General features: G+C 37.8%; 5 protein-coding genes and 3 long non-coding RNA genes across 8 annotated transcripts in view; 3 read left to right on the top strand and 5 right to left on the bottom strand.

Moving 5' to 3' along the window:
• Positions 1-53, bottom strand: part of LOC148739767 (uncharacterized) — an 11140-nt gene extending 11087 nt beyond the window's left edge. Inside the window, exon 1 of the long non-coding RNA XR_015996975.1 lies at positions 1-53. This exon is cut by the window's left edge and continues 3411 nt beyond it. This is a non-coding gene — a long non-coding RNA (uncharacterized LOC148739767).
• A 592-nt stretch (positions 54-645) lies between these two features.
• On the top strand, positions 646-2646 carry LOC111319492 (uncharacterized). The gene is made up of 6 exons (XM_088749563.1): positions 646-808; positions 886-899; positions 1258-1349; positions 1556-1668; positions 1854-2059; positions 2303-2646. The coding sequence occupies exons 1-6, from the start codon at positions 646-648 to the stop codon at positions 2579-2581; spliced, it is 867 nt and encodes a 288-aa protein (XP_088605689.1). The 3' UTR covers positions 2582-2646.
• Positions 2647-6354: 3708 nt separating this feature from the next.
• Positions 6355-9697, top strand: LOC148739766 (diacylglycerol kinase theta-like). The gene is made up of 7 exons (XM_088749562.1): positions 6355-6443; positions 6709-6857; positions 7599-7908; positions 8307-8397; positions 8905-8966; positions 9494-9501; positions 9690-9697. The coding sequence occupies exons 1-7, from the start codon at positions 6370-6372 to the stop codon at positions 9695-9697; spliced, it is 702 nt and encodes a 233-aa protein (XP_088605688.1). The 5' UTR covers positions 6355-6369.
• A 1361-nt stretch (positions 9698-11058) lies between these two features.
• On the top strand, positions 11059-11866 carry LOC148739765 (uncharacterized). Its single transcript, XR_015996956.1, has 2 exons — positions 11059-11188; positions 11536-11866. It is a non-coding gene; the product is annotated as an uncharacterized LOC148739765 (long non-coding RNA).
• A 1306-nt stretch (positions 11867-13172) lies between these two features.
• Positions 13173-27626, bottom strand: LOC111344250 (relaxin receptor 1). The gene is made up of 17 exons (XM_088750041.1): positions 26643-27626; positions 26359-26440; positions 25780-25845; positions 25554-25634; positions 24845-24895; positions 24069-24119; positions 23352-23399; positions 23003-23059; positions 21982-22029; positions 21656-21712; positions 18273-18317; positions 17785-17841; positions 17543-17590; positions 17255-17311; positions 16997-17041; positions 16484-16535; positions 13173-15627 (listed from the first exon to the last, which is right to left on the bottom strand). Exons 1-16 carry the CDS (start codon positions 27618-27620, stop codon positions 16504-16506), a joined length of 1803 nt encoding a protein of 600 aa, XP_088606167.1. The 5' UTR covers positions 27621-27626; the 3' UTR covers positions 13173-15627; positions 16484-16503.
• Positions 27627-34850: 7224 nt separating this feature from the next.
• LOC148739764 (uncharacterized) lies at positions 34851-38382 on the bottom strand. The gene is made up of 3 exons (XR_015996966.1): positions 38227-38382; positions 37967-38017; positions 34851-37514 (listed from the first exon to the last, which is right to left on the bottom strand). It is a non-coding gene; the product is annotated as an uncharacterized LOC148739764 (long non-coding RNA).
• Positions 38383-38524: 142 nt separating this feature from the next.
• LOC148739763 (uncharacterized) lies at positions 38525-41607 on the bottom strand. Its single transcript, XM_088749561.1, has 5 exons — positions 41526-41607; positions 41309-41365; positions 39449-39505; positions 39076-39120; positions 38525-38801 (listed from the first exon to the last, which is right to left on the bottom strand). Exons 1-5 carry the CDS (start codon positions 41605-41607, stop codon positions 38716-38718), a joined length of 327 nt encoding a protein of 108 aa, XP_088605687.1. The 3' UTR covers positions 38525-38715.
• A 1458-nt stretch (positions 41608-43065) lies between these two features.
• On the bottom strand, positions 43066-48723 carry LOC148739762 (G protein-coupled receptor GRL101-like). Its single transcript, XM_088749560.1, has 8 exons — positions 48537-48723; positions 48175-48249; positions 46965-47961; positions 46353-46434; positions 45610-45675; positions 45384-45464; positions 44227-44271; positions 43066-43133 (listed from the first exon to the last, which is right to left on the bottom strand). Exons 2-8 carry the CDS (start codon positions 48243-48245, stop codon positions 43066-43068), a joined length of 1410 nt encoding a protein of 469 aa, XP_088605686.1. The 5' UTR covers positions 48246-48249; positions 48537-48723.
• Between the last annotated feature and the right edge of the window lie 21951 nt (positions 48724-70674).

Here is a 70674-nt window from a genome sequence, read left to right as displayed (position 1 = left end):
AACCAGCGCAAGCAGGTAATCGCGACAAATTCCTTGAGTTTTCTCACAGGTAATACTAACTTTACAGACCCTATAGATAATAAATTTTTTTTTCGAAGATGAAATCCAACTGCGGGTCAAAACTCATAAAATTTCGGAAATTGGCATCATCTGAAAGAAATATTACCTGTCATTTAATCCCATGCATGTACATGTAGTTTGTCTAAGGTTCACATACCTCAACAATTGTCTCTAGATCCTTCTTCGTTTTGGCTCCAGAGGAAACAACCACGTAACAACCATGCTGCATGCAATACTTTCGTTTCCACAACTTTCTCACTTCAACTTACCCTCTCTTAAACGTGCTGGAATGCTTCTTTTTCTCGAATTTCGTTCAGCCATTGTAAGTTGTCCTTTGGAGCTACTACTTAAAGCACAAAAGGTGAAAACTACAACACAAATTCTAATCGAAGAGCAAGCGTGGGCGTCCACGTGCACGTTGGAATGTAAAGTGAAAATCGAAAAAGCGCGCTTCCGCATGACGCTTTCGTCGTTAGATTATTGGCTGAAATAGCCCACGTGATCCCAAAGAAATCGCTAACGCATGCGTTTCAGGTTCTCCAGAGAGAGGATCCTGGAAAAGAGACCAGTGGTTCACAAGCAAGCATGGCGGACGATGCAACAAAACGACGGGGACGCTATAAGGAATATATGCGTCACTATAATCCGTACAAATTCAAACCAGCACGATTAGCAGCACGTAGAAGAAGTAGTAGAGTTAACCTCCTTAAAGCTGACAAGAATCCTTGTCCAACTATTTGTCAGAGCGGTAACAACGACCAGGAGTTCGACAATCGTGGAAATAATTATGTGTCATGACTCTATCTTTTGTTGTGATGTTAACAGTTCTGAGTTTAGCGGTGAGCAAATGCAAGACACATCAGGGAGCAACTTCAGATTATCCGGCCACTCACGCCCTTTATAAATTGAGTGCTCCTGTGGTCCGCAGTCCGCGCTAGGATAGCAAATAAAATGTACTTGTTAAGATAAAGAATAAAGTGCTACCGCTGTCCACCCCACCGAAGTCGATGAATAAGTAGTAAACTAATTTATAAACTCAAGTGCTACCGCGGCCCGCACTACCAAGGCCTAAGGTACAAATTTCAGCGAGTAAAAAGAGACGATGAAAACATTGAAGATGTGTACGATGGTGCTGTTTATCAGAGGAAATTTGGTACAGGCAGATTTTTGTCAGAACCATAAAATCTCTCTCTTAAGCTCAACACTGATGGTGTAGCTATATTCCATTCCTCGCAGTTTGGAGTATGGCCTCTTTTTCTCCTTGTCAATGAGCTTCCTCCTTCATTAAGGTATGTAACAAGAGTAAATGCCTTTTATGGTGATGGGACGATAATTTTGCATCAAATCGAACATGTACTTGTTGATCATTAGGGAACCTAGTTCAGCCATTGTTTAAGGAAGGTTGTCCCACCCCCCCCCCCCGGCTTTCGGGCTTGATGTTGATAGGTGCATTACTGTATCTGGTACTCCCTTTAACTTCTTTTTATGCACACAGGAAAAAAAGCAAGTACAGAGTATTTGGTGATTTGTGGTTTGGCGAAGAAAGACCTTCCTTCTCAACCTTCTTCAAACCATTCGTTGTCACTTTACAAGAAACAGAAATTCACGGTAAGCTTCAATGCAAATACATTATGGAGATAAAAAAATAGTTAATTAAGTATGTATAATAATGTTTAGTGTAATTTTATTAAACTACACAGTTTCCTTACCACCAATGAGCAGTTTTACAACTGAAACAATACAAAACAAAATTGCCTGATTTCTCACTAGACCAATATGTAAGAACCTTTAAGGTGGTGCTGGTGTCCTCGAACAAGTAACATACACTGGCCATGATAGTTGTAGCTATTGTGAGGAGCATGTTGATGTCGTCAAGACTGGTGCAAGATGTCATGTGATGACCTTTCCATTTCGGAACACTGTTTCTGGACATGCTGAACTGCGAACTGCACACAATGTAGAGGCTCACTCATACAGTGCCCTTGAGCAAAATTCAACTGTATGTTTGCTACTAACAGAAAATAGATAAAACTGTCTAGTAGTAATCAAAGATTACGAGAGTGTGTTTGATGGCATACTTTAATATATATATATACCTCAAATGGATGGTTTCACTGGCTTACTTTCAACCTCTGTCTATAGCTAAAAACCAATATTTTTTATCAACAACAGGTCATGCAGTTTTTTGGGGGGAAATGCATGTACATGTAAAACTGTACTTACCTTGAAATCTGTTTTGTAGGTTTGTGGCTTCAAGGCACCTAGTCCTTTATTACAGCTGCCAAGCTTTGATATCGTCAATGGTATTGCAATAGATACCATGCACTGTATATTTCTCGGAGTTGTTAAACAGCTTCTTGGTCTCTGGTTTATTACAAAACACAGCACACAGAGATGGTATTGTGGAAACAGCGTGGAAAAAGTGGACAACCGCCTTCTGGAGAATAAACCTCCCAGCGTAATCACCAGAGTTCCCAGGAGTATACAACATCATCTGAAGGTTTGGAAAGGTATTGATTAATTTGTTCGGTGCTATTTATTTTTTGGTGTAAAGTTCAATTTATCTCATAAACAGACTACAATCTAAAAAAGTCTAAGTTCGTCCATTCTGGCACGAAATAGAAAATTATATTTGATTTTACTATTTAAACCATAAATTCTTGACCATTAAAAAACTTTATCTTTGATTGCAGCAACTGAGTACCGCAACTGGGTGTTGTACAACTCTCTTCCTTGCCTAAAGGGTATTCTTCATGAGTATCACCAACATTATGCCTTGTTGGTTGGTGGCAATATCTTACTCTCTGGACGGTCTATCTCACCTGAACAGCTGGAAACTGCTGGAGACCTATTGATGCACTTTGTTGAGATGTATGATGCGTATTATGGTAAGTAACATGTAGGTGTTTGAGAGTGCTGTTTAAGACTTAGAATTAAAGAAAATTATTTTATAAAATAAATAATAAATAATGCAGGTATTTAAAAACCTTTCTTATTCATCCTGTAGGGCCAAGATATGTGTTGATGAACCAGCACATGCTTCTTCATCTAAAGAAGTCTGTGATTGATCATGGTCCCCTCTGGTGTAGTTCACTTTTTGTATTTGAGGACCGGAATGGTGACATTGCCAATTATTTCCATGAACCCAGAATGTTGCACACCAAGTGAGTTTCAAGCTTAAAGACTTGTGAGATTTCTCCTGGTTAGCGAAGCAACTTAAGCATTTGCAACTAGAGCCCAAAGCACTGCGAAATTTGACCATCTCCCGTGTATCAAGTGTAATGTTTAGCTGTTTGTTACTGTTTTACTTTTTTTGTCCCATGTTTTGCCATATCACTCCCATACTTTTTCTTTGGTAAGGGAAGACTTTTCTACGGCTACTCACTTGAAATCTTCTGTTTGTTTTATATTGAAGCTGGGACATTAGCTTCACTTAATGATGATCCATGAGGCTTGTAATACTCCTCCTCCCTTCTTTCATCTGTTAAACTGATAATTAACTTATTATTATCCATTGGTATGCAGACTGGTAATAATTGGTAGACGATGATGAATGGTATAGTCTCAGATATGACCACCGCCATAATACAGACACAAGCAGTTTATCTTTTGATTCAGGTCAGTTTACCACTGACTTATAACTATGTAAGCCAAGACATTTCAGAGATTTGATTGGTTGACAGTTATTCACCATTACAAGTGTAATAGTGGTATAATGGCAAAAATGGATGGTATAACAAGGTTACGAATGACAACACGGTGAGGAAAGATTGTTATGAATGCTGATGGCTGCATGTTTGTCTTTCCAACTGCAACAAAATAAAGGTCAGCTCCTGTATGTGCATTACCAAAATTTTGCATGACTTATGGGTGGTATTTGTCAATAATACTGGCCCATTATTAATATTAATTTCAAATTTTTCCAAATATCATGCACTCGATCACCCCTTCATGGTATGCCGTATTTTGGACAATTTTGGAATATCACTTGAAAGTGGTACGTATTAACTGCAAAATACTATGGTGACCACAAATCATGCTATTACCTATTATTACCTAGTAGCTAAATTATAGATACTTACCTGGACTGATTTTTAATGCAACTTAAAATATATTAAATACTAATTGAGTGAAGTTTGAATGGAATTCCTTTCGTTTTTTGTTAACTATGAAATTAATTCTTATGCACAGGGTGCCAATGAAAATGACTTTTCCCTGACTGAAGTACACCTAACTCAAGGAGGTGACATATCCCATTTTATGTAGATTTTTCTAAACTCATTTTTCATAATTGAGGTCGTAATGTGATAAAGGACATTTGCTTTAGTTATTAACTCAATACTGCGCACAATACCGACTGAAAGAATAGCAGCATTACACGCGCATATTATGCTTGTAAATCCGCCTTACTGCACGCAATTTCCACGCAAATTACGCACAGGTGAAAGAAATACTCAAAAGCGTGTGTAGAAAATTACTTGCAAATTCTTCATAGAACTCCATGCAATGCATTCAATTTCAAATTTAGCACTTTTGATAATTAACCTGCCAGCTCACACCACTTTTATTCTTATTGAATTATCAGTCCATGAACGAAGAATGGAACACAGTGACTGTCCATGGAAATCCTTAATGGATAGTAGAAAAGTAAGATTTTGTTATTAATCAGCAGGACTGTGGAATGCATCTAATGTTCAGCTTTTGTTTCAAATTAGTGATAAGCTCTTGAACTTTGTAAAGACTATCAATTGGGAGGACTTTGCTACTTTTTCTTCGAAGTTCAGTTGATAACCCACCCATTGATTTTGGCGCGATTTTATTGATTACTATACGTCACGTGGGGCAAAAGTCACAGGAAAGTTATCAGGCAATAACCTTCGTCCGCATCGATATTTGCCCTCCGATTTTTTCCATGCAAAAAAAAAAACATAGTCAAGAGTGTCAACTTTTCCGTTCTCCTATTTACATGGAAGGAAACCAAACTGGTTTTATTTTTTCTTCCTCGCGTCAATCACGCGCATTCGCCATCAGATCACCACTGGCTTTTTTTGTTTGTTTAGGTGCAGTTTAATTGCGATGTGGAAATTAATGGGAGGGTTATAAAACAAATAAACCCTGTTCTGGTTTGCTGGTATGTCGGCTGATAATGTCCTTGGCTGAGAGATTGTCCTCAAAATTTTATATTTGCCCTCAAGGCTTTGGTTCTCAGCCAAATACTCATTTTTCGGACAGTTTCTCAGCCGCGGACATTATCAGCCGACATACCAGCCGCCCGAAGGGGTTTATTTACTAAATGTCGCTGGCAGTGCCGGTATGCAAGATAAGGCGAATCCTGTGTTCTGATTGGCTTTGAACTCGTTTAAAGTTTTGTCCCATTGTTAATTTATAAGAAAGCGGGGTTAGCTCTGTTTGATGAAGCATTTGGAGCGAGTGCTATGTCCTTTTTTTTTTTTGCATATTTAATACCTTTCGTGCTTTTCTTCGTTTTGACAGACTGCAATGCTTACTTTGAAATTCCATTACTGCTCCCTGGTGACATATGAGACTGCCTAAGAATTACGTGGCATGTAAACCGGCTGCATTTAATTATACAATGACATTTATCCACCCCGGTTGCAGGAGTGTTATTTATATAAATGTTAACTTTGGAGAGATCAGTCTGTTTACGCCGTGGATGGAAGATGATGCATTTGATAGATATCATTGACTTATCTTTGATAACTCAAAGATAAGTGATTGAGTTTTACTTTGTGGAATTCGAAAGACAATCCTGCGAGAGTAGAACCGCCGCTTTTGTCAATCAGAAATCAGGAATGGCATAAAAACACTCGCTCGCGAAGCTGGTCATATGACAAAAACGATTGAGGAAGTTTATTTTTTTCGTTTGTTTTTGTAGTTTTTTACCGTTAATTACGTCACCCAATGTTGACATTGTAACTCTTTCCAGGTATGGTGTTTGTGTTATTTCCTGCCGCTGACACAGCGGCAGACGCTGTAAATAAATTCAAAAACTCCACTATGGATAACAAAGAGCTGTTTGTGAGAGTCCTACCCACTATTCATGTAAGTAGCTGCAAATTCAAGAGCAAAGGTTTTTCTCTAGAGTATGTCTGGAAGTACTTAAAAAAAAAAAAAAGCTCAAAAAAAAAAAATGGATTGACCTGAATCAAAAAAGGAGTTATGCTTATCCTGTCGTTTTTGTTTCTTCCTTCTTGTAGCCTGGGCTGTTCCCCCCCCCCCCCCCCCCCTGGAAGCCAACCCGTTCTGGTACTGGTTAACTCCAGAAGTGGAGGTGGTCAGGAGGTCGACATGTCAACAGCTTTCCAGAGACTGCTCAACCCTCACCAAGTGTACAGCCTCACAGAAAGGGGCCCATTATTAGGGTATGTTTAACTTCTGCCCTTCGTATCTAGAAAACTGTTTTTTGCAATTGAAGTTGAAGTCTATTCATTACTAAGTACGTAGCAGTTCGAAAACTGATTTGTGTATTTACATAACAAAACTTAAGTCACTGTGATACAAATCTAATTTTGTCGTTTAAGTTGCATCTTGATCAGTTAGAGCTATTTTATACCCAATGCTGCGAGCCCTGTTTTCTTCTCTCATTTTTGTCCCGTGGTCTAAAATTGATTATTGTGTTTGTTTTAGGTTTTACGCTTTCAGATCTATTCCTGATTGTCGTGTCTTGATCTGTGGTGGTGATGGGACAGTTTGCTGGGTGTTGTCGTGTTTGGATGATGTTGTTCAAGAGTTGAAGTGTAAGTTACCTGCATCAGCAGTACTTCCTCTTGGCACTGGCAAGTGGATTGTTACAAGTGACTCCTGTAAACTGCGAGTTGGAGAAAATTTCTTTACAGAGTCGAACATAAAGCCTTGTGTAGGTTTTGTTGTACTGGGCTGTGTGATCGATCTCAAGATTCTTGCGACAAACTTGGTCAATCGGATGGAAATCTAAAACTAGCCTCGACTTTGCCTCGCGTGCTTCTAAGTGCTGGACACTTTAAAAAGTCGTGCAAACTTTCCAGTTTAATTGTTTAGGCCTCAACAGCCTTTGTATTTAAAAGAAGATCAACGAACGATCATCGATAATTATTCGAAGCTTAATGCTTCATGTGACAATTAAATGAGCGTTTCCAGCACGTGGTTGACAACTAGAGGTTTACAGTGATAGCTAACGATTGAAAAGCTGTCGTTTCAATCGTTAGCCCTTCCTCGGAGCATGGTAGATGGAGAATAGGTTGGAAATTGCCTGAGATTCTCGACCTCGGGAGAAGCCATTACTCATCGCCCAGAAGGGATCTTAATATTCTTAAGATTTCCCAGTGAATTTCTAACGTTCCCCCTTTGTACTCTGTTGGGAAGGACTGACTCCCACTCCCCTCTCGTGATTTATAATTTCTTTGTAGGGATCTCGTTAGTGGATACAGATTGAGATGGAAGTTGGATGAGATTCTCAGCTTGCATGTACTGATCTCTCTAGTGTTCTTCTTAGTGGATAGATAATGTTTGGGAAACTAAATTAGCTTTTAAACGAACAGGTAATGATCTCTCTCGTATACTCCATTGGGGAAGTGGTTACTCTGGCGGCGAGAGTCCTGTATCGCTACTCATGGCCATTGACCAGGGTCACGAAGTGTTTCTTGATAGATGGTGTGTCATGTTTGACTCCGTGGACTCTAACGTTCCTGACACACTGTCAAACGACAGCGCACTTGGTTCGATGGGAGGAAGAGAGGACGATCCTAGTATTTTTATGATGAATAACTACTTTGGCATCGGAATTGGAGCTGAGCTTTGTTTAGATTTTCATCTTCAGAGAGAGGAAGCACCTGATAAATTCCACAGCGGGTGAGGATGCAAAAACAGTAAATATACTTGTTACAGTAGTTTTACATCCGCTCGATTTAAGGAACAGTGTTGATTGCTAAGGCTATTGGATGGCACTTGCAATTGATAACAAATGTTTCATAGTCTTCTGAGTTGTTCTCTTTGTCGTCTGTATTTCGAATTCGTCTGTGGGAATGTGCGTACCCGACTCTATTTATCACTTTAGATGTCTTACAGACTACCTCCCCCTTCCCACCCTCCAAAGGTTATCAACGGACACGGAGCAGTCAAACGTCCAATAGATTTTAACTTTCATCGTAAGCGCTTTTGAAAGTGGATAGGTTAGAAAACTTCGACCTTGCGTTTTATGATTTATTGTAAGTAAGAGTTCGTCGATTCTGTGATTTTTCTTTTTTCAGGCTTCATAACAAAGGAGTTTACTTTAGAGCAGGGATAAAGAAAATGGTCAAAGGCTACTCGCGGACGTTTACTCACGAAGTCGAAATAGAGGTGATTAATCTGTAGAACGAAGATATTGGAATAGCTTACATGGTTGCCTTCATGGGATGAATTCGGTGTTCTTAGAAAGCGTCTCTTCACCCACAGCGAACGGCCGAATAAACCCGACAAAATCCCGCGAAAGGGGAAGGGGGAGGATGTTAATCTACGATGAATTAGCATCACAATCAGGTGGAATAGCAATAGTTACAGTAGCCTCACTTTGCGAAAGCGTTAAAAGCTCCTACACTGGGAAGGTGTGTGTCTTGTTTACAAACTTAACTCATTTGATATTGAGTGTTGTCCTAAAATCATCATCGTTTGTCAGTTGTATTCAACACTGAGTGATTGAACGCCAAGTAGTTGAAGACGTTTGTCTTAGAAATTGAACGCCCGAATGAGATGGTTTTTGGAGTATCCCTTGGTACTTTTTTGCCTGTTGTACTCCTTACGGTTCCAGTGATCTATCTTTCTCTCGTTTCTCAGCATTTTTATTTGTAATTTTCTGTTTCGCTACAGATTGATGGCAAAAAAATTGACTTACCAACACTAGAAGGAATTGTTATTCTTAACATAGGCAGGTTAGTGAAAGCTGGAAGTTGAAGTCAGTCAAAAGAATTCGAATCAGTGTTGCAGTGGTGAAATTTCAATTGAGTGGATTGAGAAAACAGATTAAAATCGGTTTCAAAGCGTAATTTTAAGATGCTCAGTTTTCATCCTGAAGTCAAAATAGTACTAATTTAGGTCAACATGATGTATTTTATTTCATTAAAATATGATTCCTTTACGGGAACGAAGAACGTACAAAAAGTGACCATTTTCGATATATCAAAATTCAAACTTGGGTGCCAGGATTAGGGAAACAAAACAGAGGAACAACATCGAAGTTGAGGGATGAATAATCAATTTCTTTAGTTGTATACCTCCAAGCCTCAGAGCAATGTTAGAATTTTAATAAATCGAAAATGGCCTAATTGTCTCGCGCCCGTCATGTGACTTTGCAGCCCGGTCGGATGTAGCACCCAGACCGTATCTGGCTGGAAGGCATGGGTTCGAATCTAGTTAAAGTTAAACTTTAAAGTTTTCTTTTCTGATTTTTCATTGGTAGCAGTTCAGGTGCGAGTATCGCTTCTATACACGTGAGGGATTTTGTTTTCATTTGTATTTAGTTTTCCCTTTAATTTTTTATAATTTTTTTTTGCCCGACTACTTGGGGAGCAGGTACGGATGCATGGGGACCAGACAAAGAAAATGTATGTAATACTCCGTGAATTTAGTATTGATCTCTGTCCTTTTTGTCCCAGGCAAGTGAGGTCTTTAAAAACACGCAGTCGAGTCAATCGCTATATCGGCCAATATATCAATCAAGTCTCGACCGAGTCTCAAATGAGTATCGGTCGAGTATCGACCGACTCTCGCCCAATATACCGACCGATACATCGTTTGAGAACACCGACAGTAAACATGATCAACACAGAAGTAATCACAAGGGCCAACCAGAAAAGACAAAATTGCAAGTACATGTAGCCAACGAGAACGCCATCATTTGTGAGTACGGATGTTGCAAATGACCAAAACACGGTGGTTTTCGTTTTGTTCCTGATTAGTTCAGATGGTGACTTAAGGTATCTGAACCAATCACAAAGCAAAGTTAATCAAAACAGATGCGATCCCGGATTCCTCTTCGACTCTTAATTGAGAATTGCTGACTCTGTTTGCAGGGTTATGCCTCAGCTTGTCACTGTGACGGTCTTGTAGAGGTAGTTGGACTTCAGGGAGTCATGCACATGGTAAGTCAGAATCACTACCGGCTTTGCCTTTTATGCCCTAACATCAGCAGGTGGATTCTTCATACAGTTCTCTCCAATCTGCGCCACGTGATGTTTCACTACTAACTGCCTTATTTTTTGTACCCAGCCTTGTCATTTCTAACGTATATGGATCGGAAACGTTTTCATTTAGCAGTAAACATGAAGATGAGTGTTTTTTTGTTTTTTGTTTTGACTTATAGGGTCAAATTCAAAGTGGAATCAGGACTGGTATCCGACTAGCACAGGGAGCCCAGATAAAGATTTCTCGTTGTAATCCAGAAAACAAATGAAGCCATAAGTGAGTTCTTCTCTCATATTGTTATCTTGTCATTCTTGTTTGTCACATTACCATGTTGGCGAAGAATGATTTCCACCCTTCCCCAAGCCTACGTGTAACCTTACCCTTCCTTTTGTTTCTCCACGGGGCGGGAAGAGTACGGCTACGGCTACACGTGGGCTATTCTTTTTCGTTCCCCCCTGAGAAGAAAAAGCGCGAGCTCTGGTTTTCGAACACCGGCTAGGGAGAAATAAGGTATTTTGCCCAAGTAACCTATAAGTATAGGCAATGACACGATTTCGAGTGCAGTTGGGTGTTAATGAGCCTGAGTAAATTTCTCAAAGACAGCAAAATTGCCCCAATAGCGTAGTTCCATTTCTCTGTATAGAAAATACACAACTCACAATTCCACCATTCGCTCTAACGAGGGACTAACGCTCGAAACGTCAGCTTCAAACACCCTCCATGGTGGTCAATTTATAATATCAACTCAGCTGATAAAACCAAATTATGAAATATCTCCACCGACGCAGCAGCACAGTTTCTTTAGAAACTGACCCTCTTTATTCACGCACTTCGATCCTTTTTTTATCCATTATTATGATTTTTATTACAGATAAATATCAAATTAAAATCAGAGATGCCTGTACAAATAGATGGTGAACCTTGGATGCAGCCTCCGGGTAATGTGATCGTGCGGCCCATACTAACACAGGTATTGTACAGAAAACCGTGTAATAACTTTGTTAAAGACTACTGGCCGGAGAAAATAAAAGGCTCGGATCTCAGTGATAAAGTTGCACGTGGGACATCCCGGAAACCAATTTAATCTTATCTTTTTTTTAGCTAAGAAGCATATGTTTTTTTTGTTTTTTTTTAACATTGACATCCAAGAATTCAGTTAAAGTTTATAACCGGACTACTTTAGTCGGAGTTCTTACTAACAGATTTAAATATATATATATATATATATATATATATATATATTGGTAGAGCAAAAACGGCTAACGAACACTTCTGGAAATTTCCTCTCTACTTCATTTTACTTCTTGTTTTCTTTAGGCACTGATGCTTTCAAAGAGGAAAGTTAAAGTGAAAAACCTAAGAAGACCTTCAAGCTCGTCTCGTCGTCCTTCAAGTCCCAGCGCAACGAGAACTATTTTTTATGACGATTAAACAGAGTTTTCCCGGGCCTTTTCTCACGGAAGAAAATAATCTTACATATAAAAGTGACTCACAATTATAGCCGCTTCATTAGAAACTATACTGAAGATTTCTACCAGCTCTGATTTATATTTAACTTGTTTATCTTGCAAAGTTCATCTAGTAAGGTATTGTTTCAGCCGAGAAAATGTAATTTTAAATTTTGAAGAAAACTATTGTCATTTGTATAGCTCTGGGTGTACGCTGTCTTGCTGACGTCTGTAAATATAAATAATTCGGACTAAAATACGTCTTCATCAGGCGTCACCACTCGAACCTCATCGGTGTAACTTACCTTTCATGACAGAGCTTAAAAACGAAATGTTACGTCAAAGGTACGCGGTCAACAACGCAGGCTCAAGCATACGTGGTTTAAAATTTAGCGAAATTTGCGGAAAGAAAAAGGAGCTAACATTTGAAACCAAGGCATTTTGTTGTCGTCAAAGACTTTTTCCTATTTCCAAAGTTTTAAAGGAGAAAATTTATTTTGGAAAATATTTAAGGGGTGTACAAAGTTTTTTAAGTTTTCTGTAAAACAAAAGCGGCAAGGAAAACGACGCCTAGAAGCAACAGAATTGAAAATCAACAAGGCAAACGACTCAAAATCAGTTTTCCTGCGGGAAAGTCTGGCGCGTGCGCATACGTTCTTCAGCTCTGTTACCATTTCTGCTGTTGGACTCCATTTCTAGCAACGGCCACAATACTTTCATTGAAGTGGTATAAAGTAATTCAGAAACTGCGTCTCAGCCACACTCGGTCTTTCTCTACTCGCTAGTAAAAGCGGATAGGCGTCGTAGTCGACAATACGCGCTAAAGAACCAAACTCCTACCATGCTATTATACAGTCATGTCAAAAGCACAAATTAAAGTGATAAACCTCTGTCTTGAGGTGGAGTTCAAAGCTTAGCTTACCCCACCAATTTATACAGAAAAGAACTGAGAGTTTGAAGAGAATTTATGTTCGAATATGTTTTTAAAGGAATGCTGTACTTGTAATTATGTGTACAAAAACAGGTTAGCTGCTTAGGTATCCATTTTCAAACAAATAAACATTTGCGCCTTTAAATTTATTGGAATGTGTCATTATAAAAAAATAGAATGATGTAGTTGTGTTCCGAAGGAATTAAATTTGTGAAATAACCTTTTCATGGCATTTTTTTTTGTTGTTCTCTTTAGAGGCAAAGCCGTTGTTGGGCTCGGAAAAGAGAGGTGACGCCTTTCTTTGAATTAAGAAACATTCAAACTGAATAATTTATTAAAACGAATGTTCGAAATTATGAGTAATCCAAGGCTATTTACCTACCCCCTCACCCAGGTCATTGACCTACCCCCTCACCCAGTGCAATCAAGGCTCGCTTAGGACAAGAGATACAGAAATCATTTTTGTATCAGTTCACTTTAAGACAGGCCATTGTTACACATAATCCATACTGTGGATGAAATTGAAGCGAGACTTCGAAACTTCCGAAAGGGTAAACCATGAACGGATTCATGTGTAAGGTCTTTCAGATGTTTTATTGAAGGCTTCGTTTTACAATAAATCTTAACTTGGTGTCATTTTCCTCTAAATGCCACTTTTGCTTCAAAGATATTCCTACAGTAAACTAGTCATGTTTGATGAACACGTTTGAACAAAGCTTTCAAACAGTTTGAATACCACATAATACAATGAACTAGAGTTAAAGTGAGTTAAAAAAAATGTAAAAATGAACTACAAAATTAGACTTCAAAACGCTACCAAATACTTATTTTTGTGGTATCCAAAGACCTTTTTTCTTTTTTTTTTTTGTGTTATGGTTAATATCAATAATAATGACGAATTATGTTAAAAAAAAGTGACAGACGTCACTGCAACTCCCAATGATTATAATGTTCGTAAACGAGTTATAAAAATTCTAGAAATGAGCAATTTAGATCACTTGTATTCTATAAAAAAAATCTGTAACAACCGACGTCTTACCCGTTATATTTTCCTGTTTTTCTCTTCTTTTTTTGTATACTTTTATCGGTTTTATTTATTTAGTTTAATTTAATCGAAATGGCGTAAAACTCTCTCATGCCAGTTGTGGGAATGAACTATTCAAATTGTTCTTGTTACTCATTACCCAAACATCTTTCTAATTTCTTTTTAATAATCTGCGATTATGACAAACGTCGAAACATTGCGGAAATCACGTCACTCTACCTTTAACTACCATAATGTTCTCATGACAGTTACAAAAATTCAAGAAATTAGCTACTTAGATCATTTATTTCTACCAAATCTTTCATAAGTAACGTCTTTACCAGTAAGTTTTTCAATTTTTCTGCATTTTTACCTTAGTTTGTAATTTTGAACTAAAGATACTTGTGAAATGAAACAATTTGACACGTAATCTGTAAGTAATGAACTATTTAGGTTACCAGCCTGCTACCAAATATCTAGTGAATGATGTTTTGACCGGTACACTTGTCTAAGTCTTTCTTGTCAAATGTTAGATGATTCATCGTTCACAACGATTAAAATGCAATCTGAGAGCGAATTACTCTTAAACGAGTTAAACAAAATTCTAGATATGAGCTATCTAAATCTTTGTTTTACTGATAAATCTCCGATAATTCTTACTAAAGCGCGTTGTTGTTCTACTATTGTGATCGCATCATTAGCCCTTTTTGTTCTTTTCAATATTCGATGTATTGATGTAAATTTGGTATTAAGCAGAAAAATTCGGAAAAGAGAGAAGTAAAATTCTGAGATAGTCTTGACCCGTACAAGTCTCTGAATTGTTCCTGTCATAGATGCTTTTTCCTTTTCCGTTCGAATGAAAAGCAATTATAGGGCGAGTGATTCTCTCAAAACGAGTCGCATTTGCGCATTTGATCATATGTAAATGGATTTGCGCACTACAGATATTAAACTATAATTATTATTATTATTATTATTATTATTATTACGAGTCAAAAAACACTCTTAAAATAAGCTTTTAGATCATTGTTATACTGCCGCTAAAATTTCTGATGGTTGATTTAACGGATTTCCCCCAATTTAATTCTAGGTGTTTGTTCAATATTTGCTTGTCTGTTTTCCAAACTAGAGATATCATTGAAACTGAACTTTCGAAACTTAATTTAAGCGTTAATTAAACATTTGCTTCGGTCAGCTATGATTTAAGTCCTATTATCAAATCGCAGTTTTGAGAAAAACTGAGATAGAAGCGGGGAAGAAATTTATTCAGGACATCGAATTCCTTATAAACTAAGAACAAGCTCCGAACAAGCTAAAAAATTACCATGGTAATGAGCTAAACATTACTTTTAAAACGGTGGAGCATTTCTAACCAAAACATTTACTAAGCTATATTGATATTGATAATAAGGAATAACGTCAATGGGTAGATCAGCATGCACACTAAAATGTCTTATTATATCAGGAGCGTAACCAGCTTTTCGACTTGTCGTGGGCCTCCACCATGAGAAAGTTCAATTTTTGTTTTAAAATTTGCGAGAGTTCTATTTTAAGAGTCAAACAGGCGAAAGAAAAATTGTAGGCCCAACCGTACAGGACCTTAACCTGGCTGCACCCGTGATATCGTTGTGTTTCCCCTTTATCCATCAGGTTTGAATGTCTTCTAAGAACTATGGTGCACAGAAACATGCTAACAGTAACAGACTTAGAGTATCAGGTAGACATACATGTTACATATTACATCCATAACAAAACGCAACGAATATGGCCTGCCGCTACATGCCTACTCAGGTATCCTACCTATGTAACCAAGTAATGAAGAGTTCAGACAAGAAGCTTATTAACTAATGTAAACATCGAACCGATTACAGAAAACGAAATTAAAATCATATTTTTCTGACTAAGATATTACCACAGACAATACATATAAATTCCTACTCAAGAGTTATTTTTTCCTTTTCCTTGAATCTTCTAATCTTTCTGTAGCCCTCGCGGTGTCCATAGTACTGGTAATGTTAAATGTTTGAGGCAAAGGGAAAAAGCACGCTTAATACAAATTCATTCATCAATCCGTTGGCTACTTGATTTACCGACCCGATAGTCAGTCAGTCAGGTGTAATCGGCACCTTGATTGAGGCAGCGATAATACAAATCAGTTAGTCTGTAACCATACCTAGGGACAGTCAGCCAGACAGTCATGCAGATAGTCAGCCGATCTGTGATTCTGCTACAGTTTAGCTAGTCAATTTAATCTCGCAGCTTTCTGGCCAGCTGACCAGCTAGTCAGTTGACCAGACTGTCAATCATTAAGCTGGTTAGTAAATTAAGGACCGCAGGCAGGTATGAACTTATAACCATATGGAACGAGTGCACTCCTCGGTGCAGCCCATTAGCCACCCAGTAGTTTTTTGTCACACTTTTTCAAATCACACATCAACAATGAGCAGGATGCCTGGAAAAGTTTTGCAGGTGACTTTGAATAAAGACTTCTTATCTCCGAACATAGCTCCAATCATTGCAAGTGCAGTGAAATCTCGAGTTTGAGATTGGTTTGAGTTAGCACGGGGTTAAAAAATTTAGAGTTACGTTGTGTGACTGGAATAAAAAAATTCAGTTTTGATTCAGATTATATCATACAGATCGGGCTCAAGGAACTGAAGGTTGAAGTAATCATGAACTATACATGCATATACACGGTATCGCATCGTAGATTTCACCCTACATCTCAAATATGAAATACGATACGTTTGATAAGATACATGTAATAATCAAAATTAAACTTCTTTAATTTTAAGGGCTTTATTTTTAGGCACCTTTTCGGTCAGCGATTAAAGCAAACGTAATAAGCATTTCATTTTTTACCTTGGTTCGAGAGCAGAGAACTAAAGCCTGGTATCAAACACTTCTTTTTCTCCTGGATGGAATACCAAAAGAGACAGAAATAGAAATTCAGTACAACGATATGAATCAGTTGTTACAAGAGATTATGAATTGACTTCTGCAAACACAATTCTTGCTTGTCTGTGTAGACGAATGTTTTGAAAATTGAGGTACACAACATTAATTATAGTTGCTATTTCTATTCAAGGGATGTACAGCAAGGTAGCTATGTTTTCTGTATTTGAGCAAATACCTGTCTCGCTAAAAAAATGTTACAAAAAGCGAGACAGCTCCACATTATATATGTCAGTATTTTAAGATAGGTTTTGACCCTTCATCACAACGAAGTATGAAAATACTCTTTTATCTCTCAACTGATCTGGTCACTTCTGATGTGGATAGTGACGTTTAGACCGAATACTTCAAGCCTTCTAGAAGCAATGTGGTGGAGTGATTATACGTCATATCTGTTGGCTAATTTAGAAGGAAAGTTACCTTCCTCTGCGAGGTCCATCTCAGGCTCAAACGCATTCTCTTCTTCTTCAAATTCAGAAATGATGTATTAAAAAAAATTACTTTAGTACTTGATCGTTCAATATTGTCTCTATTAAGCGCCTTAAAAAATTGTTAGGCCTTAATTAATTTTTCCACCAGAATTTATCCAGTGATTACCAAGTTATAAAAGATGCTTCAAGAACTCACAAAATGCCTTAATTTCTTGAATAACTAATCAAGACCACAATCACCCTTTACCGTTATCACTGGGCACTGGGATCTCTTCGCTTGCTATTTGCTCCTCAGATTCACCAGCTGTGTGAAAACAAAGTTATTAATTACAATGCAGTATTTGCATAATTACAAACATTGTTCCTCCGTAGGCTGACAAATAAATGCAAAAATAAATAAAGTGGTCTGCAGGGTAAACCCGGCCCATGGCTTGCTAATAAGCCAACAAACTGACCCAGTTACCTGTCAAGTTCATAACACATGTTAAACAACGTAACCAGGTGTCGTTTCTAAAAAACAACTCGTTGTCTTTACCTTCCTCAGTTGGCTTTTTGCGTTCCGGTTTACTTTCTCCTTCTTGACCTGCAGAAGTACGATTGAAAAAGAAATAGTACTTATTGAATTATGTTCATTTGAGTACTTGTAATATTGCAAAGTGGGCGAGAATTGTTGGTAGATCACAAGGGACAGCACATAACCTGAATATTCGATAGTATTAAGATAACGCCTTAATCTCCTAAGGGCTAATCAAGAACCACTCTCTCTCTCTCCTTTACCTTGCTCACTAGACACTGGAATCTCTTCACTCTCCATCTGATCCTCAGGTTCACCAGCTGCGTGAAAGTAAAGTTCGGTTCATTAGAATAAAATATTGATGCCTTTAAGGTTACGAATGAGATCTCAATGAGAATTACAGTCACTGTCACTGCGGAGGCTAGCACAAATGCCTTCATATAGATACAGGAGCCTTGATATACAGCCGGCTCACCGTCTGCCATCAAGCCAGAAATTTAAACCAGCTAGTTGTTAAGTCAACAAACAGCTTGTCCTGTACGCTGGAATAAATGCAAGATATGTTGGACTGTGTATGTGGGGCGTTATGTCATGTAATGTTGTTATGGAAATGTTATGTTATGCAATATGTGTGACATGATGAGGAAACCTTACCTCGTGCAAAGAGATGTTTTTCGAAAAATAAAGAGTAATTTGCCATTCTCAAGGGGACAACATGTACAGTTCCTGAAAAGGAATTAATTCTTTATACCTTTAGTTGGCTCCTTGGGCTTAGACTTACTTTCCTCTTCTTCACCTGCACAAGTAGATTTACAATAGATTGCATTAATCCAGTTGTCTAAATTTGATTAAAATGCAAGCCGTTTTGGTCGCCAAAAGGGGGCTCATGGTCCCAGGCGGTCCTTGCGTAAACCGCGGAAACTGGGGATGAGAGTGCGAACCATTTGTGTTATCGTGAGCCCGGTCTTCGTAAACAACGTAATTTACAGATTGCTGTGTTTTGCGAAGACCGATTTGCAAATATTCCTGTGTTATAAGTTCATCCCACATGCAAACACACACGTCGGTCGTGGAAGGCCCACGCTAAATGATGTCCAGTGTTTTCGGAATGGGTCGGTCCACGAACTTCATTGCTTGAAAGCTAGCCAAATGTGGAAAGTTCACACTAGTTCTCACGAGATAAAAAATGAGCCATATGTGCGTTCAAACTACGAAAATACTGGCAATACTGTGACGGCCGATGTAACAACAAACTATGATGCTGAGACGAACGCCTCACTTGCTGAGAAAATCAAGACTGTTCGTGAACACGACTTCGAAGCTGGCGCTAACAACAGCGAATTGGATGATGATACTGTCAGAAGCAACTTAAATAGTAACATACACATGATGCACGATCCTCGCAGTAGGTAGCGCTATTTAGGCAATAGCGAAAATCAGACCTGAAAAAAATCAGGCCTGTACGGGATTCGAACCACTGACCTCCTCGATACTACTGCAGCGCTCTACCAATTGAGCTAACAAGCCAACTGGGAGCAGGCCGTTAAGTTGATTCGCAATAAACCCGTGAAAGTGATAAATGGGATACAATGAAATATATGAAGTTCATATATTTTGTATTGCGGTACTGCATATATTTTGTACTGATTTTTTTCAGGTCTGATTTTCGCTATTGCTTAAATAGCGCTATCTGCTGCGAGGATCGTGCATCATGTGTATCTAATACCGCAGTACAAAATACGTGAACTTCATATATTTCATTGTATCTCATTTATCACTTTCACGGGTTTCTTACGAAACAACTTAACGGCCTACTCCCAGATGGCTTGTTAGCTCAATTGATATAGCACTGCACTAATATCGCAGAGGTCAGTGGTTGGAATCCCGCAGAGGCCTTATCTTTTTTTTCTTTTTTTTTTCTTTTCAGGTCTGATTTTCGCTATTGCTTAAATAGCGCTGTCTACTGCGAGGATCGTGCATCATATGTATCTAATACCACAGCACAAAATATATGAACTTCATATGTTTCATTTTATCTCATTTAAATAGTAAGGTTAAATATATAACCTTAGCCCTTCAGTTAAATATCCTGTTTCTATCACTGGTTTTTATTGGGTTCAGTACTTGTAAGGTACGATTTGGTATTTCGTACATAATCACTATTAACATCTGGTTCAAGCGTTAGCGTGCGTTCATTAAGACTTAAAGCACGGGGGAAGTTTGGAGAGCACGAAAGATGCCTAAGAGTTGCACGAGTCGCAGCCGAGAGCAACTCTAGCTTCTTGAATGCTCTCCAAACCTCCTAAGTGCTTCACGTCTCGATGAACGCACAGCTGACACATAAACCAATTGTTTTATAACATATTCAACGCTGTAGTTTAGGCATAAAGGGCAGAAACTCCCTCTGCTACTTTCGGAAAAGTATTACGCTATGCTTCGATGACACGTCTTAGATTGGTCAAAAACTGACAGGTGAATTCATGCATGGAAATGAAGTTAGAGTTGCGAAACGAGATGAAACCGTTGATTATTTTGTTTATCCTTTCTCTGGGTTCTTTCTCGGGAGTTAAAAATTCCATTCCTCAAAAAAAGTAGGCAGATTTCCACCGGCTTGTTCGCTTGTTGCCATGTCTAGTTTAACTGTTTGCGGAAGTTTTCACCGTTTTTTAATGAAAAATGCTGAAGTCACTCGCGAGGCATTTGTTTGCAGACGTCACCAGCGTGTACAATGGGATACTGAAGCACGCTCGCGCAATTGAATTTGATTGCTTAACAATTGGTTCATGCTTTAACGTGCACTATCGAGTTATGGAGCAAGAGGGAAGTTTAGCTTCTTGAGTGCTCTCTAAACTTCCCACGTGCTCCATAACTCGATAGTGCACAGCTAAAAGCATGAACCAATTGTTTTATAACATAGCCGGTGGATTTGTGCATTAAATCCGACGCGAAAAACGGACAACAATATCAGAAGTGATTGTTCGCGGTAAGCGAAATATTAAGCAAAGTAGGAATTGGTTTTATTTCTAAATTTCCGTTGAAAGCTCGAGTTTTATTTTACTGCAGTTTAAATACAAAATTCAAAGGGTCGGAAAATTGTCTTCGTTTTGGGACTGGTGGGCCGAGTCTCTGTTTGCATCCATTATTGTTGCGAAATAGATTATTTTTCCCCGCGCTAACAATGGCTGCTCGAGCGAAAAAAGAATTTCTAGCGAAGCGATTTGCTCACGCTATCAGCGTGCAGTATTGGGAATTTGAGCACGCGTTCGTATAATGAATTTGATTGCGCGGTTCTGCTAGCTATGTTATAAACGAATTTTCAAGCTATATTATACTTGGGTATATCAACAAAGTTGAAATGGTAAATTGGCCACCGTAATGATTACAAAAGCTGACGTTTCGAGCCTTAGCCCTTCGTCGGAGCGAATAAAGGAATTGTGGGTTGTGTGTGCTTTTAAAGGCAGAAAATGGAGCTACGTTATTGGTGGGAGCATGGCAACGAGAAAAACATGAATAAATTAGTGGAATGAAAAGCGTTCGTTGATCCCTGTGGGATTTAGACTGCTGGTTTGAAAGATGAAACGCTTTTTATTCCACTAATTTATTCATGTTTTTCTCGTTGCCATGCTCCCACCAATAACGTAGCTCCATTTTCTGCCTTTAAAAGCACACACAACCCACAATTCCTCTATTCGCTCCGACGAAGGGCTAACGCTCGAAACGTCAGCTTTTGTAATCATTACGGTGGCCAATTTACCATTTCAACTTTGTTGATATATCCAAATTATTTCGTTACTCCCACCGACGCAGCCCCAAACAGTTTCTTTCGAAACTATCAGCCTTTATTCATTTATATTATACTTGTACTCGTGTTTGGTGTGAATGCCATGGCTATAAAAAAAGCCCGAGTGAACGCTCCTCGAGCGTCTACTTTTTTCAATAGAAATGACATTAGTACGTACTCAGTCGTTGATTTTGTTTTACTCAAGCTTTTAAAAAGTCGTTAATCTTGAACCAATTGTTAGGCATTATGCCCAGTGATTACCAAGGTAAAAAAAAAAAAAAAAAAACACAAACTCTTCGATAACTGATACAGTGCCTTGAGTGATTTACAATAAAAACTACTTTCTCCTTTACCTTTGTCACTAGGTCCTGGAATCTCTCCTCTCTCCACCTGCTCCTCACCTTTACCAGCTGTGTGAAAGCAAAGCTGTTAATAAAGTTATATAGGATTTCATTGAGAGCTGCTGTCATTGTCAGTGCGTAGGCTACCACATATATCGTCAACTAGTTATCAGGGTCTTAATAAATAACCCGGCTCGCTGACCGCTATCAAACCAGAAAACTTACAAACTGGCCGAATTAGTCCTTGAGATCATGAAAATATTTCACTGTAGGCGGAAATAAATGCAACGCATATCGGACAAATGTACAGTTCCTAAAAATCAATACATTCTTTTTACCTTCCCCAGTCGACTTTTCAGGTTCAGCCTTACTTCCTCCTTCTTGACCTGTGCAATTAGGTTTAAAATTCATTGCATCAATCCAATCATTTAAATCTGACTACTTGCATTTGATGGAGGGATTGAGTAACAGAAACATAACGTGAGTTTTCAAGAGCATTAAAACAGTCAGCTGCAAACTTTATCAACTTTTGGAATCTTGGACGAAGGGACATTAATTAACGCAATTGATATTGTCTCTGTTACTGCTGATACTGGATGGGTGCGTAACCATGACCGGGGTGGGAAGGAGGGGAAAGAACAATTACAACGATCGAAGGAACAAAAAAGGTGATCAAATGTCAGCAAAATGTCTGTCAACTTCTAGCTAGGCGCAGTGGGGGCTAATCAAATTATTCCCCTCGGAATATGAGCCCCTGTAACATTAACTTCATCAAATTAGCAAACCAAAAATGACTAACTGTCAAGCTGCTGCTTGTTTTTCTAGAACTACCTTATATTGAAAGTTTCTGATATTATGAAGGTATTATGCTCATTGGAACCCGCCATGATCCCTATATATTTCAACTGTTGTATCAACAGCTATAAGCTACACCGATGATGACTGTCCATCATTGAGGAAGGGCTCTTGCAAGCACCTTAACTTTCGGTCTCTTCTGTTTTCTGTCTGTAGATCCATCATGATAATTAATGCCGTATAGAAGAGTACGTTAAAAAGAACTAGAATTTTGAACGTAAGAACGGTCCATCGGTGTTAGACACTTCTACTTACAGAGATATTCAATTATTACCTTTTTTTTATCTTCTTCAGAAAATGATTTATTTGATAGAATAGTACATTACCACTCAGTAATTCAACTTTTTGCTTTACTTAAGCGTTTTTAAAAAGTCATTGATTTTCAAACATTTTCTCCAATAGAATTTTTTCCAGTGACTACCTAAGTAAAAGCGAGGCTGCGATAATTCATTAAGTGGCTCAACCTCTTGAGTGACCAATCAAAAACCATTCTCTCTCCAATACCTTTGTCATTGGGCCCTGGAATGTCTTCACTCGCCACCTCCTCCTCAGGTTTGCCAGCTGTATCAAAGCAAAGTTATAAATTAAAATAAAGTATGAATGCCTTCAAGGTAATGTTTTGGATTTATGTCATATATTATATGGACTCTTACTGTCACGAGTAGACTAAAACAACTTCTGTCAAATAAATTGTGAAACCGTCTACATAGTAAACTCATTGCTCGCTTTTAAACAAGCAAATTGGCCCAGTTAACCATCTGTCAAGCTTATGAACAACACGTATTGTAAGCAGGAGTAAAACAACATATGTTAAATAATTCGGAGTTCAAAAGATAAATTCATTGCTTTTTACCTTCGCTAGTGGGCTTTCCGGGTACAAGCTTACTTTTTCCCTCTTGCACTACACAAACAGGTTTTAAAAAGATTGCATTAATAAAACCATATAAATTTGATTATTTGCATTCTATGAAACCATCGAAAATTCTGGGTGGTGCACCAGGGACAGCACTCAACCCCAATTTCGAAGTAGTGTTTAAACAGTCAGCTGTGAACTACTATCACTTCTTAATATCTTTGTTGAAGGGCCTTTAATCTCAGTTATCACTATTTTCTCCGTTACCTCCGGTCCTGGATTAGTGCAATGAGTGCATACCCTTGACCTACAGGCAACTGCCCGGTAACTTTTTAAAAGCAGTAATAAAAGTAATAATAATAATAATAATAATAATAATAATAAAGATAATGACCAAAGACCAAGCTAGTACTCTCGCTTTCCCTTATGATTTTTTAACAACCATGAAATTCATGTCTCTTTATCTTATTTAAATCAAAGTTCTATTGTTAAAACGTCCAATAATCGCGATATATTTTTAACCTTCTATCAGTTGCTACAGTTACAACTACTGTCCGTCATAAGAAAGATTTCTACAAGCACGAACACTATCCTTCAGTCACCTACATTTTTTTCTGGAGATCCATTATGATATTTAACTCAATGTTAACTAGCACTTTCATAGAACTAAGTAATTTTCATCATTAGAACCTTGTATCGGTGTAGACATATAATTACCTCCTTTTCGTCTTTTTCGTCGGTATTGGCTTTCTCCATGATGAACGGTTACTGCAGCAATATCAAGTGCGCCCTTTATTTGACTAAACTGATAGTTTTTTCGTAAAGGCTCAAAAGCTGATTACTCAACTTATTCGAGTCTTGCTACGTGTAGATATAAACATAACTATTTACCCAAATAAGGTAATTTGTAACGAGAGCAAGGACAGTTCTAAACAATATGCACTGAGGAGCCTTAAATTTCGCAATATACTTATACATCTATCTTAGTTAAACTCATGTACACTGATACTGATCCTTTGAAGGCTTTAACCAGGCGTGGATCATTTTCAGGGAAGAAATTTATTTGCGTGCACCTTTGAGGTGAATGCTTCTAGTTTTGACCAATATCCTTTAGTTTGTCACCTCAAGACCATGAATTGCATTTCTCTGACAACAGCCGACTTGTCAATTGGAGGTTTTTCAATTGCGATGATCTCATAGGTTCAGTGAGAAAGGAGGGAAAAACCTAGCTAATCCCATGAACTCATTCATAAGACTAACTTAGAATCTGTGATTTGATTGATGAGGGTAACGTTAATAATACAAAATACCGATCTTGTTGGTTTGACTTAGAAAAAAACAAAAAACAAAAAAAAACTGCAGTCAGGTACTCCATGCGCCAGCTTGGTAGTAGCAGCTAAAAAATTTGAGTGGTACAAGGCATCTCTAGATTCATTGTTTTACAATATAGTATATTTTCTTTCAAAAAAATAAAAATTGAAAAGGCCTTATACCTTTCACAGTCTTTTTAGTGGCTGGACGGATGTCAAAAGCATCCTCATAATCTGTTTAAAGGAAAAAGTCGAGTAAACCATGTCACGATCCTTCTGTTTCGTGTTTTCAACTTAAATATATTACTAAACAAATGCAACGGTAATAATATGTATATACTATTAATTAATAATTGACGAAATATATTACCAAGTTATCTGGATATTAAAAAAGACCTTTATATTTTCGATCAAGTTTATATGCAGAATTGGATGCGTGCAAGCGTAAAAATATTTGCACCAAAGTTCTAGAAATCATGATCAATTAGCTGAGTTCTTGATGGATATACACTTGTTATGTTACACAGCTCATATTTACATCTGCAAGAATGCGAGTTTTATCTCAATTAACAAGTAATTATACCTGAGGAAGATGCACTATCAGCCACTCTACAGGCTTGTTCCATCGCTGTCGACATAGCAAAAGGGACTTTTTTTTAAGTTGGAGTTATTTATCATATAATAATTTAAAAGAATGAATATTCTGGTAGATTTAAATGATTAGACTACATGTACCTGCCAAGGGAGTTGGGTTGCAAAGCCATCAACAGCATTATCAAGGTTGCAAGTTTTTCGGGTCGAATAATATCCTTGATATGTTTCCCATATAATTGTTTTACTTCACTATTTACAAATTACTGTCTAAAAATAAGTAAACAGAGGGAGCACGGACCTGATTGCGGAGCAGGCAATTCAGGGGCTTCCACTTCTGGAATGTCGCGTTGGTCTATTGCTTGCATTTCAATATGTTCTCCTATGGGGAAGAAAATGAAAGGAAAAAAAACAGGATTACTAACAACTTTTCCATCTTTTCTTTTCCTTTGCATTACACAAAAAATTTCCCAGGTAGAGAGGGGATATTTTATGTATAATTACGTTGAGAAGAACTATATTTTTACCCTCTTCGTTGATAGCATGTGCATCTTCTTTTCCAATCTGTTCCTGCTGGTCATTTTCTGCGTCTTCTATGTTATAAAACAAAAAAATACAAAAAAAAAAAGAGAATAAGTCAAAGTCAGACTTTTCCAAACATTTATTACATAAAAATCATTCCGCTACAAGTTAGGTTTGTATTAATCTTCTTACCTTGAAATTGAAGACAGGGGTTGATTCTTTTATATTTTGATAATTATTTAATAATATTATTTACAAATTTCCGCTCACATTCTTATTAAAAAAGGTTCGGCGAATAGCTTCAATTTGCTTCAACATTCCTAATACATGGCTTGAAGATACTAACCTCCACAAATCGAACTGAAATAATGATTTCTTATTGGGTCGTCCACCATAAAACTTTCTTTTTCCCCATTTCTGATTGCTTTTCGTACGCCTCAGGTGTAAAACATTTAGAACAAACTATTGAAAGGAAACTTGTTTGTCATTTCAAAATTTGTTAAACCTTGAAGTTTTTTTTAATTCGAGGTGGGAAGTACCATTATTGTTGTCAAATTTGCTATTTTAATAATGGAAAACTGTACCTTCTTGATTTTGTCCTCTGCAGAAAATAGATCGCACATTGGACCACAACTTCCTCAGTTTAGGTTTCAATATAGCTTGCACCTGTACATTTGACATTTACGGAGAAGTTTGTGTAAGACTTTCGAATAATCTCTTTTAAATCTAGGTAGGTCTCCATGGTCATTGTTTATTATGTCAGTCGTTACAATTACAAAATTAAGTTGCCAGCCTGCTCTGACACGAAAGCAAATTCGAACATGGCAGTCATATCCTATTTAAAAGTGCTAAAAAATAAACCTGTTACCTGTGGAGTAGAAAGTGTATACAGCAATGGGTTGATAGCTGAATTGATAGGCAGAGCGAACACTGCAATCCACACTGCTAGATCGCCAGGTGGATCAAATGTTTTCTCCACGTGAGACTTGATGCCGATAACAATGATTGGTATCCAACACAGGAAATCGGTCAGAATAATGAAAAAGACTCTTCTGGCAAGTGCTCTCTCTCTTTTGGCCTGCGCACTTTGTGCTCTTGCTTGTATTTCACGGACAGTTCCATGTGCACCGAGCCGTCTACTTGACGACCATGATGTCAACAAGATGGCAATATATGCCACTATAATGAAGATGAAAATAGAAAAATTTAAAACGATAAAGATGGAAGTGGAGTATTCCCAGCCTTTTTGTAATTGCGGGGAAAGTTGCAGGGGCAGGCAGGCTACGTTTTTGCCATAATACCAGTCACCAAAATAGCGCATCCCAGACAAGGGAAGGAATGCCATAACGCCTCCCACCAGCCAGATAACTGCGCACATTAGACGAGCCTGCCTTGGTGTAATTTTTGCAAAAGTGTAGGGAAACACAATGTTCTTGAGCCTGTCCCATGCAATCAAAGAAATCATCATAACTGACACCTCACTTGAAAGGATAGACATGGCGCCATTGAAGTGACAAAACCAGCCAGTGCGCCACTGGTAGTCATGCAGGTAGTATTCCCCCGACCATTGCAGGTCTTTTATAGCTATAATGATAAGGTAAATACCCATGATGCCGTCTGAGATACCCAGATTGACCAACATGATAGACTGGACCACATTGTGATCAGGGAAAAAATACTGCCACCCAACAACAAATACGGACCCAAACAGCGACAGAAGACCGACAACCCAAAGACTTCTCCTTGGAGCAAGGTTACGGAACATGGATTGACAGCTTGCGAAGTTGTCGTTGAAAGAATAATCGCAATCGGCATCCTGCCTGAAAAGATCGAGGTGGCAGCACATTAGGTTGGTGTCCAAAGTCCTGGATTTGGAAAAAAAAATAGAAGAAATACTTAACATTAATAACAACCTTACACGGACAGAAAACAATGGGCATTCAGTGATCCAGACACATTAAAGGTTAATGATCTGCAAACGATTAATAATTGGTGATTGATTGATAACATACACTCTTATTAAAACAATTCCTTTAGAGGGGTGATTGAAGTAATTGTTTATTATGGACCAATTCTTACACTCTGATAATGTACTTCAACTGCTGGGTGAAAAGTCTTCTAGGGAGCTCAGCCATCAGGTTGTAATGCATAAACCTAAAATTTTGAAATATCGAAATTAAACCAAAACAATTAATTTGGCTTACTCCAAAAAATGTATTTGAATTAGAAGAATGATATTCATTTATTATTGTTGTTAAAAAAAAAAAAAGACAGAAAGCACAAAAAAAAAAGGGGAAGAAAAAAGAAAAAACCCAAAAACCCTAAATATTTCATAAGAAAGCCCAGCTTTGTAATCAATTTTATGCAACAAAGTTTACTTGCTTAGATGAAAATCTCTCATTTGCCGTAAACTTACAAAAATCGCAATTCGTGGGCATAGGTGAAAGTCGTGCTAGAAACGTTTTGTATCTTATTGCCGAAGATATCCCTGAAACGAATAACATAATAACTCACAATTAGTAAGTAGACAGGGTCTCACGATTGTCTGTTTCCTCATAAATTTTAATGGAACTGCAGTGAAACTATCTGGCTCTCAACCATGGGTGTTTGCGTTTTTCTTATATCTTACCTTGCTTGCTAAAAGTATGTTCATAAAAGACCATATTTTTAGTCAAACATAAATCACTACAGCAGTACTTTGTTAATCAGCTTATTTTTATTTACTTGATATTAGAATATGTGAACTAAAATCTCAGATTTTAAATGCTTCTGTTATACTCTTTCCATTGCCTCAAGTATTCTAATTTTTTTTTTCTATTTGTGATTAACTGTACTCACAGAGCTTTGAGGTTTCCGACGCCTTTAAAAATTTTGTCAGGCAACGTCTCGATTTTGTTCTCCGAGAGATATCTTAAACAGGCGAAAGGAATAAAAGGTAGATAATATAATACTGTAACATAATATGATTGCAATTGGGTGTGGCACATTGCATTTAATCGATGACAGATTTAACATTGCAATAATCTTGTAATTTTGGTGTTATCAACTGAGTCGATAAATGTAAAATGGCCACCGTAAAGAATTTAAAAAAGCTGACGTTTTCAGCGTTAGCCCCTCGCCAGAGCTCCATATGGTTTGCGAATCCACTCATCTAGGGAAAAGGTTTCAACTCTGAGTGTACTTACAATTCGTTCAACTTTACCAAGCCCTGGAACTGATCTTCATAAAGCCTCTCAATTTTATTGTAGTCCAACTTCCTGAAGAAAGCATCATGGAAAGTTTAGACTACATATGCAGATGTAGCTGTGGAGTAATATCTTTAACACTGTTTTATTTTTATTCTTCTAGGCCACTACCGTAGTTCAGGTAAGGCAGTAACAATGCTTTCTCCAATAAAATAGCTCTCAGTTTTCATTTCTTTCTCTTCAAAGAAAAGCATCAGACATGAGAATAATACTTTCAAGGTTAAGCTAAAAAAATCCGAAGTTTATTCCCAAGCGCCTTCATGAGGTCTATTGTTTAAAGCTGAATTTGAAAAAATAATGATTTATGATCCGTTTCCTGTTACAAATTACGAACTTATTGGGTAGTTTGATCCTCCAATACAATAATATTATATATAATATTTTAAAGGAAGCTAATGTTTGCCTTCTGAAAGTATACTATAATTAGAGTTGTCATAGTCTAGGAAGCTGTTGTATTTACTACATTCTAAAATTTTCAATACAATCTTTAATGTCAAAAGATTCTTACTCACAGAAATTCTACCGCTGTAATGTTTCTGAAGATGTGCGGTGGCAGATTTCCAAGTTCGTTGTTTGACAAATCCCTACAAGAGATCCCCACGGTTACAAGGAATTTGCTAATGATAGAATTACCATCTAAACTGATTCATAGAATAATTATTGGCAGTTTTTGCTGAAAAAACTTTCAATAAGTGTCTTATTACTTGTGTAGTGACCTCCCCTTTTCAGTTTATTTCCCCCAAATCTTTAGCACATATTCCCAGAAAGAGGTCTCAGGTCTTCAAATCCAGCTCAAGAAGAGTCCCTAGCATATTAAACTTGCTAAGAACACAATAATAAAGAACAACTAGAACATGAGAACATCTGTCAACATCTTTTGAGAAAAAATGACATGAAATATGTTTCCCTTATAAAAAATGAAAAAAGAAGCCAATCAAGGAAATATCCACTTTCGACATTTTTTTTTTGGAGGGGGGGAGGGAAAACTCCTCACAGCAGTGAAATAATTATAAAACTGAGTCGATAAATGTAAAATGGCCACCGTAAAGAATTTAAAAAAGCTGACGTTTTCAGCGTTAGCCCCTCGCCAGCTATAATGATAAGGTAAATACCCATGATGCCGTCTGAGATACCCAGATTGACCAACATGATAGACTGGACCACATTGTGATCAGGGAAAAAATACTGCCACCCAACAACAAATACGGACCCAAACAGCGACAGAAGACCGACAACCCAAAGACTTCTCCTTGGAGCAAGGTTACGGAACATGGATTGACAGCTTGCGAAGTTGTCATTGAAAGAATAATCGCAATCGGCATCCTGCCTGAAAAGATCGAGGTGGCAGCACATTAGGTTGGTGTCCAAAGTCCTGGATTTGGAAAAAAAAATAGAAGAAATACTTAACATTAATAACAACCTTACACGTGTAATAACTTTGTTAAAGACTACTGGCCAGAGAAAATAAAAGGCTCGGATCTCAGTGATAAAGTTGCACGTGGGACATCCCGGAAACCAATTTAAACTTATCTCTTTTTTAGCTAAGAACTATATGTGTTTTTTTTTTTTAATATTGGCATCCAAGAATTCAGTTAAAGTTTATAACCGGACTACTTTAGTCAGAGTTCTTACTAAGAGATTTAAATATATATATATATATATAGCTATATATATAGCTCTCGCTTGGCTTTGCCTTTTGGCTACCTTGCGATTAACCACTCTACACTGGGGTTGCCATGTACTTAGCCTTCGGGCGAAGCTCATCACCTTAGTTGTGATTTGAGCACTCGCGCATGGCAACGTGTCTGCACTTGGTCCCACAAGTGTAGCGCCCAGGCAATGGTTTATTCCAGAGCTTGGCCCAGTGTATGCACTGCACTGATGAGACCCACATGACGCGGGCTTTTGCTTGTTGGTAAGTGTTCGCTCCTTTCCCTAGTGGTTGGGAGTTTGGTTTGTGGTTTTTGGTGAGGTCTAGTATCAGTTAAGTGAGTACCTGCCGGGAGGGAAAACTTGTGATCTTTTCCTCTCGGTCAGGTTTCTCCTTTTTCGCTTTTGGTCAGTGTTTGGTTACCCATCCCTTTGCTTTGTCTTTGGGTTGGGGCCGAACTTCAGGATGATTGTTTCCTTTAGTAGGACAATCGATGTGGACTGCAAGGGGCTCCCCGAGGGGATGCTTTTTCCTGAGGCAGTAAAGTTACTCCTCGAGTATTTTGATCGTGAGTCTGATCATGTTGTGGAGGCAGTGCAGGCGTGCCCTGGTCGCGTTGCCAGGGTTACTTTTGCAGCTGATGTGGCCAAGCTTTTTTTTGAAGAGTTGGGCGTGGTTAAGTTAGGTGAGGTGGAGTGTAGGGTGGTTACACCTCCTCCTCCCCCACCTCAACTTACCACTGTGGTTCTGTCTTGGTTCCCTTTTGAGGGCTCCAATGAAGCGATACGTACTGCGTTGTCTGCTTTTGGCATCGTCAAGTCTGTCCGTCATCAGTCTTGGTCGGGTAGACCCTCGGTCTTTACTGGGTCTAGAATTATTCAGATGGTGGTTCAGAAAGTTATTCCACCCTTCATTGGTATTAGAGGTATACGTTGTAGGGTTTGGTACAGGGGGCAACCCCTGCAGTGCACTGTGTGCCGTAAAATAGGCCATAAGGCTGCGAGTTGCCCTTCCAAGGGCAAGTGTTTTAGGTGTTCACAGCAAGGCCATTTTGCTAGAGATTGTAAAGCCACCGTTGATGTACCTACAGTCACAGACGATGTCGAGCCATCCTCTATGCCTGAAGATCCGCCCGCTGACAGTGCTGATGAAGCCTGCTCGCTCTCATCTGAGGCCAGTGAAGATCGCTTCTCCTCTTTAAACGAGGGTGAGGAATTACCAAATGATTGTGTACCGGCAACACAGGGTTTTGCTAACCCTGTCTCCGATATGGATGTCGGAGAGACGACCTCTGCTTCTCGGAAGCGTTCAGCCTCCCCGGCTCCCACTTCTGCTAATAACACTGTCAAGAGGACCCAACAGGCCCCACCCACTGATTCTGCTGCTGCAGCCAAGCCTATTGCTGTTACTCCCTCTGAACTCTCCGCTGCTTTTTTAAAGGACCCGTGGCTTAGCACTATTTCATCCGAGGACCGCGTTTTTTTGGCCGAGATTGCTGTGTTACATCACCTGCCTGCTCCTGCTGGTAAAGATATTTCCGTTTGGTACTCTGATCCGAGATATGTTTTTGAACATCGTGAAATTTCTACTGCCTTTAGGTTTTACCGGTCACTTAAAAAATCTAAAGAACCAAAATAAAATATATAATTAACTTAGGCTTTAAAAGAAAAACTAAAAGAAAAAATTAGTTAAGTTTTGAGTGGGTGTGTTTAATTTCTGGGTGTGTGTGTGTTAATTTTTAAGTGAGGTGGGGTTCGATTCCCCAGCGAGTTTGGCGTCTGGTGACCCTCGTTTTTGGTGGTCCCCTTCCCTAAGGCATTGCACGTAAGCCAATGGGTTGGGATTAGACATGTAGGTCGGCGGGATTGCACCTCCCTTCATCGGGGCCCGGCCGTCCACCTTAAACATAAAAAAAAACTGATGAGACCCACATAGGTCGAAACAGTGTGCACTGTCTGCAGTTAGATAGCTCTCGCTTGGCTTTGCCTTTTGGCTACCTTGCGATTGAGCACTCTACACTGGGGTTGCCATGTACTTAGCCTTCGGGCGAAGCTCATCACCTTAGTTGTGATTTGAGCACTCGCGCATGGCAACGTGTCTGCACTTGGTCCCACAAGTGTAGCGCCCAGGCAATGGTTTATTCCAGAGCTTGGCCCAGTGTATGCACTGCACTGATGAGACCCACATAGGTCGAAACAGTGTGCACTGTCTGCAGTTAGATAGCTCTCGCTTGGCTTTGCCTTTTGGCTACCTTGCGATTGAGCACTCTACACTGGGGTTGCCATGTACTTAGCCTTCGGGCGAAGCTCATCACCTTAGTTGTGATTTGAGCACTCGCGCATGGCAACGTGTCTGCACTTGGTCCCACAAGTGTAGCGCCCAGGCAATGGTTTATTCCAGAGCTTGGCCCGGTGTATGCACTGCACTGATGAGACCCACATAGGTCGAAACAGTGTGCACTGTCTGCAGATATATAGATATATATATATATATATATATATATATACGGCTAACGAATACTTCTCGAAATTTCCTCTCTAGTTCATTTTACTTCTCGTTTTCTTTAGGCACTGATGCTTTCAAAGAGGAAAGTTAAAGTGAAAAACCTAAGAAGACCTTCAAGCTCGTCTCGTCGTCCTTCAAGTCCCAGCGCAACGAGAACTATTTTTATGACGATTAAACAGAGTTTTCCCGGGCCTTTTCTCACGGAAGAAAATCATCTTGTATATAAAAGTGACTCACAATTATAGCCACTTCATTAGAAACTATACTGAAGATTTGTACCAGCTCTGATTTATATTTAACTTGTTTATCTTGCAAAGTTCATCTAGTAAGGTATTGTTTCAGCCGAGAAAATGTAATTTAAAATTTTGAAGAAAGCTATTGTCATTTGTATAGCTCTGGGTGTACGCTGTCTTGCTGACGTCTGTAAATATAAATAGTTCAGACTAAAATACGTCTTCGTCAGGCGTCACCACTCGAACCTCTTCGCTGTAACTTACCTTTCATGACAGAGCTTACAAACGCAATGTTACTTCAAAGGTACGCGGTCAACAACGCGGGCTCAAGCATACGGGGTTTAAAATTTAGCGAAATTTGCGGAAAGAAAAAGGAGCTAACATTTGAGACCAAGGCATTTTGTTGTCGTCGAAGACATTTTCCTATTTCCAAAATTTTAAACGAGAAAATTTATTTTGGAAAATATTTAAGGGGTGTACAAAGTTTTTGAAGTTTTCTGTAAAACAAAAGCGGCAAGGAAAACGACGGCTAGAAGCAACAGAATTGAAAATCGACAAGGCAAACGACTCAAAATCAGTTTTCCTGCAGGAAAATCTAGCGTGTGCGCATACGTTCTTCAGCTCTGTTACCATTTCTGCTGTTGGACTCCATTTCTAGCAACGGCCACAATACTTTCATTGAAGTGGTATAAAGTAATTCAGAAACTGCGTCTCAGTCACACTCGGTCTTTCTCTACTCGCTCGTAAAAGCGCATAGGCGTCATAGTCGACAATACGCGCTACAGAACCAAACTCATACCATGCTATTCTACAGTCATGTCAAAAGTACAAATTAAAGTGATAAAACCTCTCTCTTGAGGTGGAGTTCAAAGCTTAGCTTGCCCCACCAAGTTATACAGAAAAGAACTGAGAATTTGAAGAGAATTTATGTTCGAATATGTTTTTAAATGAATGTTGTGCTTGTAATTATGTGTACAAAAAAAGGATAGCTGCTGAAGTATCCATTTTCAAACAAATAAACATTTGCGCCTTTAAATTTATTGGAATGTGTTACTATAAAAAAAGTAGATTGATGTAGTTGTGTTCCGAAGGAATTAAATTTGTGAAGTAACCTTTTCATGGCATTCTTGTTTTGTTCTCTTTAGAGGCAAAGCGGTTGTTGGGCTCGGAGAAGAGAGGTGACGCCTTTCTTTGAATTAAGAAACATTCAAACTGAATAATTTATTAAAACGAATGTTCGACATTATGAGTAACTCAAGGCCATTTACCTACCCCCTCACCCAGTGCGATCAAGGTTCGTTTAGGACAAGAGATACAGAAATCATTTTTGTATCAGTTCACTTTAAGACAGGCCATTGTTACACATAATCCATACTGTGGATGAAATTGAAGCGAGACTTCGAAACTTCCGAAAGGGTAAACCATGAACGGACTCATGTGTAAGGTCTTTCAGATGTTTTATTGAAGGCTTCGTTTTACAATAAATCTTAACTTGGTGTCATTTTCCTCTAAATGCCACTTTTGCCTCAAAGATATTCTTACAGTAAACTAGTAATGTTTGATGAACACGTTTGAACAAAGCTTTTAAACAGTTTGAATACCACATAATACAATGAACTAGAATTCTCGATATGAGTTAAAAAAATTTTAAAAATGAACTACAAAATTAGACTTCAGAACGGTACCAAATACCTATTTTTGTGATATCCAAAGACCTTTTTTCTTTTTTTTTTTTGTGTTATGGTTAATATCAATGATAACGACGAATAATGTTAAAAAAGTGACAGCCGTCACTGCAACTCCCAATGATTATAATGTTCGTAAACGAGTTATAAAAATTCTAGTGTTGAGCTATTTAGATCATTTGTATTCTATAAAAAAATCTGTAACAACCGACGTCTTACCCGTTATATTTTCCTGTTTTTCTCTTCCTTTTTTGTCTACTTTCATCGGTTTTATTCATTTAGTTTAATTTAATTTAAATGGCGTAAAACTCTCTCATGCCAGTTGTGGGAATGAACTATTCAAATTGCTGTTGTTACTCGTTACCCAAACATCTTTCTAATTTTTTTTTTTTTTTTTTTGTTATAATCTGCGCTCATGACAAACGTCGAAACATTGCAGAAATGACGTCACTCTACCTTTAACTACTATAATGTTCTCATGAGAGTTACTAAAATTCAAGAAATTAGCTACTTAGATCATTTTATATCTACCAAATCTTTCATAAGTAACGTCTTAACCAGTAAGTTTTTCAATTTTTCTGCATTTTTACCTTAGTTTGTAATTCTTTACTAAAGATACTTGTGAAATGAAGCAATTTGACACGTAATCTGTAAGTAATGAACTATTTAGATTAGCAGCCTGCTACCAAATATGCCAAATTCAGATTAGCAGCCTGCTACCAAATATGTTGTGAATGATGTTTTGACCGGTACACTTGTCTAAGTCTTTCTTGTCAAATGTTAGATGATTCATCGTTCTCAACGATTAAAACGCAATCTGAGAGCGAATTACTCTTAAACGAGTTAAACAAAATTCTAGATATGAGCTATCTAAATCTTTGTTTTACTGATAAATCTCTGATAATTCTTATAAAGCGCGCTGATATTTTACTATTGTGCTCGCATCATCAGCCTGTTTGTATTCTTTCAATATTAGATGTACTGATCTGAATTTGGTATCAAGCAGAAAAATTTAGAAAATCTTCTGATAATTCTTATTAAAGCACGTTGATGTTCTACTATTGTGATCGCATTATTAACCCTTTTTGTTCTTTTCAATATTACATGTATGGATCTCAATTTGGTATCAAGCAGAAAAATTCGGAAAAGAGATAAGTAAAATTCTGAGATAGTCTTGACCCGTACATGTGTCTGAGTTGTTCTTGTCATAGATGATTTTTCCTTTTCCTTTCTAATGAAAAGAAATTATAGGGCCAGTGATTCTCTCAAACGAGTAAAAAAACATTCTTAATATGAGCTTTTAGATCATTGTTATACTGCCGCTAAAATTTCTGATAATTGATTTAACGAATTTCCCCCAATTAAATTCTAGGTGTCTTTTCAATATTTGCTTGCCTGTTTTCTAAATTAGAGATACCATTGAAACTGAACTTTCGAAAGTTAATTTAAGCGTTAATTAAACATTTGCTTCGGTCAGCTATCATGTTTCATGTCCTATTATGAAATCGCAGTTTTGGGAAAAACTGAGATAGAGGTGTGGAAGGAAAGTAATCAGGTCATCGAATCCCTTTTAAACTGAGAACAAGCTCTGAACAAGCTAAAAAATTTACCATGGTAATGAGCCAAACATTAGGTCTCAAACCCGTGGAGCATTTCTAACCACTATATTTACTCAGCTATATTATTACTGATAGTAGGGAATAACTTTAATGGATAGATCAGCATGCAGACTGAACTGTCTTAATATATTGGGAGCGTAGCCAGCTTTTCGACTTGTTGCAGGCCTGTACCATGAGAAATTTCAAATTTTGTTTCAAAATTTGCAACAGTTATGTTTTAAGAGTCAAACAGGCGAAAGACAAATTGTAGAACCAGCTGTACAGGATTTTAGGCTGGCTTCACCCGTGATATCGTTGTGTTTCCCTTCATCCTTTAGGTTTGAATGTGGTTTAAGAACTATGGTCTATAGAAACATGCTGAGAGTAATAGACTTGAATATATTAGGTGGACATACATGTTACAAGTGACAAAAAACGCAACAAAAAAATCAAACAAAAAATATACATAACAAAACGTTACAATTGACAAAAACAAACAAACACAAAATACAAACAAACTAAAAACAAACCCAACAAAACGAAACGAAGATAGACTGCCACTATACGCCTACTTAGATATCCTACCTATGTAACCATATAAGGAAGATATCAGACAACAAGCTTACTAGTTAACTAATGTAAACATTAAACTGATTAAAGAAAAAGATATTTAAAACAGATTTTCTGACTGAGATATTGCCACAGACAGTACATATAGATTCCTACTCAAGAACTGTTTTTCCTTTTCCTTGAATCTTTTAATTATTCTGTAGCCCTCGAGGTGTCCATACTAATGGTAATGCTTTTGGCTCTTGTTAAATGTCTGAGACAAAGGGAAAAAGCACACTAATTATTGAAAACAAAACCAGTGGGTTGCTTGATCTACCGAGCCGGCAGTCCGGTAATCGGTATAATAAGCACCTTGGTCCAGGAAGCCATAGTATAAATCAGTTAGTCTATAACCATGCCCACTGGTCAGGCGGACAATCTGCCAGATAGTCAGCCTTTGTCACTCAGGTACAGCTCAGCTAGTTAATTTAATCTCACAGCTAATTGGTCAGCTAGCCAGTTAGTCAGTTGACCAGATTGTCAATCAGTAAGCTGGTTAGTAAATTAAGGACCACACGCAGGTATGAACTTATAACCATATGGAACGAGAGAACTCCTCAGTGCAGCCCAATAGCCACCTAGCAGTTTTTTTTATTCTACGTCACCTTATGAAGCATTGTGTAGACCACAATTAGTACATGGTGGTTAATTTATAAGGAGAGTTACCTTTCTCTGCGACGTCCATGTTAGGCTCAGGCGCATTCTCTTCTTCTTCATCTTCAGAAATGATGTAATAGAAAAAAGTTACTTTAGTACTCAATCGTTCAATATTGTCTCTATTTAAGTTTCTTAAATAATTATTAGACCTTCGACCAATTTTTCCACCAGAATTTATCCAGTGATTACCAAGTTAAAAAAGATGCTTCAAGAACTCACAAAATGTTTTAATATCTTAAATACCTAATCAACACCGCAATCACCTTTACCTTTGTCACTGGGCACTGGGATCTCTTCTCTTGTTACTTGCTCCTCAGACTCACCAGCTGTGTGAAAGGAAAGTTATCAATTACAAGTTTGCATAATTACGGTCACGGTTTTACTGTGCGCTGGCAAATGAATGTAAATAAGTGGTCCGCAGAACAAACCCGGCCCATGGCCTGCTATTAAGCCATTAAATTGACCCAATTACTTGTGAAGCTCATAACACATGTTATACAACGTATTAAAATGTGTTTCTAAAACTCGCAAATCATTGTCTTTACGTTCCTCAGTTGGTCTTTTGTGTTCATGTTTACTTTCACCTTCTTGACCTGCATGAGTACGATTGAAAAAGAAATTGTACTTATTGAATTATGTTCATTTGAATACTTGTAATATTGCAAAGTGAGCGAGAATGGTGGGTGGATCACAAGGGACAGCACATAACCTGAATATTCGATAATATTAAGATAGCGCCTTAGCCTCCTAAGGACTAATCAATAACCACTCTCTCTGTCTCCTTTACCTTGGTCACTAGACACTGGAATCTCCTCACTCTCCATCTGCTCCTCAGGTTCACCAGCTGAGTGGAAGCAAAGTTGTTCATTAGAATGAATTATGAGTTCCTTTAAGGATTTCGTCGAGAATTACAGTCATTGTCACTGCGTTGGCTAACACAAATGCCTTCATATAGATACGGGAGCCTTGATATACATCTGACTCACTGCCCGCTATCAAGCCAGAAAATTGGCTCAGCTGGATGTTAAGTTACGAAAAAGCTTGTCCTGTAGGCGGGAATAAATGCAAGATATGTTGGACAGTGTAAAGTTCCTGAAAAGCGACTAATTTTTTTTTACCTTCTCCAGTTGGCTCTTTAGGCTCAGGCTTACTTTCTCCATCGCCTGCGCAAATAGATTTAGAATAGATTGTGTTAATTCAATTATATAGATTTGATTAGAACCTTCGAAACTTTTACATAAGTGGTCAACTATTACCTACTTTTCTTCTTAAACTTCTTTCAAGAAAATTCTTTATTTGATGAAAAGGACATGAGTCCTCAGTCGTTCAGTCTTGTGTTACCCAATCTTCAACCAATTCTTTTGTTTTACGAATGTGTTTGGAAAATTCTCCACTATAGCTTTTCCTGTGACTTATGAGATAAAAGAGATTCTTCAATAACAGGGTGCCTTGGCATCTCGAGTAACTTATCAAAACTGTTCTCTCCTTTACCTTTGTCGCTAGGCCCTGGAATCTCTTCTTTCTCCACCTGCTCCTCAGATTCACTAGCTGTGTGAAAGTAAAGTTGTTGCAAAGTTGCATAGGATTTCATCGAGAACTGCTGTCACTGCGTAGGCTAACACGTCTTCAACTAGTTACTAGGTGTTTATAGATGACCCGGCCCACAGCCCCCTATCAAATTAAAAACTAACAAACTGGTTTATGCAGTGATGACTCTGATTTCCACCACAAATCAGAGTCAATGTGACAGTTTTTCGATAAACGTGGTTACCCCGTTTCTGTCGTTCAAGCGGGTTACCACCGGGCCCAACTTATTGATCGACATTCAGCACTACAAACGTCGCATAAGGAAGATTCCGACCGCATTCCATTCACTCTCACGTTTCACCCTCAAAACCACTCAGCTAAATCCATCATTCTTAAAAACTTTAAATTACTTCAAAACGATCCAGAGACAAGCACTATCTTTTCGCAGCCTCCCCTCATTTCATTCAAACGTGACAAAAACATAGGCAATTTTTTGGTCAGAAGTTCTTTTCAGACTAATGACCAACCAGGCACTTTTAAATGCACTCGTGCACGATGCAAAACGTGTCCTTTCATTCACAACACTGATAAGATATCGGGACCTAAACCATCCATTAAGATCACCGATCACTTCACGTGTACCTCCGCCAATGTAATCTATTGCATAACTTGCACTTATTGCAAAAAGATATACATCGGCGAAATAGGCAGAAGACTAGGTGACCGATTCCGAGAACACCTTCGAGACGTTGAAAGGAATGACAAGGACACATCGAAACCAGTCGCTATACATTTTGATTTACCTAATCATTCTAAGCAACATATGGCAATCTGCGGTCTTTCCTTACACTTAAGTAGCACGGAAAGCCGTAAAAATCTTGAACAAAAGCTTATCTTTCAAACCGGCAGTATAAATCCCACAGGGATCGACGAACGCTTTTCATTCCACTAATTTATTCTTGTTTTTCTCGTTCGCATGTTCCTACCAATAACGTAGCTCCATTCTCGCCTTTAAAAGTACACACAACCCACAATTCCTCTATTCGCTTCGACGATGGGTTAACGCTCGAAACTTCAGCTTTTATAATCGTTACGGAGGCCAATTTACCACTTCAACTTAGTTGATATATCCAAATTATTTCGTTACTCCCACCGACGCAGCCCCAAACAGTTTCTTTCGAAACTATCAGCCTTTATTCATTGGCATACATGTAGTTAGTCGTTAACATCATGAAAAAATGACTTGCAATGAAGGTGCAAATAAATGAAACACTCGTTATTCTAGAACTACTTTATATTGAAAGTATTCAGATGGTATGAATAGTAAGGTATTGTGCTCGTTTAGACCAGCCATAATTGCTATATATTTCAGCTGTTGCATTAACAGGTGTAAGTTACACTGACGATGACTGTCCATCATTTAAGAAGAGCTCTTGCAAGTACCCTAGCCTTCAGTCACTTCTGTTTTCTGTCTGTAGATCCACCATAATAATTAATTCCAAATAAAATAGTACTTTAAAGGAACTAGACAAATTTGAACATCAGAACGGTCCATCGATGTTAGACACCTCTTCTTACAGAGGTAGTCAGTTAGTACCTTCTTTTTTAAGCTTCTTCAGAGAATGATTCATTTCATAGAATAGTAAAATATTTCACAGTAATATTTTGTTTTAGTTAAGCGTTTTTTTAAAAGTCATTAATCTTTAACCAATCTCTCCAATAGAATTTTTCCAGTGACTACCTAAGTAAAAGTGAGGCTTCGATAGCCTAGAAAGTGGCTTAATCCCTTGAGTGACCAGTCAAAAATCATTTTCTTTCCTTTACCTTTGTCACTGGGCCCTGCAATCTCTTTGCTCCCCGCCTGCTCCCTAGATTCGCCAGCTGTATGAAAGCAAAGTTAGAATAAAGTATGAATGCCTTCAAGGTTATGTTCTGGATTTACGTCATATGTCATATGGACTCTCACAGTCACCGTGTAGGCTAACACAATTCCTGCCAAATAGAGATATGAAGCGGTCTACGTAGTAAACCCGTTGCCCACTTTTAGGCAAGCAAATTGGCCCAGTTAGCAAGCTGCCAAGTTCATGAACAGCATGCACCGTTAGCGAGAGTAAAGACGACATATGTTAAACAATTAGGAGTTCAAAAAACCAATTCATTGTTTTTTACCTTCGCTAGTGGGTTTTCCAGGCTCAGGCTTAATTTTTCCTTCTTGAACTGCACCAATGGGTTTAAAATAGATTACAATGATAGAATTATTTACATTTGATTTCTTACACTCGCTGAAATTATCGAGAACTCTAGGTGGGGCACCAAAGCATAACATCAGTTTTGGAGGGTGTTTAAACATTCAGCTGTTAACTACTATCACTTCTTAAAATTTTGTTGAATGACCACCAATTTCCTTAATAACTTTTGTCTCTGTTACGTCTCGTCCTGCAGGATAAGTGCGATGAGTGCATGCCCTTGACCTACTTGTAACTGTCCCGTTAACATTTTCAAAGCGTTAACAAAAAAGAAAAGTAAAAATAATAAAAAATAACTAAAGACCAAGCTGGTGTTCCCTTTCCTTCAGAATTCTTTTTCTAGCAGTTTTGAACCTCGTGTTTTTTATATCGTGTAAATTAGTGTTCTACCGATAAAACGCCTTATATTCGCGATATATTTTGAATGTTGCATCAGTAGCTATAAGTTACACCTACAACTCCTGTCCTTCATAAAAAAGGGTGTTTAATTCAATGGAAACTAGCGCTTTCATAGAACTACGTAAGTTATCAACATCAGAGCCTTGTATTGGTCTATAGACACTCCACCTAACATAACTAGTGAACAACTAATTACCTTTTTGTCTTTTTCGTCGGTGCTGGCTTTCTCCATGGTGAACAGTAACTGCAGCAATATAAAGAACACCTTTCATTTGACTAAATTTCTGGTTGTTTCGTAGACGCTCAAAAGTTAATTACTCACCTTATTCGAGCCTTGCTAACAAGTATGTATAAACATAACTACGTACCAATATAAGGCAATTTGTTACGAGAGCAAGAACAGTTCTATGCAACATGCATTCACTGACGAGCCTCAGGTTTTACAACACACTCATACAATTATGTTACTTAAATTAAGCTATACTGAAATTGATCCTTTGAAGGTTTTAACCAATTGTTGCTCATTTCCTAAGAAGACATTTTTTTACAAGCACCTTTGACATGCATGCTACAATTTTTATGAAATTTCCTTTAGCTCGTCAGTTTAACTGGCAATTTTCTCTGACAACCGCAAACTTGCCAATAAGAGGTTTTTCGATTGCGCTGATCCGTTAGGTTCAGTAAGAAAGGAAGAAAATACCAACCTACTCTCATGAACTTATTCATAAGACAGACTTAGAATCTGTGATTTGATTGGTGATTATGACGTTAATAATACGCAATACCGATCTTGTTTGTATGACGGAAAAAGAAACAGTACAGTCAAAGATTCCATGCACCAGCTTGATAGTACCATTCAATACTTTGGGTGGTACAAAGCATTCCTTAATTTAATGTTCTGTAAAATAGTATACTCTCCTTCAAAATAAATGAAAATTAAAATGGCCTTATACCTTTCACAGTCTTTTTAGTAGCAGGTCGGATGTCAAAATCATCGTCATAATCTGTTTCAAAGAACAAGTAGAGTAAACCATTACATGATGCGTTTGGTTTGTGTTTTCTACTTAAATATATTACTATACTTATACATTATACATGCGGTAATATTCTTGTTTATTATCCAACTACACTCCGTAGAGTAGAAATTAGGCTACGTTATTGGTGGGAACATGGCAACGAGAAAAACAAGAATAAATTAGTGGAATGAAAAGCGTTCGTTGATCCCTGTGGGATTTAGACTTCCGGTTTGAAAGATGAGCTTTTGTTCAAGATTTTTACGGCTTTCCGTGCTACCTAAGTGTAAGGAAAGACCGCAGATTGCCATATGTTGCTTAGAATGATTAGGTAAATTAAAGTGTCTAGCGACTGGTTTCGATGTGTCCTTGTCATTCCTTTCCACGTCTCGAAGGTGTTCTCGGAATCGGTCGCCTAGTCTTCTGCCTATTTCGCCGATGTATATCTTTTTGCAATAAGTGCAAGTTATGCAATAGATTACATTGGCGGAGGTTTTTATTCCACTAATTTTCATTCCACTAATTTATTCCACTAATTTTCATTCCACTACTTTATTCTTGTTTTTCTCGTTGCCATGTTCCCACCTATAACGTAGCTCCATTTTCTGACTTTAAAAGCACACACAACCCACAATTCCTCTGTTCGCTCCGACGAAGGGCTGACGCTCGAAACTTCAGCTTTTGTAATCGTTACGGTGACCAATTTACCATTTCAACTTTGTTGATACATCCAAATTATTTCGTTACTCCCACCGACGCAGCCCCAAACAGTTTCTTTCGAAACTATCAGCCTTTACACAACAAAACGTCTAGTAAGATATATGTATTCTACTATTTAATGATTGATGAATATATTACTAAGTAACCCAGTTATTAAAAAGAAGACCTTACATACTTTTGTTCAAGTTTACTGTTAGCTTTACATTCAGAACTGGACGCGCGGAAGCGTAAAAAATTTGCAGCAAAGCTTAGAAATCGCAATGAATTAGCTGAGTTCTCGATGGATACAAACTTGTTATGTTGCACAGCTCTTATTTACATCTGCAAGATTGTGAGTTTTATTCCAAGTAACAAGTAGTAATACCTGAGGAAGATGCACTTTCATCCCCTCTACAGACTTGTTCCATCGCTGTCGAAAAAGTTAAGGAATATTTTCAAGTTAGAGTTATTTATCATATAATAAAACCAAAAACTCAAAACGGATTAATTATAAACAATTATTGGATGAGGTTTTTGTGATATCCGGAATAACCAGGGTAGAGGTAAATGTTATTAGCCGAAGCCGAAGGCTGAGGCTGATAACACTACCCGAGAACTTGACTGTTCCGGATATCACAAACACCTCATCCAATAATTGTTTTATTACACATTCGCCACTTTTGTCGATCTTTTAGTATTTTCCGAATCTTTATCTTCAAGTAATTTCTCAATTTCTCGCTGGGTCGATGATGCGAATCGAAAAGCCATTCTTACTTCGCTGTCCGTGAACTAGACATAGCTCCACCGGATATCATACATTGCGCGCGCAACCTACAAACTATTCACTAATCTGTAGGTACAGACTAGTGAATAATCTGTAGGATGCGCTGTTTCTCAGAATTAACTGTGGGAATCTAGCCAATGTGAAGACAGATGGTGACTACAATGTATAATAATTATCAATACAGAGGTATCATTCGTTTGCTACAGCTTTGTCGTATGTAGGTACGAAGGTACCTTTCCTTCTATAATACAATGTGCAGGTTACTAATGGAAAGGGAGGGGGATCTCAAGAGTGGAGGGGTAGAAAGTCTCTAAGAAGACTATCGCCAGAAATTTTAGTGTTATCTAAAGAAAAATATAAAGCTAGGTGAACTTGGTGTTCTTCATGCAGTTATCAACCAAAATGAATAACACCAAAGCTAATCACAATTATGTCAGGTGGGAAAACCCTTCGTCAATCTTTTCTCTCTTAAAACGCACATAAAGAATGTATCAGACCAGGAAAGGAATGCCGTGGTTTCGCTCTAGGTATTTCAAATTGAATTTGCAAATATTCTGGCAAATTTAGTTAATTAGGCTAAATATAACTGCTAATGAAGTTGAGGTACAAAGTCAATCCCGTCATAACCATCAACATCACTATAATGGTTGCAAATTCTTCGAGTGGAAAAATTTCCTTGGTATGTTTCCCATTTGATTGTTTTACTTTAATTTTTGTAAAGTGCTGTTTGAATATAAGTACACAGACGGAGTACTGACCTAGTTGCGGATCAGGCAATTCAGGGGCTTCCTCTACTGGGATTTCGTGGTATTCTATTTCTTGCATTTCAATATGTTCTCCTATGGGCAAAAAAGTAGGCGAAAAAAAAAAAGATTATAAAAGGGAAGAAAACAAAGTATGAATAAGTGACAATGAAAAAGGTTGCTGAAGACCGGACGGGGGATATTTCATATATAATTACATTAAGAAGAACTATATCTTTACCCTCCTCGTTGTTAGCATGTGCACCTTCATTTCCAAAATGTCCCTGCTGATCATTTTCTGCCTCTTCTATTTCATAAACGAACAACAATAAATCTGTCTTGATCTTCTCCAAACAGAGAATAAGCCACTGTCAGGGTTTTCCAAACAGTTATTACAATGATAAACATTCTACAGTCAGATTTGTATCTTTACCTTGAAACTAAAGACAGAGATTTATCGCTTTATATTTTGATAGTAACTTACAAATGTCCGCTCATATTTTTATTAAAATGGGTTTGGTAAAGGGCATCAATTTGTTTCAACGTTCCTAGAACATGGCTTTAAAGATACCAATCTCCATAAATTGATTTTAAATAAGATTTTCTTCCAGCGAAGCCCCCCTCTCCCCCATGAAACTTGGTTTGCCCCTATTTCTATCCTTGAATTCAGAGTCACTCCCTTGATTGCTTTTCTTGCTTGTTCGTGCCTTAGCTCCTAGTGTTCTTCATTACAATCCCATTTTGCTCATTTCAATAATTTGCTCAGTTAATCAAAATAAAAAATGGAAAAATACATCAGTTTTTACCATTTCAAAACATTTTCACTCTTATCCCCCTTCAAAGCCTTAGACGCAAAAAGATTTGAAACAAGGTACTAACACAAAACTTGTACAAAAATCGTTAAACCTTAAAGTTTGTTTATTTCAAGGTGTGGAACACGATTATTGTTATCATGGTATTTTAAAATGGAACATAAAACTGTACCTTCTAGATTTTGTCCTCTGTTCAAAAAAGATCGAACATTGAACCACAGCTTCCTCAGTTTTGGTTTCAGTATAGCTTGCACCTACACATCAGAAATTTCTGGGATAGTTAGTGTGACTCTTGAATAATCTCTATTAGTATATACTAAAACAGTGGATAGCATTGAAGGCGCGCTCTGATTGGCTAAACAAACTCCGAATATCCTTTGCTATTTACTTCCGAGCAACTCGGGAAAAAATGGCGTCCCGGTTTGCATCCGTGACAAGCAAAGAAATCACTCAAATTAACGACGGTGGTGTATATTATCTCACTGTTTTAGTATATACTAAAACAACTATTCACCTCAGTGTCGGTGGCTAGCGGTGGATATTTACCTCGCCGCTTCGCTTCGCGGCTCGGTAAAGATCCACCACTAACCACCTCTACTTTGGTGAATAGTTGTTAATTATATTTAAGTTGGTCTCCGTGGTCATAATCAACTCTTTTTCATTTTTGTTTGGTATGTCAACCGTCACAGCTACAACATTAAGTTGTCAGCCTGCTCTGACACGAAAGCAGATTTGAACATGGCAGTATGCCCTATTCAAAAGTAATAAAAAATAAACCTGTTACCTGTGGAGTAGAAAACGTATACAGCAATGGGTTGACAGCTGAATTGATCGGCAGAGCGAACACTGCAATCCATACTGCCAGATCACCAGGCGGATCAAATGTTTTCTCGACGTGCGACTTGATGCCGATAGCAATGATTGGTATCCAACACAGGAAATCGGTCAGAATAATGAAGAACACTCTTCTGGCAAGTGCTCTTTCTCTTTTGGCCTGGGCACTTTGTGCTCTTGCTCGTATTTCACGAATAGTTCCATGTGCTCCGAGCTGTTTGCTTGACGACCATGATTTCAACAAGATGGCAATGTAAGCCACCATTATGAAGATAAAAAGAGAAAAAGTCAAAACGATAAATATGGAAGTGGAGTATTCCCAGCCTTTTTGTAATTGCGGCGATAGCTGCAGGGGCAGGCACACTACGTTCTTGCCATAATACCAGTCACCAAAGTAGTGCATTCCAGACAAGGGAAGAAATGCCATGACGCCTCCCACCAACCAGATGACTGCACACATTATACGAGTCTGCCTTGGTGTAATTTTTGCAAAAGTGTAGGGAAACACAATGTTCTTGAGCCTGTCCCATGCAATCAAAGAAATCATCATAACTGACACCTCACTTGAAAGGATAGACATGGCGCCATTGAAATGACAAAACCAGCCAGTGCGCCACTCATAGTCGTGCAGGTAGTATTCCCCCGACCATTGTAGGTCTTTTATAGCTATAATGATAAGGTAAATACCCATGATGCCGTCTGAGATACCCAGATTCACCAACATGATAGACTGGACCACATTGTAATCAGGGAAAAAATACTGCCACCCAACAACAAACAAAGACCCAAACAACGACAGAAGACCGACAACCCAGAGACTTCTCCTTGGAGCAAGGTTACGGAACATAGAGTAACAGCTTGCGAAGTTGTCATTGAAAGAATAGTCGCAATCGGCATCCTGCCTGGAAAGATCGAGGTGGCAGCACATTAGGTTGGTGTCCAAAGTCCTGGATTTGGAAAAAAAAAGAGAAGAAATATTTAGCATTAATAACAACCTTACACGGATAGAAAACAATGGGCATTTAGTGATTTAGATACATTAAAGGTTAATGATCTGTAAACGATTAATAATTGGTGACTGATTGATAACATACACTCTTATTAAAACAATTTTTTAGATGGGTGAATGAAGTAATTGTTTATTATGGACGGAGTCTTACACTCTGATAATGTGCTTCAACTGCTGGGTGAAAAGTCCTCTAGGGAGCTCAGCCATCAGGTTGTAGTGCATAAACCTGCAATTTTGAAAAATTATGCGAAAAACACTAAGTTGGATTATATAGAAATTGAACCAAAAAATTTGATTTGGCTTACTCCAAAAAAATTTGAATTGGGAGAATGAGATTCATTTATTATTGTTAAAAAAAAAAAAAAAAACAAAAAGCACTAAAAAGAGGAAAACAAAAGAAAGAAAAAACCCAAGAACCCAAAATATTTCCTGAAAAAGCCCAGCTTTGTAATTAATTTTATGCTACAAAGTTTACTTGCTTGGATGAAAGTCTCTCATTTGCCGTACACTTACAAAAATCGCAATTCGTGGGCATAGGTGAAAGTCGTGCTGGAAACGTTTCGTATCTTATTGCCGAAGATATCTCTGAAACGAATAACACAATAACTCACAATTAGTAAGTAGACAGGGTCTCATGATTGTCTGTTTCCTCATAAATTTACATGGAACTGCAGTGAAACTATCTGGCTCTCAACCATGAGTGTTTGCGTTTTTCTTATATCTAACCTTGCTTGCTAAAAGTAATTTCATAAAAGACCGTATTTTTAGTCAAACATAAATTACTACAGCAGTACTTTGTTGATCAGCTTATTTTTATTTACTTGATATTAGAATTTGTGAACTTAAATCTCAGATTTTAAATGCTTCTGTTATACTCTTTCCATTCCTTCAAGTATTCTAATTTTTTTTTTCTATTTGTGATTAACTGTACTCACAGAGCTTTAAGGTTTGCGACGCCTTTAAAAATTTTCTCAGGCAAAGTCTCGATTTTGTTCTCCGAGAGATATCTTAAACAGGTGAAAGAAATAAAAGATATATAATATAATACGTAACATAATATGATTACAATCGGGTGTGGCATATTACATTTAATCGATGACAGAGTTAGCATTACAATCTTGTAATTTTGCTGTTATCAACTGGAGTTGATAAATGTAAAATGGCCTCCGTAAAGAATTTATAAAAGCTGACGTTTTAAGCGTTAGCCCCTCGCCGGAGCTGCATATGGTTTGCGAATCCACTCATCTTGGGAAAAGGTTTTAACTCTGAGTGTACTTACAATTCGAACAACTTTACCAAGCCCTGGAACTGATCTTCATGAAGCCTCTCAATTTTATTGTAGTCCAATTTTCTGAAGAAAGCACCATGGAAAGTTTAGACTACATATGCAGATGTAGCTGTGGAGTAACATCTTTAAGACTGTTTTTCTTTTTTTTCATTTTTTAGGCCACTACACTTGTTCAGGTAAGGCAGTGACAATGCTTTCTCCAATAAAATAGCTCTCAGTTTTCAATTCTTACTCTTCAAAGAAAAACATCAGACATGAGAATAATACTTTCAAGGTTAAGCTAAAAAAATCCCAAGTTTATTCCCAAACGCCCTCATGAGGTCTATTGTTTAAAGCTGAATTTGAAAAATGATTTATGATCCATTTCCTGTTACAAATTACGAACTTATTGGGTAGTTTGATCCTCCAATACAATAATATATATTATATTTTAAAGGAAACTAATGTTTGCCTTCTGAAAGTATATTATAATTAGAGTTGTCATAATCTAGGAAGCTGTTGTATTTACCACATTCTAAAATTTTCAATACAATCTTTAATGTCAATAAGAATCTTACTCACAGAAATTCTACCGCTGTAATGTTTCTGAAGATGTGCGGTGGCAGATTTCCAAGTTCATTGTTTGATAAATCCCTACAAGAGATCCCCACAGTTACGAGGAATTTGCTAATGATAGAATTACCATCTAAACTGATTCATAGAATAATAATTATTGGCAGTTTGTGGTGAAAAACTTTCAAAAAGTGTCTTATTACTTGTGTAGTGGCCTCCCCTTTTCAGTTTATTTCCCCCAAATCTTTAGCACATATTCCCAGGAAGAAGTCTTATGTCTTCAAATCCAGCCCAAGAAGACCCTAGCATATTAAACTTGCCAAGAACACAATAATAAAGAACAACTACAACATGAGAACATCTGTCAACATCTTTTTAGACAAAATGACATGAAATATGTTTCCCTAATAAAAAATGAAAAAAGAAGCCAATCAAGGAAATATTCCATTTTTTTGGGGGGGGAGGAGGGGAGACTCCTCACAGCAGTGAAATAATTATAATAAAAAACAAAACAAAGAAACAAAAAGAAAAGAAAAAAAATAGGTACAAAAAAAAATAGCAACGTCACCGGAAGAAGAAAGATCATATCCAAATGCAAGCTATGTCTTGTCACAACTATTATTATTTTCATCATCATTATCATTACTATTATTATTTTTATTACTTTTATTACTATTACTATTTCATCATCAATACTATAATTATTACTATTGATATTATTCCTAGCAAATATATAAAATAATAACTTAGTAATTATTTTATTCTATTAATTGTAGGTGTCCCCTATTAGTAGAGGGCTTGCCTCTTGGCTAGCTTATTTTCCTGACACTTAAATAAAGTTTCTATCTATAGATCTATCTATCTAATAGCAACATTATCTGGCTGGTGCAAGTGTAGGTTAATGGTTTATCATATGTTAAAAGCTGGTACTTCGTCCAGCAGAAAGAAACCTAGGGGTTGTTGAGGCTGCTTTATACAGAAGCTTTTAAACTTTTAAACCTCCAAGTACCTTAGCATTACTTTACAAAGCACATCAACTGCATAAAATAGCATTCTGTTATTCATCTACATGATCAGATTTACAAAGTCAAGCTGGAAAACTCCATGATGTTTGAACTGTTACAGCTGTGCCTTTGTAAACGATATTATAAAAATGATCATTTGGTTCTACCCAATTATCTTCTTTGTTAAATAACCATCTTACTCACAGATGTATCAGCTTGGAAAGGCTGCTAAAAAGTCGGTGTGGTAGACTCTTCAACTTGTTATTTGACAGATAGCTGTTAGGAATGATGAGACAAAAAATGTCTTTTCAATAAGACTGTAGCTCATAATTCATAAGCAAAAATACAAACAGAGGCTGGTCATCAAAAATTATAAAAAAGTGTAGTCAAATCTGGGCAATACGCTCATTTTAGAAAAATGACTGTTTAATCGTTTGTCTCACAATTTGTCAAACGATTAAACGTCCGTTTATCTATAAAACCAGGCCGAACAGCACCATTTTTGTTTATTGCTTATCATCGTTACTGTCGAGTATATTCATATTGCCCATTCATTTTGGTAAGGTCAATATTTCTAGCAAAAGGAGAAACTCGTAGCTGACAATTTTACAATTGCTACCACGCCCAACTCTCTTGTGTTGGGAGAGGTAGGCTGGTTCCCCTTTCATTTAAAATCATTGCTAGGGTAGAAATAATTAGAGAAATTATCGAGCTCTTAATCTCAGAAGATATCAAAATAGTTAAAAAAAGGTAAAAATATCCCATAACAACTAGAAACTTTATGGCACGCATGATTTCATTGTTGAATGACTGCAGATCTTACACTGATCATTAGAAAAACAAAGATCAAAATTGGAGATGGTTAAATTGGTAGGTTATGTTTTTGGTGCTTATAGGAATATAATTAGTTATGAGATATTACAAGTGACTGATATTTCTTTCAGTCTTTAATAAATGTTTGGAATAGTGACAAAGAGTTGAGCAGTCATTAAGCTAATACGTGAGGAAAGGATCTCCAAAGAAACTTACAGTTCCTGCAGGTTTTCTAGATCTTGAAATAGTTCAGGAGGTAACTCAGTGATGTTGTTGTCTTGCAACCATCTATTTTGAAGTGGAGAAACATGATTAGTTGTATCAAATCCAGCTATTTCTATCATTTGAAAGTAGCCTCTAGCTGACCTGTCTTTTGTCATTAAAGGGAAAAAGAGATTAAAAGAAAATGAAAAAAAAGCATGGGAAAAATCAACGACAAACGGATGGTTGGGAAATGGAATGCTTCTACTTTACAAAACATTTTTTTTTGTACTGAGCTGCAACATTTAATTCACAACTTAACAAATAACCACATCATGCGAAGCAATAATGTAATTGTGTCTTTTTCCACATTTTTCGCAAAGTTTGAATTATAAGTTATTTTCTTTGTATTAAGAATGTCTGTATTAAAAATGTGATTATCTACTTTTGTTGATCCGTTTTCATTGCACTTCACAGCACAAGTCATAATGCAGATCTTGAAACACTTTGATCTAGCAAAGGGAAATGATAAACTGTTGCGATGCAAAGTTCTGTTTTGAGGTCAAGGAATTTCTTCTCCAATAGTATCTGATATTTACTCACAGTTCTTTTAACTCTTTCATGCGTTTGAAGGTGCTTCCATTAATTCCTTTCAGGTCATTGTCATTCAGGCGTCTGCGTTATTTACAATAAAAAAAAAAAAACCATTATTAGTTCGTCTGTCTGGTTAGAGGGATTACTGTTGGTGTTATCAATCACTGATGTTTTGACAATTAAGCAAAAGTGACATCAGTGACATCGAGTGAGGAGTTGCTCACACCAACTTTACCCAAAAAAGATATGCTTGGTTTAGTAATGACACTATGTTAATAATAAAAAATATAATGAAAACCTTTTAATAAAGACGCCTGGTCATGACTGTTCTATAGTGAATGAATCACATAAAAGGTAAGTCGTGGCAAGATGTCTGATATCTGAGGCTTTTAGAGCTCAGTGTTGTGCATCAAGGGAGGCACATCTTTGCTGCGCTATCAGAAATATAGGACTATATATTATCTATCATTGAATCTGTAAATTCCCGTTCTTCTGTACACTAGGAATTGATCAACAGGTGATAAATAGCCTGAAATCTGAGTTTTTAATCCATGGGTGTGAGAGTTGGCCGCTGGTATCAGTTGTACATGATTTGGTTCTTTACTCTGGAGGGCTGACTGTCTACCATAATTATTCACTTTTTCCAAGGCTGAGGAGAGAAAATATGCCTCTGACATCCTTATAAGGTAAATGGCTATTCCAAAACATTTCTCCGTATCTGCCAGAAACCATAATTGCAGCTAGTAACAATGCTGATGGGAACGAACCAGTTACTGGTTTTGTTGTTATTCCTTACATCAAGAGTATTATGGAACCCAAGAGAATTTTCAAAAGCCACAACGTTTAAGTTGCTCAAAAACCTTTTCAGACTATAGAGCATATTTTTGCTAAAGCTAAGGATCTTGTCACGAAAGAACAACAAACTGACGCTATTTATACTATTCCGTGCAATGACTGTGATCATGAGTATATCGGACAGACCAAACGTTAGTTTGGTAATCGGTTGAAAGAGTATCAAAAAGTGGCCTCCTTTTGCAGAAGAGAAAATTCAGCTTTATCGTAGCACGCATGCCTGACTAATCATACTATTGGGTGGGATAATTTTAAAGTGATCATTCCTAATCGACCACCAGTGCCCTTGTTTGGAAGCTTGGCATATCAACCCCGCCCACGTTATCATAACCAGAAATCCTGTAGTGTCTCTTTAACCACCGACGGAAACATCTCCACTGACCTCTACATCAAACCCACAGACAAACATATGTATCTACTGTACTCTTCTTCTACATACTAAAATAGCCATTCCGTTCAGTCCAGCACTTCGCCTACGATGAATCTGTTCAACATACAAAGCTTTTAAGACTCGCGCCACTCAACTTACCACATACCTTCTCAAACGAGGTTACAGCCATAAATGCGTCACCAATCAAGTACAACGCGCCGCTGACATCTCCCGCACACTTACCTTACAAACTAAAGACGTAAAAAAACCTAACCGTATTCCATTTATAACTACTTTTAATCTGTCGCTTCCTCACATCTCCAACATTATCAAAAAACACTGGCATCTGCTGCTGTCTTCTAACCGCTAAAAGAAAGCTTTTCCTCAGCTGCCAGTTGTTGCCTTCAGACGCTCTCCCAACCTTTGCGACACATTTGTCACAGCCAAACTCCCCTCCAATTCTACCACTTCCCATTCTCAACTTCCCCCACCCCCCCCCACCCGGCTCCTTCCATTGTCGTAGTAACTGCGCTACTTGTTCCCACATCTCTGACGGACATACTTACTATACCCTTTTTTTCTACCTGCGAAACACGTACTATTAAATCTCACTTGACCTGTGACACTAAAAACTTTATCTACTTAATTCAATGTAACCGCTGTAACTTACAGTACATAGGAGAAACTAAACGACGCTTAAAAGACCGTTTTAATGAACACCGCCGTCCCATTGATAAACCTAACTCTAAATCTAAATCTACTACAGTGGCAGAACACTTCCTTTCCTCTCTGTCGTGAACACTCTGCTCACGACATGGAGCTTATCGCCATCGAAAAAGTGTTTTCCAAGAGAGACTCGATCCGCAAGGCCAGGGAAGCTTTTTTAATTTCAAGAGGCAATACTATTAATCCCGATGGCCTTAACGCTCGCGGAGAAATGTATTAGACGGTTTTTCCTTCTACAATTCTTACTTCTCGTTATTTATACAATTTACCCTACTTTATTTCTATTTTTACTTACTATTTCTATTTTTAATTGTTATCTCACTGTCAATCAAATTAGTTTTACGTATTTCCGCTGTTACATCATACAGCTATCTATAAAATATCACCCTAACTCTATGTAGATTCCCACTACACCTGAAGAAGGCTGCATGGTTTGGCCAGCCGAAATATAGTGCTCCGTCTTAAAACTTAACTACGTTGTATCGGTCTTGCCTCTATATTTATATTTCTACCAAAATGGCAGCAAACATGCGCCTAAGCGCGGAAATGCGGACTAAATATGGCTGCAAAGTATAAAGGAAATAATGGGGAAATAAGAATAGTTTGCATTTTGTGCTATTACTGCTAGAAACTTAACGTTAACCATCATCAATAGATAGAATCAGAGTTCGAACACAGGTAACCCAGGCTCGCTGTTTGTGTTACGTACACGTGGTTTTAAAAGGAGAGACCATATGGGGCGAATTTTAGCAGTGTTCCAGATAAGAGACGGGTCTCGGGTCAAAAACCCAACGGCAACCGCTACGTGACCCGACACTGATTAAAAGGAAAATCGGCTAAACTACTTGTTTAGATTAAAATACTATAATTATGAAAGAAAACAAAAGTAAATAAAAGAGTGAAGTTTCCAATGAAAAACGATTGAAAGCAATAACTGATACAAGATATTAAGGAAAAGAAGTTTGAAAAGACGACTCATCAAAATTCCAAAGGTGACTTGACTTGCGAATCATTTGGTCCTCTGTTCATTTAGCAAATAAAAGAGAACGTGCCCCTGAAATAAAAATTGCCTTGCTGTAGCATTGTTAATTTCCATACTTGTTAGTTCAGAATAAAATAAATACAGTTCGATGATCTCTGTAAAGCTCAAGAAACTGAGAAACTATGCATCTGAGTCCTACGTGGCGGCCGCTGACTCGTGTGATTTTCTCCTCGTTTACCTAGCACGTGATCAAATTCTTCCCCGATCGAATTTCATTTCTTTGTAAACAAGATTCCATAAGGTTACACCATAGTCACACCAGGTCCCGGTTGTTCGAAGGATGGTTAACGCTATCCAATGGATAATTCTCTATCTTCTGGATAACGCGGTACGTTTACTTGTCACATCCAATAAACAGCGATTTATCCGTTGGATAGCGTTATCTACACTTCTAACAACTGGACCAATAATGTGATTGGTTGTTGAGAAAGAATGGATTCTGGCCAATATTCCCGAGGGTGTAGTCTGATGGTGAGTTTTACCTTTGAGCAATCTGGGACTCCCCTCACTCCACGGGGACTTATTATACTCATTACCAGGTGCCCCGAGCTCAGTGTCAGTTTGAATTGGACAAATTGTGACGGTAACGGTTTCGGGTCGCCATTCTACTGGGTTAACGTTCAGGATTTAGGGAGCCAGTAGGCTTCGCGTTTCAAGCTGGAGCTGCTTTAGTGGATTCAAGGTTTAGAGTTATTCTTGTTTTACGAGCCCGGCGTGTTTGTTTCGCGACTGGATTGGATTTTCGCGAACAAAATGTGCTAGATTGAAGGTCGATCGGTCCTCGACACTGCCGTCAGCCTCCTACCTTGTCTCTCTACTATGAAGGAAAAGTGAAGAAGAGTATTTTTCCCGAAACCTCGCGTACATATTAAGGACAACAAAAAATCGCTACATGATAAGTTTCATTGATTTTCATTTCTATTTTCAAGCACATTTCCAGACCTTAACTTCTCCACATATGTTCTCCCCATGTGTTCGTGACACAAACAGTAAACCTGAGTTACCAGTGGTTCGAACCGAATTACAATCAAAGGAAAGTAAGAAAAAAACTGGTTTTAAACGGTACGTTTTCATTCCAATAACCTCGCATAAAAGCCAAACTCCCTCTTTCTTTTCTAGAATCGGGCTTACCTAGAATCGGGCTTACCTAGAATCGGGCTTTTCTAGAATCGGCCTTACCTTCAAGGTTTCTTTGGTCTAGTACGAGTAAACGGTTGCATTGATTCGGTTCCCCATCAACAAGTTTAACTCACAAAGCAAACGTTCTTTCGCTCCAAAAACATCCCAAAAAAATTGTGCCTTTTCAACTTGTAACGTGGTATTTTAGCTCCAGAAATGCGAGATGCGAGGAAATTAAGCCATTATTTGGGCAAAAAATGCTCCTTCTAGCGGTTCGTTTTCTTTTTACTTCGACCACCATTTTGTTTTTTAATACATTTTAATGACCATACATGATCTACCTAATGATAAACAAGCTGCCCTACGTTCAAAATAATCGGTTAAAAATGAAATAAAAAGCGGGAATCTGAGAGAAACGATAGCTGACTGACAGGGCTGAATCATGAAATACTCAGGCAGAGGGTATGCGGTCATTGACGCGGGCTCGAGTGTTCTAGGTCTAAAATTCAGCGAAATTATCGGAAATGCCAAGGGCCGACATTTAAAACCGAAGAACTTTGTTTTCGTCTAAAGGTATTTTCCTATTACCAGAGGTTTTAAGGAGAAAATTCATTTTCGAAAAGTTATAGGGGGTGTACCAAATTTTTGAAGGTTGTTCTGTAAAAGAAAAGCGGCAAGGAAAACGACGCCTCGAAGCAACAGAATAGGAAATCAACTCTGCAAGCTACTGCAAACGCCGCCACGACGAAATGTCTCTTAGTGACCGGGAAACGCCCTACAAATAAGATCGTCGATAGTTCAGTCTTTAAATCTTTATCTTGGGAACTCAAGTATAGAGCAGGTGGATAGTCAGAAACTCCAAGGACTTATCACTGACCGACACTTACGCTTAAATAATCGCGTTGAAGAACTGTGTAAAAAAACTATCCCAAAGAATAGCACTGCTTAGAAAGATAAGAGGATTCCTCCACATTGAACAGCGCATATCATACTATAACGTAATGATAAAACAACTTCTGTTATATGGATCAACTGTTTGGTCAAAATGTTCAAGTGATAACATAATGAGAGTCTTCAAGCTTCGAAAAACGCGCTCCCCGAGTTATCTTGAAAGCTGATACAAGGTCGAACAGCATGAAACTCTTTAAGAAAATAGAGTGGATTCTTCTTTATGACGAAGTCAAGTCTAATTAAGAGCGTTTTAGCTTTCAAGTGTTCACTAGGAAACTGTCATGCATATATGTACGATATATCTAGTTATGATGCAGACCTACACTCACGAACTAGTCGTTATAGTAAATTATATCTCGCCTGCCCTCGCTTCAACCGCAAAACCTAGGGAGGAAGGACCTTCAGCGTACATGCGACATGGCTGTGGAATCAGCCACCTTCAAACCTAAAAAAATATGTGACAACAGTTGCCTCTTTCAAATAGGCCCCGGTTTCACAGACATTTCCTAACGAGCTACGATGAAGAAGAATATTTTAGTCCGAATGAGATCGTAAATTGAATCTCGCCTGCCTTCGTTTCAATCGAGGTGACCCGATTGGCATATTGTATTCAACCCGACCCATGTGGCATATTTTATTTTATATAGTTTTTAGCTTGCATACTTATAGACCTGTTTATAGTCATCGAATTCATTTTACAAACATCTTAACACTAATTATGGTAATTTTAGGATCGAGGGCCACTAGTTCATCCGTTGAATTACTGTCATCTGTTACCCTACTGAAATAAAGTTATTATTATTATTATTACTCAAAAATCTGTTTTCCGCGGCAAAACCTAGCGCGTGCGCATACGTTATTCAGCTCTGTCACGATAGCTAATATTCAGTGCCGTGTCTGTTGTTCCCCTCAGAACTTCCTTTCAACCTTGAAAATTTAATTCGTTGAGATATCATTGAAATTAAGGGCTTTTCCTTATTTTCGATCTATTCTCCATGAAATCTGCAAAACTTAGAGCATTTAAGCTGCGGTAATAGGCTTTCGTATGATTTTTCTTTCGTCCGTCCGCCACGTTGAATACCGAAATTCACGTGCCCGCCGTTCAAGCCGTTGACTGTCTAAGATTTCTCATTATGTTTAAATCGTGATGATGGCGGCTTACCAACTGAAACCTATTTGCACCTCGTCAGAAAAAAAGGGCAGCTATTTAGTGGGCGTATAAAAGGACCTCTTATTGCAACGATCAGGTCATCACTGAAGAAGGCACTAGACAGGAGTGTCGAAACGTTGGGTCTATGAATGGTAATTTCCTGGTTGCATTCCTTAAATCCTTAAATCCAGAGTAGCATCAAACCCTGTCTGATTTGGTTCTTTTGGAGCACATTATGAGATCAAATGAGCAGGATTTTTTTCATCGTTGAAACTTGATCTCGAGATATCTTTATGTACAGAACAAAAAGACTCAATTGTCGGTAGTCTTGAGTAAGAAGATCGTGAAAACGAAAAAAAGTTACTTACAAAAATAGCAACTTTGTGTTGTTGTCAAAGATTCCCTAGGGCAGGTTGTGCAATTGCATTTCAGACAAGTACCCATGGATATTGTACCCTTAGATAAGTGTTCTATAGCGTATAACACAGCAGCAATACATTAGCAAATCACTTATTAGCTAGTTAAGTAAACCCAAACTTGTCTTGAATTTGTTGTTGACATTTTGGTTACCGTAGAAACTTAGCTTAACAATTTTAATTCTAGTCATTAATTTATACCCAGACAGAGTAGTACCCAATTTTATAACTGGATTACAGTCAGAAAATCGATATTTATGTTTTTTCCTAATGTGTACATGTGATTTAGCGCCCTTTGAATTATCAAAAACTTTGGTTGGCTCTGAATCTTACAGGATATCCTAAGATGTCTTTTGACATGCTAATTGCACAGGGGGCACCCACAAGTTTAGATGCATATGGTTTGTTTTTAGTATTTTTGGTATTGGTATTTTGGTTTGTTTTTGGTATTTTTGGTATTTGTGGAGAATAATAGAAAACTTGCGAGTGGAAAATTGCTCTCGCATTACTTTGGTTCTTTTAGTTAGTTCTTCTTATTTTTTAAAATATGACTGGTAATCAGTGGTGGATTCAGACCTTGAGTTGACAGGGGGGAGGGGGTATTTTGTGTTTAAACCTACCAGCATTTCTTCCTTCTGCGATTTTTTTTTTACCCAAATAACGGTGAAGGGGGGAAGCTGGTCTCCAGCCTCTCTCCTAGATCCGCTACTAGTAATGCATTCGTTATCATATTCGTTCTTTTCTGAGAATGTCCAAATGGTTCTTTAAATTGATTATCTACGGATCTTAACACAAAATTTGCTAACACAAATATTCTCAAATTTCTGTTAACTAATTGACAAACGCCATCAGATATCATTGCCTATTTTAAGTAATTAGTTACTTGTTCATTTTTTATCTTATTTCAAGAGTTAAAAGCGTCAGAAAGTTATAAACAACAAAAACTAATACTCTTGGTATTGTCTTAAATTGGAGATAAATAAAAAAAACCCTACTTACAGCCACTTCAAGCGGGTGTTTCTACTGAAAATATCTGACGACAATTTATTCAATAGGTTACCGGACAAGTAACTAAAAGAAAAAGAAAAACGTTAAAAGCTTGACAGTAGCAAATCAATCGCGCTTCTTTTGAATGGTAACCTGACAGGCTGTGTTTTCATCGATCTATCAAAGGCGTTTGACACCATCAGTCACTCTGGCCTCCTGAGCAAGCTTTCAACTTACGGAGTTCGTGGAACAGAACTCGCATGGTTCACTGATTACCTTTTCTGCAGATCACAAGTTGTCCAATATAAAGGCGTGCTATCAGAACCTCAACCCATTCTCACAGGTGTTCCTCAGGGAAGTATCCTGGGTCCTATCTTATTCATTATCTTTTTCAACGATGTACATAAACCGCTTCAACACTCGAAGATTATCACTTATGCCGACGATTCAGTCATCTATACCTCTTCGAAAGATATTGATACTATACAGAGAAGCCTTAGCGAGGATATGAATAACCTGTGCGAGTGGTTTCAAGACAACGAACTGATCATTAACCTAAAAAAGGACAAGACGGAGTCTAAGTTATTTGGAACAGCTAAAAGAATCAACCTTCAAGACAAGGAACTTAAACTTTCTGTTAATGGGACACTCATCAATAACACCTCTACCTATAAGTACTTAGGTGTTCACCTTGACTCATCACTAAACCTTGCATCACATTTTGACCGAATCTATAAAAACGCTGCAACCAGAATTAATCTCTTGCGATCAATTCGTCCTTTGATCGACCAAAAGTGTGCAGAATCGATCTATAACACTATGATCGCACCTATTTTTACCTATTGCGGAACACTTGGTCTTAGCTTTCCGGATTACCGAAAGGAAATGATAAAGAACATCGAACGACGAGGCTTTAAAGTTATTGGCAATAGTTCTTTTAATCCCCCATCCGTGAACAATTTGATCAAGCGTAAAAGCTGTTTGTTTGTTTTCGACTGTCTCCTGAATAATGTTTGCACACCCTTTAAGAACTACTTCGAAAGACTGGTTCATTCTAAGGCCACTAGGAATAACGGTATATCAGTGAAATTACCCAAAGTACGTTTAGAATTTGGTAAAAAGAGCTTCTATTACCAAGTAGCAAAGACTTTCAACAACCTGTCTGCTGAACTAAGGTCGTTAGATTCGAGACTGAAATTTAAGAACAAATTGCGAGATTATTTTAGTTAAAAAATTCGATCTAAACGTGGTTATAGGTATCCTTTTTCAGAGCATTTTATTTTATTGTATGCTTTTCTAGACCTTAAGATCAATGATTATATCTTGTTAAGTTTTATTTTATTTATTTATTTATTATTTTGACAGGACCCCAAGGACAACAGTGTTACACACTGATGGGTTTTCAATCCTGTATAAAAATTCGTTATTATTATTATTATTATTATTATTATTGCTTTAATCGTGATTTCCTAGTACGTGATTTTGCAATACAGTAAATACTTTGAATACTTTGAAGACTTTGTAAATGCTTTGAGATATTTTAAACTTAAAAAAATGCCATAGAAACAAAATTGTTATCCACGCCGTCTTGAATAACCCTAGATCTTGTATAACCTTAGTATCTCCCACTCGTTCGCTGCGCTCACTCGTGAGAGATACTTTCAGCACTCGAAGATAAAATTCGTATCCCCAAGAGGCCATGTAATATCCTCTATATATCTTATTAGATGTTTTTTTTGAGTATTTTTACGGGCTGTGCCGAATTTTGACGAGCCCGTAGAGAGAGTGAAAATATAAACAACGAATGAAAATAGTCAGCGATTCTTAACTGCAAAAAGTTCAATAAGAGATTTATCATCTAACCGGCACCAAATTGTTATTTCAGTGCGAGCGAATTTCGCGGATATTTCGGGAGTACAAATATCGCTTGATATTTGTACTCCTCTCGCGTGATGAGTGTACGTACACATGTTTACTATTTTAGCGCTAAGCCCTCTAAAAAGGTTTTAGAAACACTTGAAACCCAGAGATTGGTGATGAGATTTTTCTTAGTCAATGAAAAAAATATCTTATGATTAATTAATGGCCAATTAGAAAATCTATAATTAACAAAAATAGCACAGGTTTTCCCTTTTTCCAAGAGGAATTTCAATAGGAAAACATGAAAATAATTTTAGTTCTGTTGACCGCAATTGGTTAATCTGTTTCAACGTGTCATTAGTTGAACCATATTCACTATTTCAAATGAACTTTCGACTCAGGAAATTAGCGGACGGAAACGTCTCCCGTCTCAGCCAACAAAAGCAGCACAGAGAGTTGCTGTTTGCTGTTAGCATGGCATGGTCCCTTCCACTGTCTCGTGTTGTATTGTCATGGAATCTTGTGAAGATCGCTAGATATACGGAGATCCCACGGGCGTTCAATCGGTTGCAGAAGAAGGACTCATCTGTGATCTACACTTAAGTTTACTTTTGCTGGCTCTTGTCAACGTTTGATTAAAAAAGTTGGACGACCGCTTAACCGCTTGCTCTTTGTCTCTCGTCTTTTAAATTCAAAAGACACGTTGAATACGAGATGTTGAATTCTCCACTTTTACTATGTGAGTTCACCGAATTTGTTTTCACACTCAATATATTCCTAATCAAAACGACCGGAAGTCTAAACTACTTCCGACCGCCAAAACAGCAAAAATGAAAATCTAGTGCTAAACAGTTTATAAAGAGGAGACTCAATACTTTCGCAATTGACTTTATGCGTTTTGTGCTGACTTTACTGAGACTCGTCTTGTCGCTAGTGTGTTTGAGATAAGATATGCTTAAAGAGGGGCGTTGTCACTTTTACTGACACAGTGTACTTCCGAATTGGTTCCCGACTTAGGTTTCCATGGCACGAGCCTCCAAGGCGGATCGGGAGCACAAGGATGTCCTAATTTAAGGGATTACACTTATGTTCCGTTATCATGGGAATAAGTACCTGAGATATTGCATTCTCCAGTGGCTCTAGTAGATCCTGGATTTCGGACAGTGTTCCTTGGAAGTAAATCACCGAAGTCTGAAAGGGGCATAGCTTTGGTAAAGTGAGGAAAAGGACTTAAAAATGGGCTTGGGATATGAAGTTTTGTGTTTCTTTTCCATTTCATGTGCAGCGGTTGGAATTCAGTTTTCCACCGTTACTTGCAGTTTTTTCTCCATGGTGGAATTGATGATTTCTTTAGTTTTCTCCCGTTTCCCCTGCTTGCCTTCACAGGACTCTTTCCGCGGCGGCTTTAAGTTTCTTGGTAAAGCAGCTTTTTCGCGTAGTGATAAAACTTCTTCAGTTTGTTTGTGTTTTTAAAAGGCGTTGACCTCGTCTTCAAGAAAGTTCACATCAGATAGAATGAGATATATGAAGCTCATATAATTTGAAGTGCGGTATTAGATACGTATGATGCACGATCCTCCCAGTAGATAGCGCTATTTAAGCAATAGCGAAAACCAGACCTGAAAAAAACCAGGCCTGTACGGGATTCGAACCACTTCCTTTTTGTTCTACAGCGGTTTCTGTCTTTTGCCTATCGAGGGTCTCGGACAGTCTGGGTTTCATCAAACCTTGGTTCATCATCTACTGACATCTCGCAAGCGTAGAGCGGTGAATTCTTGTACATAGTTGTTTTCGTTTTTGTTTTTTTCATTTCGGTGCACAGCTCAATGGATAGAGCGCTGGACTGTTGTGCGGGAGGTCGAGGGTTCGAGCCCCGGCCGAACCAACACTCAAGGTCTTAAAATAATTGAGAAGAATTTGCTACCTTTCTATAACATCAAGAAATGGTTAGATATTCTAGTCTTCTTGGATAGGGACGAATAAATGGAGGTCCCGTCTCCTGCAGGGTTGGGGTAGGAGACGTTAATTTCCCACACACGAGATTACTGTGTGATGGATTTCCTCCCCTGGGGTGGGATGGGTGGGATGGGTGGGATGGGTGGGAAGGTGAGATCGATAGACTGAAGTGGCTGCCAGAGGCGCCTGATATGCTGACGTCTGTTCTCAACCTTACACTGCACCCGTAATTCAGCCTCTGGGCTGCAAGTGGTCAGATATAAACTATATTCATCCACATAGAATGTTCTCTAACTTTTCTCCTTCGCTGAGGTTGCATTTGATCTTTTCTTGCCTTATTAAAATCCTACCAAATCGAACGTTGATCGCATTTCGATAACAAGAAAGCCGGTGGAGATTACGTCATTAAATTTTAAGGATAAAAAACAAAGGCCACACACACCCTACAAATTTTCGTAATCTCACAGATGCGCCCTTATGGCTTTCCTCAAGGATGGAAATTCGTATAAAACATCCGATTTATCCGATTTATCGACTTAGTTCTAGGCTTTCTTTTCCGTGTTCCAGATGAATGCCGGAAAAAAAAAAATTAATCAGCTACCCAATAATACATGTAAGGGGTAATTGTGGTGTAACCTTGATAGGAGGCCAGATGAAATTGTATTTCATATAGGTACATTCACTAAAAACCGTTGCATAACTAGTAGTTGTCTTGTTTGAAATAAATCAGAGGGATGCAAGACAGCTCTATTGAGAGCGAGAAAACGACATCGTTTCCTAGTACTATCTAAAAAACGAGCGCGAGGGTTTCATCAGGTTCCCAAACGCGAGAAAACATTTGAAACCACGAGGCCTGTTGCCTCTTGGTTTTATTGTTTTCAAGCGTTTGGAAACCTGATGAAACCCGAACCACGAGTTTTTGAAATGACTTCTCCAAAGAAACAATAAAAAATTATGCAATGTTGTATTTTACCCATTTTTCTTTAAAATGCCTCGTAAGTGTGATTTGTTGCATTTAGCCGGCATTCATAGTATTTGTAAGCTTTTTTTTTAATTATCCAATAGTTTCGCGTTGCACCAAATTTGTATTCCAAAAGCGTTGTGAACTTGATGAGATTTACATATTGTTTCTGCTATGGCCGAAGGATGGTTTCGCTTCCCCAAAACAAACGAGGAAGAAGAACTTTGCGCAGAGAAAGCAGTACTGAAGTCTACCAGATATAGAAATGAGTGGGCAATAGGCCTTTTTTGAGGATTAGCAACGAGCGCGAAGTGTCAAGTTTCAAATAGTCGAGTATGAAGCTGTTTCAGTTATCTTTGAATATGAAGATTAAGAGGAAATGTGGCCAAAAATCGAACATTTTCAAAATATGGTGGCAATAGCCAAAAAATCGATTCGGCTCATATTCTCAAGTTAGATAGGCGTTATTGTGAAACAAAGCACTGTATTCTTCGTTTGGCTGAACATTGATTAATTTTGGAGAAAATCGATAAAGGCTGAATTTCGCCCAAATGCCGCTTTTGAAGCTCAAAATTTCAGACGAATCTCGGAGCGTCGCGCCACGAATTGAAAACACTTGGACCGATAAAAACCACCAAATCTTAAAAAAAAATCCAATACATAATTTGACAGCAATTTGAGTAATTCTTGACCATTTATTTACACAACGTAATTGAATTTAACCGACCTTCTTCTAACAAGAATAAAAATAGGTCAAAAGTAACCTGTTATTTGACTATGTGCTATACAAAATAATCGACTGAAAATCTGGCTTTTGTAAGGCAAAGTGTGGTCCTTTTCGATCTCCAAAGGACTTTTTTGGGAAAATGACTCAGTGCAATTTAATCAAATTTTAAAATTGGATAAAATGAGCTGATTTGACGATGCCGTCAGTTATTCGAAGATGTACACGTACACATTCACACGCAAACTCGATTGTTTCGCATTTTACATCCACTCTACAGCTTATTTAATAAAACATCATCTTACCGTCCATATTGCTGTGCCACAAAAGGGGATTGCAGTCCTGAAATTCTTGCATCGTTCCTATAATAGCGATATAACTTGGCAGGGTAGTAAACACATCCTGATAATGATTGTTTACAAAGCGTATCTCACGGTTTCCCCCTTTCCATCTCGTTGAAAAGGAGGCTGTAATTACTTCACGTAAGAGATCTTTGTTTAAATATAAGTCTTTAACTAAACCGCGAACTAAATGTTGACGAAATTTTGCTAGTTCAGAAACATGTTTCTCGTGTGCCGAATAACGGTAATTAATTCAAAATTAGGGTCCACATGCAGAAACCGACAACTCCGCAAAAATACAACTTTGGACCGTAAAGCACGTGGCTACAGGAACTAAGGTCGAGTGTTACATAAAGGAAGCAGGAGCAAACACTTATTTAACTCCTATCCTTATCGAGTTCATATTTTTATTTTGTAAATTATTGTTTAGGTTGATAAAGCTCATTTTAGGACAAAAAGAACGAAAGATAAACCTAATTCGGTGATTGACACCTCTGCTTGCTACAATACTACTGTATAAGTCGTCAACCTCCCTGCACTCTTAAATTTTCTTCTTTTGACGGTAGGTAATATTCAAAATGAGTTTCAGTCAAACCTACCAATTGAAAATCAGAGGGGTCTTTTTATCGTTAATCGCTGAAACCACACTTGGTGCTTAATTTGTGTAAGGAACCGGTCGAGATGACAATTGCCTCGAGTAGAGGTAAGATTTGAAATAATTATAAGACGCTGAAAAATTGAATCGTATTTGTTTCCTCTTCCTTACTATTTTAATCTCTATTGATTGTTTGATTAATTACAGAAATTACCCTGAAACTGGCATTTTCATTTACTAATAAAACGAATTGCAGAGAAAAGATGTGAACACTGCAACAACACTTTCGTGTCGTTCTCATAAGGACATCTGTTGCTCGTTCAAAACTATAGTAAGAGTTCACTGTGACTTCGACAGACCATCCAGAAAACGGGAAACAGTAATTAGACTTCTTCTTGCCTGTTCAAGGCTGATTGAGAGCAATTCCGGTACTCTCGGTTTTTTCGGGCTAAAAGACGAGGTTGACCTAGTTCTTAGCCGAGCAGCCATATTCTCTCCTCCTGCTGATATACATTCCATTACAATTTATCCCTCACTAAGTGCAAAACTTGGTGAACGAGAAGCTCTAGTTCGAGGCGCAGAGTTCCTTCTGATATATCAAACCATGCTCAATAATATATCGCCATATGATGCATTGATTGGCTTTGGACTTCTATAAGAAGTAGTCATTCACTTCTTAAATTTATTATCTTGGAAGGAAAGATTAAGGAGAAAGGCACAACATGGGTTTGTTTACTTTTTTTTTTGGTTAAATCTAGATGTCGATCTTTTCCCGATGGGCGTGAACGTTCTGGTCTGACCAGACAACAAGCTTATGTTAAATGTTTCATTACGCATCAGCCACGCTCTATAATATTTCGCCATATAATGCATTGATGGCTTTGGACCCGACCATATTTCAGGGGGATAGATCATTACTTGGCTACCTTCTTGGGCAAGAATACTAAATAACTAACTAGTTGAGTTGATTTTTCAAAGCCTCTGTTTCCAAAATGCAAGTATTTGATGTAGGTATAACGACTCGTACCCGAGCCTGCTGTGTCAGCTGGTGCAATGATTACTCGAAGCGTTTCTTGAGTCCCGAGATACGCAGAAATGGTTTTATTTCCAGATGTGAGCTTTTGTCGGACCGCTGCCGGAAAAGGTGGTTGTGGAAAATGTGAACGTGTTACCTGGGTCGTAGTCTTACTACCGGCACGTGTAACTTAACAAGGCACAGTAGCCTCTGGAGAAGAAGTAGTATAAATATAAAGCTGTTGAACGTTGGCTTTTACAAACATGTCAGCGAAAGTTGTGGTTTTCCAGGTTTGATCCCTATGAAACTTGCTTTACTGAAATAAAAAAATATTCAAACACTACACTTTTCTTTGTTGCACGTCTGCGATGATGAATGATGGGCTATGCCCTTTGCAGGTCTTTCGCTGTGTTTTAGTCCTAAAATGAGCTTTATCTCCCGAAGTACCATGAAACATTCAATTATGATACATTACTTTATGATCGGAGTTAGATAATTGTTTGCTCCTGTTTCGTATATGTAACACACGACCTTAGTTCCTGTAGCCACCAGCTTCATAGTCCAACGTTTTCTTTTTGCGTTTTATTTCAGTAGACCTCATTTTGAATTAATTAGCGTTATTCTGTACGTGAGAAACATGTTTCTAAACAAGCAACATTCCGCTTACATTTGGTTCACCGTTCGGTTGTAGACTTATATTTATAAAAAGATCTCTTGCGCGAAGTATTTCAACGAAATGGAAAGAGAGAAACCTTTGAGATACGCTTTGTAAACAATCATTATCAAGATGTGTTGACTACCTTGCCAGTTATATCGCTATTATGGGAGCGATGCAACAATTTCAGGACTGCAATCCCCTTTTGTGGTACAGCAATATGGACGGTAAGGTGATGTTATATGAAATAAGCTGTAGATTGAATGTAAAATGCGAAAAATTCGAGTTTTCGTGTGAAGGTGTACGTTTTCGAATAACTGACGGCATCGTCAAATCAGCTCATTTTATCCAACTTTAAAATTTGATTAAATTGCACTGAATCATTTCCCCAAACAATCCTTTGGAGATCGAAAAGAACCACACTTTGCCTTACAAAAGCCAGATTTTGAGTCGATTATTTTGTATAGCACATAGTTAAATAACAGGTTACTTTTGACCTTTTTTTAATCTTGTTAGCAGATGGTCGGATAAATTCAATTACGTTGTGTAAATAAATGATCAAGAATAGCTCAAATTGCTGTCAGCATATGTAATGATGTTGTTTTTCATGATTTGGTAGTTTTTATCGGTCCAAGTGTTTTCAATTCGTGGCGTGACGCTCCGAGATTTGTCTAAAATTTTGAGCTTCAAAAGCGGCATTTGGTCGAAATTCAGTTATTATCGATTTTCTCGAAAATCAAACGATATTCAGCCAAACGAAGTATGCATTGCTTTGTTTCACCATAACGCCTACCTAACTTGAGAATGAGCCGAATCGATTTTTGAGCTGTTGCCACCAAATGTTTGACGATTGGCAACATTCGCTCTTAAGGACAATTTTATCACTAGTGATGAAAACGTGACAAAACACTAGTTATTTTCAAACGGTGTTTCCTTGAGTTTCAAAGTCATCCACCTGACCCGAATGGAGCGCTCTGGTTGGCTTATAACGCCATGAATTATTAATGAGTTTGAGAAGTTTACTTCTTGTCCCTTCAATTCACTTCGAATATTCATTAAAAAAAAACCTATTATTGCATTACAATATCCTTTACTAAAGCTCTTTTTTTTCGCGAGTTGAGGATTGAGGGCTAAGAGCTAGTACTTTGACTTTTATACCACAAATTTGCAAGAAGGGCTAAATTAATGAGTATTGCATTGTACGCATTTCCGATTTATTGCATTGCGTTTGGAGATCAATGCTTTTCTATGGTTCGCTTGATATTTTTTTAATAAGCTGACAATACACTTTTTGAGGAAGAAAACTTATAACGTAAAAACTTATTGAAAAAAACTACTATGGGTCTACGGGGTCCAAAACTCTACTCCAGCAAGTTTTCTTTGATAAATTTCCGTTAGAACCTTTTCTTTGAAAGCGCATATAGCGAGCTAGGAGTCCAAGAGTGCATGTGAACTATCAATCCCCTTCACCTGCCTTTCATTACATTTGCATTGCAAAATTTCAATCTCGTGGCTGTTTTTCTGATCTGAGATATTCCCACCAGTACGATATGTATTTGACGCGTTCCTTACACAAGTAAGACAGGTTCCTTCCTTACAGCCATCTCAGCGGGATATTGTTACTGAAAATACCTGATGGTAATTTCTTCAAATGATTGATAAATAATTCAATTTCATTTCATTTTTGGGAACGTACGAAATAGCTTAAAAGTCTTTACTTTTTCACTTAGAGATATTCTAATTCGGCGCTGTTATTGAATATGTCTTTTGGCAAGTCCTCCAACTGGTTGTTGTCCAATCGCCTGTCAACACAGGACGGCAGTTAGTATAAGTTAGGATAGGTCGTGAAACATAACCGCTAACAGACTATATTCGTTTAAGTTTCTATGTTTTCTTTTCGGTGTTCCATATAAATGCCTAAAAAAGGTTAACGAGCTACCCAGCAATACATGTAAGGGGTAAATGTGGTGTAGCTCTCATAAAAGGCCAGATGACATTGATTACAGGGGATGCTAAGGGTTGGTTACCGAGAAATCCTGAGAGTGGGAAAATTTGAAATGATATTACAAAATGTCGCAGTAGTTTTATTTAAAAGTATATACAGTATGTTTATTTGAGCAGGCGCAAATGAAAACGCTACGTTCCAGTATATATTGCCATGTAGCTTTGTTTATGACATCAAATCAATAATCTTTAAAAATAATTTGTGTAAGAGTTTAAAAGTGATGGTCAAAATAGAACGGCATGTTCAAGTTTGTCTTCTGATCAGGTTTTATGAAGCATACTTTGCTTGTATTATGGTTAGTGATATATGATCAGTGACTTCGAACTCTCACGCGGTGGACGGGTGAGGACGCAGGAAAGTTATGACACATTATTTTGTCTTTGTGAGGAAGTTGTCCACAAGAGAATGAAGAGAATTGCTGGGTGTTTACAGCATTGAAAAGTCTCTGTAAGAGTACATCGAGTGCCTTGTATC

This window comes from Stylophora pistillata, chromosome 2 (assembly GCF_964205215.1).
Source record: "Stylophora pistillata chromosome 2, jaStyPist1.2, whole genome shotgun sequence".
NCBI lineage: Eukaryota > Metazoa > Cnidaria > Anthozoa > Scleractinia > Pocilloporidae > Stylophora > Stylophora pistillata.
This window is presented reverse-complemented; position numbering and strand designations above follow the sequence as displayed.

What these genes read in the sequence shown, in the direction of transcription:
- LOC111344250 (XM_088750041.1), bottom strand. Translation starts at nt 27,620, where the DNA reads ATGTGCTGCCACCTCGATCTTTTCAGGCAGGATGCCGATTGCGATTAT. An exon ending in TCCAGGGCCCAATGACAAAG is followed by an intron (nt 22,030 to 23,002) that starts GTATTGGAGAGA and finishes CTAATTGCACAG; the next exon opens with GTCAAGAAGGAGGAAGTAAG. An exon ending in TGAAAAGTCGACTGGGGAAG is followed by an intron (nt 21,713 to 21,981) that starts GTAAAAAGAATG and finishes GCTTTCACACAG; the next exon opens with CTGGTAAAGGTGAGGAGCAG.
- LOC111319492 (XM_088749563.1), top strand. Translation starts at nt 646, where the DNA reads ATGGCGGACGATGCAACAAAACGACGGGGACGCTATAAGGAATATATG. An exon ending in ACAAGAAACAGAAATTCACG is followed by an intron (nt 1,669 to 1,853) that starts GTAAGCTTCAAT and finishes AGAACCTTTAAG; the next exon opens with GTGGTGCTGGTGTCCTCGAA. An exon ending in CCCTTGAGCAAAATTCAACT is followed by an intron (nt 2,060 to 2,302) that starts GTATGTTTGCTA and finishes TCTGTTTTGTAG; the next exon opens with GTTTGTGGCTTCAAGGCACC.
- LOC148739763 (XM_088749561.1), bottom strand. Translation starts at nt 41,607, where the DNA reads ATGTCGTCTTTACTCTCGCTAACGGTGCATGCTGTTCATGAACTTGGC. An exon ending in GCCAATTTGCTTGCCTAAAA is followed by an intron (nt 41,366 to 41,525) that starts GTGGGCAACGGG and finishes GCTTTCATACAG; the next exon opens with CTGGCGAATCTAGGGAGCAG. An exon ending in TAAAGAGCCAACTGGAGAAG is followed by an intron (nt 38,802 to 39,075) that starts GTAAAAAAAAAT and finishes GCTTCCACTCAG; the next exon opens with CTGGTGAACCTGAGGAGCAG.
- LOC148739762 (XM_088749560.1), bottom strand. Translation starts at nt 48,245, where the DNA reads ATGCACTACAACCTGATGGCTGAGCTCCCTAGAGGACTTTTCACCCAG. An exon ending in TTGAAGCACATTATCAGAGT is followed by an intron (nt 47,962 to 48,174) that starts GTAAGACTCCGT and finishes TTCCAAATCCAG; the next exon opens with GACTTTGGACACCAACCTAA. An exon ending in ATACGTTTTCTACTCCACAG is followed by an intron (nt 46,435 to 46,964) that starts GTAACAGGTTTA and finishes TCTGATGTGTAG; the next exon opens with GTGCAAGCTATACTGAAACC.
- LOC148739766 (XM_088749562.1), top strand. Translation starts at nt 6,370, where the DNA reads ATGTCAACAGCTTTCCAGAGACTGCTCAACCCTCACCAAGTGTACAGC. An exon ending in AGTACTTCCTCTTGGCACTG is followed by an intron (nt 6,858 to 7,598) that starts GCAAGTGGATTG and finishes TTAAACGAACAG; the next exon opens with GTAATGATCTCTCTCGTATA. An exon ending in CTCACGAAGTCGAAATAGAG is followed by an intron (nt 8,398 to 8,904) that starts GTGATTAATCTG and finishes GTTTCGCTACAG; the next exon opens with ATTGATGGCAAAAAAATTGA.